General features: G+C 58.5%; 2 protein-coding genes across 6 annotated transcripts; one reads left to right on the forward strand and one right to left on the reverse strand.

Moving 5' to 3' along the window:
* The first annotated feature begins 534 nt into the window (after nt 1-534).
* On the forward strand, nt 535-9636 carry SLC48A1 (solute carrier family 48 member 1). Its single transcript, XM_026502019.4, has 3 exons — nt 535-777; nt 6601-6768; nt 7395-9636. Exons 1-3 carry the CDS (start codon nt 642-644, stop codon nt 7529-7531), a joined length of 441 nt encoding a protein of 146 aa, XP_026357804.2. The 5' UTR covers nt 535-641; the 3' UTR covers nt 7532-9636.
* Nucleotides 9606-44927, reverse strand: HDAC7 (histone deacetylase 7). 5 transcript variants are annotated; one of them, XM_026502016.4, is made up of 26 exons: nt 44761-44927; nt 29239-29289; nt 25884-26068; nt 25650-25740; nt 25284-25395; nt 24551-24666; nt 24213-24338; nt 23773-23864; nt 23470-23580; nt 23151-23331; nt 22733-22929; nt 22313-22483; nt 20946-21165; nt 19478-19611; nt 19156-19276; nt 18926-18975; nt 17595-17702; nt 16528-16583; nt 16269-16356; nt 15101-15220; nt 14794-14891; nt 13413-13531; nt 12762-12895; nt 12367-12451; nt 10967-11105; nt 9606-10794 (listed from the first exon to the last, which is right to left on the reverse strand). In XM_026502016.4, exons 1-26 carry the CDS (start codon nt 44777-44779, stop codon nt 10749-10751), a joined length of 2970 nt encoding a protein of 989 aa, XP_026357801.1. In that variant the 5' UTR covers nt 44780-44927; the 3' UTR covers nt 9606-10748. The 5 variants fall into 5 exon arrangements, with proteins under 5 accessions (XP_026357801.1, XP_044241440.1, XP_044241439.1 ...); XM_044385505.3 differs by lacking the exon at nt 44761-44927 and adding an exon at nt 35011-35318 and having other exon boundaries at nt 20946-21081; XM_044385504.3 differs by lacking the exon at nt 44761-44927 and adding an exon at nt 35011-35316.
* Between the last annotated feature and the right edge of the window lie 19043 nt (nt 44928-63970).

Raw genomic sequence — 63970 nt, forward strand, 5'->3', positions numbered from 1 at the left:
AAGGAAGGGGAAGCTGTCAGCTTGGGTGAAGTGTTTGAGGTTATGAGGTGATGGTCACAGCGCAGGGGTTCGCAAACTTCAGTGTGAAGAATCTTCTGAGATGCGCATAATGTCTGGGGAAGGGCATCTGGTTGGTAGGGACACGGTGGAAGGAATCCTATTCGCTGCGTACGTGCATGTTTCTCAATTTTTATATCTTAATTTTTAACGAGCAATTTAAATTTTAAACGAGAATTTTATTCAGAGAGACGAATTTTAAAGTAATCGCCGCAGCTGGCTTGTGTAAATGTAGATTTCGGGCCCCGCCCAGCCCCGAATACCCGGACAGGGTAAGTCTGAGGATGAGCCCCGGAACATGCCTTTTTTTTTTTTTTTTTTTTTTTTTACCAGGCACCCCCAAACGACCCGGCGGCCCAAGGACCTCACTTCGCGAAGCTCCCGCCAGCTCCGCGAAGGTTCCGGGCGCGGGCGGCCTCCGGCCGGGGAGGGCGCTGTGCCGGCGGCGCTGGGGGCGGGCCGGGGGCGGAGCGCGGAGCGGCCGGCGACTCCCGGCTCCCGGCTCCCGGCTCGCCGCCCCGGCCCCGGCCCTGCACCTGTGACTGTCGCGGCGCTCGCCCTCCCCGCCCGGCGCCCTCAGCCCCATGGCCCCGTCCCGCCTGCAGCTCGGCCTCCGCGCCGCCTACTCCGGCCTCAGCTCCGCGGCCGGCTTCTCCATCTTCCTCGTCTGGACCGTGGTGTACAGACAGCCGGGGACGGCGGCCATGGGGGGGCTCGCAGGTACCCCCGCGCGCGCGGCGGGAGGGGCGGGGGGCGCGGGGTCCCGGCTGCGGGCGCGCGGCGGCGGGAGGCGCTGTCAGCTGCTCCGGGAGGCTCCTCGCGGGCGGTGCTTCCCCGGGGACCGGGGCGGGGGAGGCTGTTTACCCCAAACCGTCCGTGGGCAGCGCAGGCCCCGCGCGGGCCCGTGCGCCTGCGGGAGCCGATGCCCGGCTGCCCCGCCGCCGCTGCTGTTGGCACCCTCCTGCCGCGCCGCCGGCCCGGCCGCCCGGTGACAGCGTCCTCCCTGCGCGCCCGCTTGCCTGCCGCCCTTCGCTCGGCCCCCCAGCCGCACGCGCGCTCGTGCCCGGGGACCTCCGCTCCTCAAGCGCCCCTTCCCTGGGGGCTGGGTGAGGCAGAGGAGGAGTAAGTGGAAAGGAGGGCCGGGGGTTCCTGGGGGAAGCCCGTCCCCTCCCGCCGGGGCGGACGCCACCCCCAGCAGAGCCCTCAGCCGAGCCCAGGGACGGCGCTAGGGATCTGACGGAAACTGGACATTTTCTTCCCACCACCTCGGTGTCCCTTTGCCACCCCTCCGCTGTGGCTCTTCTGCCAGGGTCTGCTGAAGCCTGTGCTGAGTGCCTTTTCTGTGCTTTAAAAAGCAAAGGGGAGCCAAGTGCTAGAGCGAGAGCGTCAGGGTGCTTGCTGCTGGAGGCGGGATCCTCACCGAGGCTGTGTCTTCACTGTGCACCTGCCGACACCGGATGAACCTCTCTGTGTTGTAGAATTGGTGTGAAGACGAGACGTATTAGTCCTACTCGCTAACAATTTTTTCTAATACTTTCTGTGTCCGTCACCATGTTAAGCAGTGTTTCCATCATCTGATTTCATCTTTGCATTAGTTCTATGCAGTGGCCATTATTATTTTGCCCATTTCACAGATAAGGCTTGAACTGAGGCTTAGAGTAAATAAATAGCTTGCTCAGGGCTACACAGCTACATGAAACAGTATGTGTGGGAAAAGAACAGTATGTTTGGGAAAAAACACATGTAAGGGTGTTACTTTTACATAGGGTGATCACATTCCATTCCTAAAATCCTCTGCCCGAGAGAGCCCTGAATGTACTCACTGAAAGAAATTAGATTTACTCATTGCCACCACGCCTGCTGAGTGCCATCCCTGGGTAGAGAAGGAACGGGAGGTGGGGTTTCTGCCTTAATAGAGGGGCGTACAGAGCCACAGCCTGAGCAGAGCCAAACAGAGCCCTTGGGGGGCACCTTGGCTGGGAAGCTCTCTGCCTGCCTAGGAGCCCTGCCCCCCCCCCCACCTGTGGGTTCCTGTCCTCCCTGGAGGCAGCCAGCCCAGCATTGCTCAGTTCTCTACAGAACCCTGGCTCCCCCTCTGCACCCCCACCAGCTACTGTGTTCCTCAAGGGTCTATCCTTGCAGTTTTGTGTATTTGTTCCCGGGAAGGAGGTGTCGTCGGGCGAGGGCCTGTGGCTGCAGTGACACCTGAGATGAAGGGGCTGGTTGGGGTGGAGGAGCGAGGGCCGTCCCTGGGATTGGAGCTGGTGTTGTCAGAGTCCTGTGCAGGGGAGCTGAGCTGGGCCAGTGCCTCCTGGGCCTCAGTTTCCTCATCTGTAAGGAGGGGGAGGAGATACCACTAAAAGAGGTGATCTTGGAGACCCCCTCCAGGCTGCAGTAGGACAGTTCAGAATGCTCTGCAGTGCTCGTCCCACAGCGGCCTCTTAGGAGGCTGTGGAAAAGGCCCCGTAACTTGGGCTCCAGGGAGTGTGGGCTTTCCCACTGACCCAAACTCTGCCCTCTCTCCCTCCCTGAAGAATTCCCTCAGCCTCTGAGGCAGGCCAGCTGCGGAGTCGCCTGCCTGCGGGGAGAGGGGCAAGGGCAGCAAGCAGCTGGAGCAGGGCCTGGCGCCTCCCCGGCAGTCTGGCCCTCCGGACAGCCAGGAGGTGGCAGAGCCGGGTCAGAGCCGCCAGCCCTCTCCACCCCGAGTGGGTCTGAGAAAGTCTGTAGCCAGTCAGCCTCCTTCCTCTTTTGGGGGCGAAGCATCAGCAGATTTACTGACTTGTGAGCACCCCACTTCTGACTTGGCATTTTCCAGCCCAGAAACTGCTGAGTCACCAGAGGGCAGCCCCAGCATGCTCCTTCTCCCCCCGACATGCAAGGCACGGGCTCATGGGGGTGCTGGTTTCTGAGGCAGGGTCAGGCCTGGGGCCAGCAGGAAGAGTGTTCACGGGCGGAGACCCGCTGTCTCCCTTCCTGGGGGGTGTCTGGGCAGAAGCAGCTTGGAGGAAAGGCAGTTGCAGAGAAAATGATTTTGCCGTGGGAATCCTGGAGAAACAGAGACTCTCGTTCTGAGTCTAGTAGACCAAGGAAAGGTGAAAAGAATAGAAAAGTTGCCCCAGGAGTCTAAATGACTCTGCTCTTCCCACATGAGCTAGGAGGGGGAGGGGCCCTGGGGCTCAGGGCCTGGCTTTTCCCCAGGGCTGGTGCAGAGGGCAGGGGTGCAAGAACAGAGTGGGGCCCAGGGCCCTACTTGTCTGAGTTTCTCTGTGGGCTCCTCTGGCCTCCTCCCAGCTCCTCACCTCCAACCCAGCCACTGGTGATGTTCTCACTGACCAACTCTGATCCTTTCTTGCCCTTGATCTGTCAGCTGCGAGCCCCCAGGGGAGCAGGGGCTCTGGTCATTGAAGCGGTGGGGTGGGGTTGGGGGGTGAGTGTGAGCGTGCAGCTGGGTGGGCCTGGGGACCTGTCTATTCTGCCCTGAATTGTACAGACCAGGCTTCCTAGAGTCCGGGGTGTCCTCAGGAGGGGAGCAAAGCTGAGGGACAATTGCTTCCTGCCTGAGGGGTGGGAGGGGGCCAGCCAGGGCTCCTGCTCCTTCACTGACCCCCCTTGGGAGAGGCCCCTGTTCCAAGGACAGCGGTGGGAACCCCAGGAGGGTGGGCATGGGCCTGCTTCCAGAAGCGGCTTGTGTTTATCTGGAACCAAGGTCTGTGCGCAGGGGAGTGAAAGGTGGTTGAGGTTGCGCCTGCTTATTAACAAAGAATCAGTATGGGGGACACGCAAAATGGCCCTCTTCCTTTTCCTAGCCCTTTTTGGTATGTGGGTGTATGGTGGGGGGAGGGGTGTCTGGGGCACTCCTGCAGCACAGCCAGGGGACTAACATGGCATTTCCACAGGCCCCTATTTCAGCATTTCCTAACCCAGAAATTGCTGAGTCACAGAGGAATTACTCTGACCTCCTTATTTTTCTCCTGAGCTGGCTCCAGAATCTTTGAGTGGTGAAGGATCTTAGAGCTCATCTGCTCTAGCCCCTCCACGGTGTGCGGAGGACACAGAGGGCAGGCAGAGCTGTCCCAGACAGACGCCCAGCTGACCGCTCCTTGGATGCGCTCAGTGACAATACGCCCGCTTCCCAGGGCCCTTTTTTTTTTTCTTAATAAAGATTTTTTATTTATTTATTTGACAGATATAGAGCAGCCAGTGAGAGAGGGAGCACAAGCAGGGGGAGTGGGAGAGGAAGAAGCAGGCTTCTAGTGGAGAAGCCTGATGTGGGGCTCGATCCCAGAACCCTGGGATCACGCCCTGAGCCGAAGGCAGACGCTTAACGACTGCGCCACCCAGGCGCCCCATTCCCAGGGCCCTTTAAGAACCCAAACAGCATCCCCAGATGAACACTTAGGATGCATGTGAGAGGTATGGGAAATGCTTCTGGAACATGCTCCAGATCATGTAAGATGTAAGCGGAGAAGCCATGAGATTGTAATTCCGTCCCCCTCTGGCCTGCTCCAGCTGCCTGTCTGGGTGGGGATGGAGAGATGCTTGTTCCAGCCCGCCCTGATCGCAGGGGTGGAGGGACCCATGTTCCAGGCCCCAGACCCCCACCAGAGCTTGGGGGGGTGGGCAGGAGCAGAGGTGGGAGAGCATGGGTCAAACAGGGTGGAGAGGGCGGCTGGGTAGGGGACCCGGGGGGGCGGGCGGTTGGCGGCTGGCAGGGCTGAGCCCTCTCTAGGGTGGAACCCTGGCCAAGTTTCCAGGCTGGCAGGACCTTTGGGCCCACCCATTTCTAGATGTGGAAACAGCAAGGCTCAGAGAGATCACGAGCAGCACAGCAGCGCCGGGCCCCAAACTTCCTGGCTCACAGTCCCGTGGCTTTGTGTCCCTCGCCAGGCTGCCCAAGTTGTGACAGCCGCTGAGCTGATAAGAGCACAGTTCTGTGCCGATGCCCCACCCCGCCCCCCACCAGCCTCTTTTCCCCTCCTACCTCAAAAAGAGAAAGAGAGAGAGAAATATCTTGGGCATATAAAAAAGGATAGATGATTTCATGAACTCCCTTGTACTTAGCACCCAGCCTAAGAAAATATCACAGATTCAGTCAAAGCACGCTCCCGCCCCCAGTCTCCCGTCCACCTCCCTTCCTCCTCTCCCCTGCTCAGGATAACCGCTCTCCCCAGCCGGACGCCCGCCCTTCCCATGCACGGATGCTCCCCTGCCCGCAGTGGGTGCGGCTGCCTGCTGGAAACGTCTCGAGGCTGCTAGAACCCAGCAGCCTGTGTCGCCCCCACACGCGTGCAGAGCTCGCAGCTGGCTCTGCCTCTTCCCTCATGCCTTCCTCGCGGGGACCCTGTGGCCCTGCTCCAGACCCTTGCCAGCAGGACGGATATTTGTTCCGCTCCTGGGGCGGCGCCGGCAGGCACGGCCTGGCACGGAGGGCACTAACTGTACCGGCTCAGCGGCAGCTGGCCTCGCAGGGGAAGCGCCCGGCCAGGCCCAGAGGGCAGGCCCTGGAAGGGCTGGGGGTGTCTGGCCCGCCCGCTCAGCAAACCAGAGGGAGTGACATGGAGTCTAGTCAAGAGTAAGAGGGCCGCTTGCGTGCTGGGTGGCCTTGGGGGGTCTCACTGCTGGGCCTCTTCACTCTGCAAGGACAATCCATGGAGTTCTGAAAGGACTCAGTCAGCCACAGGCCTTGGAGGGCCCAGTGGAGCGGGAGCATCCGGGTGGGGGGCCCGCTTCCCACCTCTCGGCCCTCGGTAGGTGGTCGCAGGTTCTGGAAAGCAGGCCAGACGGCAGTGATTCCCAAACCTTCTGATGTCAGGACCTCTTCACACGCTTGAAAAGTATTGAAGCCCCAAGGAAATGTTGTTTATGTGGGTTATATCTCTCGCCACATACCATACTAGAAATTAAGACTGAGAACATTTTCAAGCATTTTATTTTTTTAATCTAAAAATATCAGTTGTTGTTTGTTGTCATGAAATATCCAGTGTTCTAATTTTTCTGCTTGTTTCATAATATTTTTAATTTTCTTAAATTTATTTTTTAAAATTTAAATTCAATTAATTAACATATCATGTATTTTTTGTTTCAGGGGTACAGGTCTGTAATTCATCGGTCTTATATAATACCCAGTGCTCATTACAAGCATTTTAAAGTAATATTAAAAATAACATTGTGTTAGTGTAAATAACATTTTTGTGTAAGAAATAGTCATTTTTTTTAAAACAAAAAAATGAGGGAAAAGAATGGCAAGGTTTCCTATCTTTGCAAATCACTTTAACATCTGGCTTAACAGAAGACAGTAGATTCTCTTATCTGCTTTTGCATTCAAGTCCTGGTGATGCCAGAGGCGTGAGAGCCTCCAGAACATTCCACTCCAGGTCAGAAAGCAATGAAAGTGGAAGGCCAACATTATTTTAGTATTGCTACGCAAACAGCACTGGCCTCTGGGATGGAAGAGTCCCTGGGGTTCCTGGGACCTGGGGCGGAGGCCGGCGGAGGAGGAGAGGGGAGGGGCGGCTCGGTGGGCTGACGAGTGTGTCCCGGCAGGTGTGCTGGCGCTGTGGGTGCTGGTGACACACGTGATGTACATGCAGGATTACTGGAGGACCTGGCTCAAGGGACTGCGCGGCTTCTTCTTCGTGGGCGTCCTCTTCTCGGCAGTGTCCATCGCCACCTTCTGCACCTTCCTTGTGTTGGCTGTCACCCGACACCAGAGTGAGGGCCGGTCAGGGAGGGAAGGGCGTGGGAGGGCCTTTGGGGGACTTAGGAGAAGACGCGGGATTCTGGTCCTGGTTCCAAAGCTTGTGTCCAGGGAGCTTGGGCAGATCACTCAACCTGCCCGTGCCCGGGTTTTCTCGCTGAGGGGAAAGGAGTCCCCAGCCCCGCTTGGGTTGGAAGGGGTCAATGAAATGCGTGGGAGGTGTTGAGCGCGGTGTGCCCTGCAGGGCAGCAGCCCGCAGTGTTCTTAGCCCTAGGGGTTAGTCCTTCTGCCCAGCTCTGGGATGGGAGCGCCCCCTGGTGGCTGCGGCCAGCAAGTAGGCAAAGACCCTTCCTGCCCCTAAGGGAGTCTAACGCTTAGAACAGGTTGCAAGTGGCCCAGGGTAAACGTAGGAAGGCAGAGCAGATGATACAGGCCGAGCAGATGATACAGGCCCGTGATCGGCCAGCCCTGACCTTCCCTCATCCCCACGGCCACTTGCCTGCAGACCCCGAATGCTCTAAACGCGCTTATCACATTCCACCTCTCCTGGTGAGGAGGGGTGGCCCTGGGCTTGTGGCATGGTGGCTGGGGTCCAGGACAAAGCCCTCTCAAGTCACGGTGGGGTTCCTCTCCTCTGCAGGCCTCACAGACCCCAACAGCTACTACCTCTCCTGCGTCTGGAGCTTCATTTCCTTCAAGTGGGCCTTCCTGCTCAGCCTTTACGCCCACCGCTACCGGGCTGACTTCGCCGACATCAGCATCCTCAGCGATTTCTGACCCAAGGGGTGCGGCTTCTGTACCTTGGGGGTCCTCAGGACCTGGACTCGGCCTCTGAGACACTGGGCAGGCCTGCCACGCCCCCTGGAAGCCCTAGATCTGTGGCAGAAGAAACACAGCAAGAGGACTGCGGTCTCCTAGGAAGCTGTCCTGTCCCCTTTGCGGGACACCCGGGTGCGGTGGAAAGGGGTCCTTCCTGCCATGTTGCTTCTCATCGGCCTGGCTGGAGGGCGGCTTTAGACCTTTTCAGATGGATCTATTTTCTTAGCACTAAGTGAGGAATCTTTGTAAGCAGGGCCAGGGCAATGAGTCAAGGGGTAGGGCAGTGAGCCTTGACCTCTGCCTGGGGGCACTCTCCCGCAGGCCAGGCTGAGAACCTGGGAGGTCTGGTCACGTAGGGATCTCTACAGACCTCCCAACCCCAACCCCAACACCTCATCCTGTTGTCCTTTGAGGGTCAGGTAGCTTCACTCCTCAATCCCAGGGATGACTCTCCTTTCCCAAGGCCTGGGGATCTGAGTGGAATGTCAAGTGTCCCTCTTCCTCCCAGAGCTGGTCTCCCATGAGTGTGCTAGAGCCAGTCGTCTCCTTCACCATGCCACACACCCCAAAGCAGGACTCACCGAACAAGGCCGGACTAGCTGTCTGGGGAGGGTGCCCTGCCCCCAGAAGGGCAACGGGGAAGGGGGCAGCATGGTGCAGGCTGGAGGGAACCCCGCAGGTCTGTGCCCGTGCACCTGCAGCCCTGTATTTCTATCACTTCTCACATGCATCACCCCTGGCCACGAGACGTCCCCCCACTCCCTCTGCTCACTGCCCTTTGCCTAGAGCTTTCATCTTTTTAAATCTCCCCTCTGAAGGACAAAATCTGCTTTTCTGCCTATACACTGGCACAAGGGCTCACTAACTCGGGAGGGAAAGAGCTATTGTTACATGTATCTTTTTATGTCAGGTTGCCATTTTGCACGGTCTACCCTTTTCCCACCTGATGTGTCCTGCCCTTCAGCTCTTTGCCTTATCTGTGTCACTGTCACTTTAGCAGAAAATACAGCGGCCATTTGTATCCGCCAGCCTCTGGTTGTTTCTCATGGGGTGGGAATCTTGCGGGGAGTGGGGGGGTTGCTGTGGGATTGGTAAGCGGGAAGGATGGTGGTGGTAGGCCTTGAGGTGTCAGGAAACCCATCTCCTTAGTTCACCTAACGGATCACTATCTCAGGGGCTGGAGGCCCTCTCCCTCTGGCCCCTCTTGGCCTAGGGGAGCCCAGCAGCCTGGCTCTCGGGCCACCCCAGCCAGGGGGGATGCTCAGAGACATGGCCTCAGCACCACCAGTGGCATTTACCGTCTGTCACCCAAGAGGTCAGGACAGACAGGAAGGGCGTGAACCTGCCTGCCTTCGTATTCTCCCAGGCTGAGGGCTCGGGGCCAGGTCTGAGGTGGTAAGCCTGCTACTCCTACCGGCTGGAGAAGCCTGGCTGGCTCGGATCTGTAAAGACAGACGCCGGCAGCCTGGCACCGCCCGCTCTGGTGATTGGATGAGCTTGTCCCAGCCTGCCGCCTCATGCAGTGTCTCTTCCGCGCTCGGTGTATGTTCAGAAGTCATGGTGCATTCGAGCGGGAAGGGACCATAAACACTGTCTATTTCTGGAGCCTTTGATACACAGAGGCCCCAGGAGGTGACGTGACTTACCTGAGCTCCCAGCTGGGACTTGAACCCAGGTAGGTCTGATTCACCACTCTCTGGGGATGCCTCCTGGGTCTGGATATCTCTATCCCCACCCCCCCTCAGCAGGCCTTCTGTCTCTGGACTCAGCCCAAAGCTGCTGCCTCTTTATTACCCCAAGCTGGGGCAAGTGGGGACCAGCTAGGGTGTGTTCAGAATGGATTCCTCCTGCAATGGGGCTACCCCCAGAAGGGCAAGGAGCTGGAGGGGGGCTGGCCCGCAGCCCAGCTGGTCCCTTTCCCACATCAAACGAGAGGCACGCTGCGCTGTGTGGCCCAACGCCCGCCGTTCGCCCCGCGCCGCTCTACGCCCACGGGACCCCCCTCAGCCCCGGAGGCCCTTTCACAGGCACCTTTAAAGCAAATAAAACATTTATTGTTCAGATTTTTTTTCCATTTTTTTCTTTTTTTTTCTTTTATACAAAAACATGCATACGTACACAGGGTATGGTGGTCCTGGGGAAGACACACACACACATACACACACTCACACAAACACATTCTCTCTCACGCACACACACAAACACTTTCCTTCTTGGCTCCAGGCCTGGACCCCAGAAGCCTTGAAGACTTAGCCAGGGCAGCCTCCCCTCCCCCATGTCTTGCGTCCACTCTCCCACCCCCTTTCCCCTCAGTCAGGCTAGTCCTATGTAGGGCAGGAGTCAGAGCTGGGTGAGGGAGACCCCAGAAAGAGAGAAGGCTCACGGAGGGAGGCAGTGAGCGAGGGGCCCCTGGCGGTCATGCTGTGCCACTGAGGGGAGATGAAGAGTTTGGCACCATTGGCTCAGGAAGCACCCGTCTGCTCCACCAGGGCACTGAGATGGTTGACGTAGGCTGGCCTCTGGCGGGGGGAGGGACAGGTGGGAGGCCTGCCGATGACTGCTCTCTCGGAAGGAGCTTTGCCTCCCTGCCCGGTGGCGGGGTGAGGTGGGGGGGGGGAGGAAGCTTCCAGAGTCATCAGAGGAAGCAGGCAAGAGGGACACCCCCTGCACTCAGGGATAGCGGACCCCCTGGCTCCTCCTACCCAACCCCCTTCCCCTCACTCCAACCCAGCCCTCAGAGCCTAGAAGGACCACCCTGGCTGAGGCCAAGTTCACATTTCTGTGTGGAGCCTGGGGCTGTGTGCACAGCCCAGGGTCTACAGAGCCAAGAATAGTGGTTATCGGTGGGCCCGACTGAGCTAGTCCTCCTCTGTGCAGTCCTGAGGAATGGGGCCCAGTCGGGCCTGGACCCCAAAGGGGTAGACTCTGTTCTTGAGAGCCCTACTGAGGCCTGGCTGGCTGCCCAGCCTGCCTCCTCTCTGGGTCCTCTTTGGTCCCTATCCTAGACCCAGGGCCCTTCTCGGGCTCCTTGGGGTGACTGTCAAGGGGCTGTTCTCTGGCCCCAACTACCTGCCCGAAGGCTCTCTGAAGACCCTGGGAATGGGTACTGTTGCCAGAGGTTAGAAGAGAACCAGGTCCGAAGGGCAGGGTGGGCAGCCAGATCCATTCTGAAGCCTTAGAGAGTCATGGGTTCTTCCTCCTCCACCAGCTGTTCTGAGGGCCTTGGGGGAGAGACAAGGGTGGTGATGCTGGAGGGCCAGGGGCTGCAGGAAGGGCCTCAGCCCAGCTTCCCAAGAAGCCTAGGAAGGCTGGACTGGCTGTGCTGGGCCCCGGGGTCCTCGAGTTGGGAGGGTCCGAGGGGCGGAGAGGCTGTGGGCCAGGGGCGGGCATTACCGCTCTTCAGCCAGGATGCCCACGGAGAGGGATGCCAACGCAGTCACTGCCTCCACTTCTTCCGTGTCGGTGCCTGGCACCCTGAGCGCCCAGGAGTCTGGACGGGAAGCCAGGCGCTGCATGCAGCCCCAGTATTTACCTGGGGCAAGAGGCCGAGTCAGAAAGGGCTGGGGAAACAAGCCCCTCCACCCTGCCACGCCATGCATCCTAGACTGACAGAAGGCTGGACCTCTCGGGCCAAGGGCCTGACAGCAGTGGGCGTATCAGTCTGGGGTCAGTGCTCTCACCTGCCTCTACCCTCAACGTAACACCTTCTCTCACCCGGCCCCCCCGCAGCCCTGCCAGGGTGAGCAGAGCAGATTCGCTGTGGCTATGAGGGGGTCCTAGCAGGCGCCCAAGCCATTCCTGCACCCCTGACCCATTCCCACAGTGTGGGGTTCCTAAGAGCACTGCTAGGGCTCACTCTTCCCTAGACAGGGTCTGCATCTCTGGCCAGCACGCAGGACAGGACAGTGTGGGGAGGTGGGAAGGACACAGCACAGAGAGCTGACACCCCCCCCCCCCCGCCGGCTGCTCTGTGTAGCATCAGTGGGTCACTCACCACCCGGGGCTTCCACTGCCCCCGCTAAGCCGCGGACATGACCATCCTGCCTGCCGTTGTAAGAAATAATGTCCACGGCACACGCCCCGCCCAGAGCCTGGCCCTGGATGTGGGGAATCTACTTTATTCAGTTTGCAGCCCTAGCATTGAACACTGGTCTTTACATAAAGTGCTCCATAGATGCTAAGTTGCAGGTGGAAATTTAAAGTGCTTTCCAAATGTAGGGTCATTCTTTTTTTTTTTTTTTTTTAAAGGAGGCTCCACGTTGGGCGTGGAGTCCAGTGCAGCGCTTGAACTCGTGACCCTAAGGATCAACACCTGAGCCGAAATCAAGAGGTGGCTGCTTAACCCTCTGAGCCATCCAGGCGCCCCCAAATGTGGGGTTATTCTACGATCAGCCCCCAAAGCAGGCAGAGCTCCCAAGATCCCTGTGGACAGGACTGAGGGTCAAGGTAGAACCAGCACTTTTGGCAAAAGGCCTATTGCTACTGGCCTGGCCCTGGCCTCGGGCTGTGGCTGGAGATGGGAGGCCAGTCCCGCCTTGAGGAGGAAGGTGGTCCCCACTGACTGGTGGTCCCCACTGGATCCATCTGGAGGGCCCCAAGAGTACCCATTCCCGGGGAGGGAGGCAGTCCTGCCAGCACTTTTGGGGTAATTCATAGGAAGCCCACTCCAGCACAGCAGCGGAGCCCCCCGCCTGGCGGGCACTGGAAGCCATGGGCCCCGGGTTACCGGGGGCAGTAGACCCCTGAGATTCTCCCAAGTCTGGGGTCAGCAGGTGCCCTCTCTCCGTACTCACTGTGCACCCGGATCACGGCTTCCAAAGAGCGGATGGCGTTGAGGTTGGGTTTCTGTTTCCAGCCCTCTTCTGAGAGAGGATCCACCTACGGGAGAAAACAGCATGTCGGCTCTCAGGGACCCGCAGGCCCAGCAATCTCCCACCCTAAGGGCCCTGGCTTTCCAGGCACAAATACGCGTGCCCTCCCGGCTCTGCCTAAGGCTGATAACACTGGTCTGACACCTGACCTGGGGAGGGGGCACCCGCTCTATTCCCCTCGTTCTAGGCCTGCCACCCCTGCCCTCTCTGCGAGCCTTCTGGGGGGCACCCCATCTGCCTGCTCGCTGGGGCCATCCTTGGGGAGCTGGGCTTCCTGCCCTACGGATGGATACACAGATCGGGGGCGGGCGGCTCACCTTGTTCCCCAGAAGAGCAGCCACGCAGGCCTCAGAAGCATCACAGATGGCTGTGAGGTCATGGCCACCTTCCAAGGCCAGCACCACGGCGCCCCCCGCCAAGCTCATCAGCTGCTGCGTCATGTACCCGAAACCTAGATGGTGGGGCAGGGAGGAAGAGGGGGGGCAGGGCTGGAGGGGAGGCGGACCCTCTCTGGGACTTCCCTGCTGGCGTCCTCCTTTATAAGCAATGATCAGATGCGTACATCTCTCCTTCTTTCAGGCCCTTCACACGGACTCCCATGTCAAACCTATGCGTATCCCCCAGGCAAGGCTTGTGGAGCTTGAAGGAATTGCGTGGGGCCCACAGCTAGTAAGTGGCAGGGCCGGGACTGGAACCCGGGGCTTGGACTCCAGCCCATCTTTTCCACTAAGCCACACCATCTTCTCTCTCAGTCCCCCAAGCCCTGGGGCCCCCCAGGCTGAGTGTGTTCCCTCTGTTCTGAGAATACGGCTCCTCCCCATCCTCCTCTGGGAGAAGCTGCCAACCCAGCCGGGGACGGCACAACGGGGTGTGCACCGTGTGCCACCTTCCCCTGGACTTGGGCAGCGCCTCCCCTCCCAGCCTAGCCCTCATTCCCGACACCTCCCTCTGGACTGGGCCCTCCTTACATTTAGCGGAAACATGGTAGCCACCCAGTGGGGCTGGGTGACCCTCGGCGGCATCAAACCCAGCTGACACCAGGACCAGGTCCGGAGAGAACTCTCGGGCGATGGGCATCACGACCATCCTGTGCAGGTGCCAGAGGCAGGGGCTCAGCACTCTGTGCAGGGCTGACCGGGGCAGAGGCCCCTCCCACCAGCTTCCCTGTGCAGACCCTGCTCTTAGGACTCTAAGACCCCCCCCCCCCCATCTCCCAGCAGGATAAATGGATCCCTCTGACCTCCTTGACCTGGCTGGCTACCCATATCCCTAGCACAGCCTAAGGACTCAGCCACCCAGAGCTCTTACCTGGCAAGAGGCAGGAAGGAGTCAAGGATGGGACCCCAAAGGGAAAGAAAGAAGAGTGTGCGTGGGTGTATAAATGCGTGCGTGCTCGTGTATGCTCGTGTGTGCACGTGTGTATGTGTCTATGCGTGTCTGTGATGTCTGTGGGGTGCAGTGAGCAGGGCCACAGTGGGGGCAGGTCACTAAGCCTCGGGGGCTGAAACTATTGGAACTCAGCCGCCACCCACTTTGGACTGAGTTGACCACACCTCACCACTCGCCACCTGAGAGCGGACTCTCTTGAGGTCCTGGGCCACCCAGATCCATTCTCTCATCCTCTGCCCCTGCCGGCCCCCCACAGCTGTCCCCCTCCATTCTTCACCCAACTCGGGGTTCATTTTGATGTTTCAAAGCCCTGGGCTCAGGGCACACAGACACTAGGAAGCCCAGTCCAGGGCTCCTACAGAATTAGCTCTCATGGAGAATATTTCCAGAAAAGTATTTGAAACCTACTTCCAGGGTTCTCTTTTCCCAAATGGAGCATAGCCATCCCGGAGTGAAACATATAAGGGCTCCTAAACAGAGCCCAAAGCCCCTCTTCTAGAACGCTGTTTCTTAAGCAACTCCCCGATATGAACATCACCTACTTTCTTTCTCCACAATTTAAATCTCTCATCTCCTGTGCAAAGTCTACCTCCTCCAGGCAGCCTTCTTTGACTGAATGTGGCAGCTATGCTCACTCCACCCTGCCTATCTTCCAGCACTCAGTTCAACATTGGCTCTTGGTAACACGTGACTTTATAAAGCACCCCTGACTTTTTCATTCTGTGTTTCCTGTCTTCTCATGGGGACTGGGGGCTCCTGGGGGCCAGTGTAATAGTGCCTTTCCTTTAGTTTGTCTCAGTCTGGAAGACCCACCCCAGGACTGGCTTATAATGTTCTAGTAATTGCATGAGGACGGGCTGTCAAGCCAACCCATAACCTCTGGCCTGGTGCTGTTGGGAAAAGGGGCAGGAAAGGGTGGCCTTGTAGGGCGGACCTCCCCCGGGCCCCCACAGCGCTTACCTGAAGGCAGCCAGGTACTCAGGATCCCCCATCGGGGGATCCAGACCTCCCGCCCAGGCCACGTTGACATTGAAGCCCTCACCACTACCAGCTCCCACCTGGAAAACAGGAAGCAAGAGAGACAAGAAGAGAGCTCAGTCGCAGGACAGGAATCCCAGGACGCCAGGGTGGCGAGACCAGCTCGTCCGGCCTCTTCCCTTCCAGACAGAGACACGGAGCATCAGAGAGGCTAACCCCCCTGCCCAGGATCCCACAGCTAGTGGGGACAGAGGCAGAGTCCACGGGGCTGGGAGGAGCACGTGGTTACCTCATCCGCGGCCCCGCTGCCGGGGAAGAAGTTGCCGTCGTCGTGGCGATGCAGGGAGATGTACAGCACACCGGGGTCCTGGTAGAAGGTCTGCTGGGTGCCGTTGCCGTGGTGAACATCCTGGGCAGGGAGATGGACGTGGGTTAGGGAAGGCCTGAAGGCACGCCGATGGGGCTGGCGCAGCTCAGAAGAGTTTCGAGCGTCCCTCTTCTGAGGGTCAGGGCCCTAGACCGGGAGTCAGGAGACTGGGGCTCCTACAGCTACACTCTTGAGTGGTCCCAGGTAGTCCACCGGCACTGTCCGTGCCTCGGCCTCTCCGTGCGTGCACAGACGTGTGCACAGCCCGAGACCAGGGTGGATATACCACGTGACCCTGAAGGGGAGGAGGCACGCCAAAGGCCAGCCGGCCAGCGTGTCCGGCAGAAGAGGGAGGAGTGCGCGCTTACACGTGTCAGGAACCTGCACTCCTGTGTCTTGTCCAAGGTCAAGGAGCGATAAGGTGATGGGAAGCCAAGCTCGGTTACAGAGGGGCAGGTCCACGAGGCCCCGGGCCACCACTGCTAGGGAGAGCTGCGGCCTGACACCTGGTAAGTCACGGGACCGTGCGTGGGCGCGAGGGTGGAAAATTCCTCCATTTGGTACAGCTCAGTAGACGCAGGCACTCCAGAGCTGACTGGCCTGGGTTCGAATCCCGCTCTCAGGGCTTACTAGATGTGCAGCGACGTGCAAGTTACTTAATGTCTAAGGGCTCATATTCCTCATCTGCAACCAGGTACCAGTCAGGCTCAAACACATCACAGGTCAAACTGCAGGGTCTGGATGTGATTAGGGGCACGTTGAGGTGACCTGCTATCCCTGTGACTGTAGGGGCAATGCAGTCATCATGACATCTGCAGAAAGAAGCCACTGGAAGCCAGAGACTACTCAAGTGGCTCCTCCCACCGTGGGGATTTGTGATGGCTGAGGGCCTTCTCACACGCCATCGCCTCCGGGCCTCCCGGCAGCCCCCCGATGTGGCTCTTATCTTCGTCCACATTTTATACAGAGGGGAGCGGAGGCCCAGGAGACCTATGCGGAACTCGGACAGGAAGCCAGATCCTCCGAGGCCAGGCTCCGGGCTCCCTCCACGGGGCTCTTGGATCTGAAGGGGCTAGGAACCGGGACCTACCCAGTCCATGATGAGGATCTTGCTGGCCTTGCCCTGTTGTTGAAGCTGCCGGCAGGCGATGGCCACAGAGTTGAAGAAGCAGAAGCCCCTGCGAGGAGGAGGGAGAGGCTCTGCCAGCTCATTCCCCTCTGTGTCTCCACCTCTCCAGCCTCCGTCCTCCGCCCACCCCTGGTCCGGCCTAGCCCCAGGAGGCTCAGGGGATGGAGGGGGAATGCCTCCCCCCCATGTCACCCCCTCCCAAGCCTCCCTCCAGCCTTACATGGCTGTGGAATGGTCTGCATGGTGTCCTGGGGGCCGAACCACAGCAAAACCATTCTGGAAACAGAAAGAATGCTTGTCAGCCAAGGGGCCAGCACTCGGACCCCCATCCCCATGAAGCTGCCCCCAACCCCAGGCTCATCCCTTGAGTAGGGGCCATAGGACAATAGCCGTCAGCACATCTGACCACGGCCAGGCTGGATCTGAGGTGCCCCGGGGCTTGGCCGCCAGGCCAGGCATCCTCTGCTTTTAGGCTGGCGGTAAACACAACCCCGCACCCCCACCCCGGTGTGTCCTGACTCTTAGCACTTTATAACAACAGCTACTGTTTGTCGGGCAGAAGCTACATTGGCACTGTGCCCCAGCACTCTATAAACACGGGACTGCAGCCTGACATCTCTCCGAGGGAAATGTCACCTAATCCTCACGACATCTCCTGAGATAAACAGGATTCTCTCTAGTTCACAGCTGAGGAGAAATCTGAAGCTTCGGCAAGTTAAATAGCTTGTGGGAAGTTGCCCTCTTGTCAAAGGGTGAAGCCAGAACGCAAAGAGCTCAGCCCGGCGCTCAGCATTCCACCGCACGGCCCCTCCGAGGAGGAGCCAGGACGCTGTCCGTGTGAGCACCTTGGACTACGAGCTCTTCAACAGCGGCGGGTGCGGACCTCAGCACCCATCCCTGGGAAGTGCCCGGCCCAGAGTGCACAAGCACGGGCACCAACCCGGTCTGTAAAACCTCGGTATTGCAAAGAACCAATCTACCAGTGGACAAAGGACCAGAGATGCTCTGCAACTTGCCGGCGGTCACACAGCGGGTCTGTGTGTGAAATGATCCTGAATAATTGTGACCCTGGGTCTCTTAGAGACCAGCGGCTTGACTCCCCACCAAATAGCAAGAGCGTAAGGTTCGAATCTCAGCTTCATCCCCAGAGCTCTCGATTTCCCTTTCAAAACCCTGCGGCGATATCCAGGAGGAGTGAGAGGGCCGGGGTCCTGGGTCTGGCCTTCCCTGCTGCCCCATCCCGCTACCTCCTCTGTGGCTTACCCACCTTCCACTCAGAGCTCCTACCTTTAGCTCACGGGAAGCTACTTTGAAGGCGAGGTCGGTGACGCTGCCGGCGGCCCAGCGGGCTGCATTGGAGGAGTGCAGCTCGTTCCAGATGGTGTCAGTATCCACCTGTGGGGGCCAGAGTCAGGGCCTGCATCATCCAAGGCCCCCACAGGAGCCAGGGCCCACTTGGGCGGTGCCCACCCCACGGCCAGGACCCCAGGGGCAGGGAGCTGGGCAGACAGTGCTGCCTCCCCAGTGCCCCACCACCCAAAGGCAAGGCCTCCTGTGTCCCCCAATCCCAGCATGACTTCTCCTTCCCAGCTTCAGTCCATATCACCAGCCCGTATCTGGCCAGCACTCTGCCAGCAGCATCGCGCCTGCCTCCCCGGTCAGAGGAGGGGGCATGGCGTTACCTGGGCGGGACTTGGGGTTTGGACCGGGAGGGGGTTTTAAGCCCCAGCTGACTCTGCTCAGGCCCTGCGGGACGGTCGGAGCTCGAGGGGCCGTCTGCACCACTGTCTTCCACTCAGGGCCCCTAGCCCAGGCTGGGAGGCCCCCCAAACCCAGTCCCTGGGCCTCAAGGCTAGGGAGGGGCCGGGGGGCATGATGGGGAGATGGGGAGGGCGAGGCGGACCAAGAGAGGCGAGGAAGGCAGAGAGAGTCGCAAGAGGCTGGAGAAAGAGAGAGAGAGAGACAGACAGAGAGGGAGAGGAGGGAGGAGAAAACAGAAGCAACAACAGTTGGAAAAATCAGAAAGTGGCAAGAAATGGGAAGTTGTGAACAGGGCGCTGACTGGCTCCCAAACAGCCCCCCAGCTACAGCTCCCACTTCCCTCCGGAACTAGGCCTCCAGCCCTTGCCTCCACACTCCTGGCTGGGACACCACCAGAGGCGGCAGGGAGCCTCCTAAGTCGGGTGAACCGGGAGGAGGGGAAGCTGGCCATGGGACAGAATTGCCTGGGTCACCAAGGACGCCGGAGGCACCCCCACGGCCCCAGGCCGAGCAGCCCGACTCCGCCTGGAGGCCGGCGTGGAAGGGCGAATCCCGACCACCACCAGGGTCTTAGGAAGGGAGCCGATCCCCTGCTCTTTGAGCCTCACTCGGCATTTACCGAACACCTTCTAAGTGCAAGGCACAGGGCTCCCGGCTCAGGAGACACTGACAGGTGGAGGACACACCTGCCCACAAGGAGCTTCTAGCCGGCACAGGAGCATTAGGGGAGAGCCCCTGGCCCCACAGGTCTGGCAGAACCACAAGAACAAGCAGGTAGGGGCTGGGCCTGGGAGAACGGAAGGGAGGAGCTCCGAGAGCCCGTGGCAATGGCCGCTCAAGCCCCTGGGCACACTTACCCCTACCCCACCACAGGGCAGCATCACAAACATCCGCTGTGCCAGGAGCCCTGTGGGGAGAGGCCCAGTGTGTGTGAGCGAAGCCCCTCCGACTCCAGCCTGAGGAGGGCAGGGGCCAGGGGCCCAGGGCGAGGTTGCGGTGGGGACGCCCAGGATGCTGCAGGGACAGGCTGGGCGAGCTGGATGAGTCCGGGGAGGGACGGGGGTCCCAGGCGCCACTGCGCCCCTACCTGCCAGCTTCCCGTTGTCCAGTTTGAGGCGGCTGAGTGGGTTGGTGCCATACAGGAGCACATGCCGCTCCGAGTGCACAGACTGCAGCTCCTCCAGGGAGGCCTTCCTGCCCCGGAGACACTGAGGAAGGGCCACAGAGCTCCTAAGCCCCCGCTCACCGGCCCCCTGCCCCTGCTCACTTCCTCCCTGCCACGACCACCAGCCGGCTCGGCGGCCCCTCATCCCATCTCACACCCGCTCCCACCCCCTCCCTCTCCCCTCCCCTCCCCTCCGATACTCTGGCCTCCTGCCGTTGCCCAAGCCCCCACCCCACATCCTCACCTCGCACTGGCTCCGGAGCCCCCGCTCCTGCAGCCGGGACCAGATGCTCTGGATGCGGCCCGCGTGCTCGGGGTGCCGGCTGTTGTCCCCGCAGGAGCACTGGTGCTTCAGCATGACCGAGTCATAGACCAGCCCTGCGAGAGCGGGGCTCAGGCCCGGACCGGGGGAGTCCCGCCCCCCGATGGCTGCACGCGCCCACACCCACATGGAGCCAGAGCAGACCCCCCTCAATCACATAGTCCCACATCCCCTGTCCAGCTGCTCGGCCCTTCACGGACACACACACACACACACACGCACACACACACACGCCCCAGCCTCTGACGCAGGCAGCACCAACACGGCCCCAGCCAACACGCAGCTGCAGAGCCCCTGCCCTCCCGCCACACTGCCCCTCCTCCCACGGCTCCATAGGGCTACCAAGACCGCAAGAGCTCAGAGCCTAACAAAAAGAGGCCTAAGGTCGGGGTCTCACGCCGGAGGCCACGACGCAGACAGGCTGCCACGGGGCGTGAGAGGACAAAGAATTCCTCAGAAACCCCCAGACCAAGAGCTGGGAAGCCCACAGTGACGCGGGGCCATGTGACAAGACAGATGCCGTTTTGGGGAAGTGACTGTTTCGGCCTGACCGGCGGGCCACCTAGAGGGCCCTGCCCGCTGTCGGTGGGTGGGCCACTTTCAGCACGCCTCAGGACATCGGGATCTTCCAAGCGCTCACCCCACTTGACCCAGGGATGCCGCTCCTTAAGAGCAGCCCTTGGGAAACAACGCCAGGGGTGAGCAGACGTTCATGGACAAGGACATTCACATGAGGAAAAAGGAGTCACCACCTGGCCGCCCAACCAAGGAGAAATCTTCCAAAAAATTACCGTGATGAAATACTATAAAAATCTCATTTTTAAAGGTTAATCGTATCATGATGTGTTCCTGATAGGTTAACAGACTGAATGGGGCACAACACGCAATCAGCGTGTATACGGCTCTGTACAGGGCCGCGACGAAGCTGGCCTGAACCACGCGGCGTTCAGGAGAGGTGGCCTCGGGGTGGCGGGATACTGGTTGGCCATTTTTATTGTATTCCTCGGTTTCTCTGTATCTCTCAAAATTTCTAAAATGCTCTAGAGCTCTTTTATTACCAACAGAGCAACCACAATAAATATCATTTTTGAAAGGTCTGAACGAGTTGTCAGGAGACCCGGATTCATAACCGGGCTTGACCGTCCGCTTGCTCTTTGACCACAAGCTTGGCACCTTAGTTTCCCGAGCCCAGGTCTCCTCGTCTGCAAAACGAGAACCACCACCCACTCCACCAGCTTCGTGGGACGCTGTGTGGATGTGACAAGGCCAAGAAAGGGCTCTGTGGCCTTGAAAAGTGCCCCGAGTGACAGCATGACACGACATGCACTTGTGCATGAGCCCCTGTGGGCCCCCTGCCCCTTCTCCCGCCCCCGTCTAATCTAGGCCTTACCTGTGGTGAATGGCAGGGTCCTGGCAGGGGTCTCCGAGCTGGGCAGGACACGGGCCTGACTGGCGGGCTCTGGAGTTGGCAGTGAGGCAGGCGCGGCTGGGGACGACTGAGCCCTGGACAGGGGCCGGTGACTGCCCTGGGCCAAGGGAAGCAGCACAGAGTCCCCAGTTCCTCCCCGGGGGAGCCGCCCAGCCAGTCGCTGCTGCTCCCAGAGGAACACCTGAGGGACACAGGGGGCCTCAGTCTCCAGGTCTCGGGATTCTGCTCCATCTGCTGCTGCCCAAGGCCTTGGAAACCTCCAGGCAGGCCCCTTTCGGGAGAGATTCCATGATGCCTCTAGCCCTGGCGGGGCTCTGGCCTTTGATCTCTGAACCCTCGTGCCCCTGCACTACCCCCAAAGGTCTGCAGCCCAGAATGACCACCCTGTGCCACCAGAGCTCCTTGGACCCTTGGCACTCCAAAGCCAGAAGCCAGGTAAAGGGTCTCAGGTCCACTGCCCAAGGACACAGGGACGTGCGTGGGCCACTACACGTGCGTGGACTGTTGCCACGGGCCGTGGGCTGAGTCGTGTCCCCGCCACTTCCTATTCATTAAGTCCTAAGCCCCGCCCCAGCACCTCAGAATGTGCCCTTATTCGGAGGTAGGTAATTACAGAGATAATCAGGTTAAAATGAGGTCATGAGGGTGAGCCTTAATCCAATATGACTTTTGTCCTTAAAAAAAAGGGAAAAGTTGGACACAGGCAGGCATAAGGGGAGGACAATGTGAGGACACAGGGAGAAGATGGCCATCTACAAGGACAGAGGCCGGGAGCAGCCCCTCCCTCACAGACCTCGGAAAGAACGAACCCTGGTGTCGGCCTTCCGGCCTCCAGAAGCGCAAGACGATGTATTTCTGTCATTTTAGGGGCCTGGTCTGTAGTATTTGCTCCTGCAGCCCCGGCACGCTCATCCCCCATGGCTTGACTCACACTGTGACAGCGCCCTGGCCGAGGCGCTCGCGCCTGGCTCTGCCCCGTGTCCGGTCCTAGCCCCCATCCTGGACGTGGGACAGCCGGTCACAGGGGAGAGGGGCTGGGGCAAGGACGTGCACGACTCTGTGAGAAGCCGGCCTCAGCACTGGACAAGGGACATGGCGTCCCCGAGACTGGCAGGCTACCGGAGTGTGCACGTATGTGCGTGTGTGTGCCCGTGCGTGCGGTGTGCATGGGTGTGGGGGGCGTGTCTGTACCTTGGTGCGGATCTGGTGGGGCAACCCCGCTCCCAGAGCTGTCTCCTGCTCTGATGACCTAGCTCCCTCCCCTCCATCTGTGCCAGGCCCCAGAGTCTCCCCACTGCACCTTCCCAGGAACGTGGGCGCCGCCGTACCTGCTGGTGCTGGAGAGGAACAGGGCCTCTGGCCTCATGCTGCCCGTGGCTTGACTCCCTGTGTTCCAGGCCGTCATCCCCCACTGGCCCCACTCCCCCGCCATCCGTCTCTAGGTCCTCAGCGGAGGGTATCTGCCGCAGTCGGGGCTTCTCACTTGGCTTGGCTGGCCTCTGGGGAGGGGAGACACCCACTGAGAGGCCATGCTGGGAGGCAGGCTGTGCGGGGGGGGCCACGGTGGGCTGGGCTGCGTGGCCACGCATCTTGCTGGGACTCCAGCGGCCACACAGCTCTTGGCCCTCAGGGGCCATATCCTCTCTCCGGCCCTCCAGGTCCCAGCCCTTCCTGAGCCTCCCTTCTTTCAGCCCCCAGAAGCCCAGTGAAGCAACCCCTCATCGCCTCCCCTACCGAGTTCCCCTCACCTTGATCAGCTGGACGTGAGGTTTGAGCCGTTCCAGGCGGGGCTGCAGGGGGCCCAGCGGTGGGGGGGCGGTGGCGCTTGGGGGCAGGGGCTCTGAGCGGGTCCGGCTTAGTGGCCGGTGGAGGCCTGACCCAGAGAGCCGCTCGGTGGTCAGTAAGGACTGGGCAAAGTGGAGGGGCAGGGGCCCAAGCCCGGGCACTGGAAAGAATGGGGTGGGGGGTGGGGCATAAGGAGGGAACCAAAGGGTTGGAAAGGAAGGAAGCAAGGGCACAGGGTGGCAGGAGGGGCATGGGCTCAGCAGGGAGACACGCAGGACGGGGAGCTGCAGAGGGGGCAGGAAGGAAGGGCCCCTTCCCGAGCTTGGCCCTTAGCAGGGTGCAGGGACCAAGCCCCTCCCCTGGAGAAACCGTGGAACTCACCAGTCAGCAGAGGGGTGTGAGAAACTGAGGGATCCAAGAGGAGGATGGGCTGTAGTCGAGAGGGCAAGGGGCCTCCAGCCTCAGGCTCCAGGCCATGGGGCAGGAAGAGGGGAGCATGGGGGCTCCCCAGGACCGGCCCCCGAGGGCCCAGAGTCGGATGGGTCCTGCGGTCAGCATCAGCCTGGGGAGAGGTAGGGAGAAGTCACAGCGGGAAGATCCCTCGCAGAGAGCAGTGAAGGTGCTGGGGTGAGGTGGTAGGAGAAGGGAGCGACAGAAGCTGGGGACTTGCGGTGGGGGGGAGGGCGCCTCAGCCACTCACCCTGGCAGGGGCAGGTAGCCCCAGCGTGATTGCGGGCAGCAAGGACACAGTCGGCAAGGCGAACGGGGCCAGAGAGGTCTCCTGCAGCCGCAGCCGCTGGCCCAAGAGCGCCTGCCATGGGGAGCAGGGCAGGGGTCACCGGTCCCAGACCTCTACCCCTGGGCCTGCCTTCCCCAGAACCCCCAGGAGGCTCGGGTCCGGGCTGCCCAGACCCTGCAGCCCCAGCTCGGTCAGGGCTGCTTGCTGAAAAGAAGGCTGAGCCTCAGAACTGCCCCGGGAGAGCCCAGCCCGTCAAGGCCTTACCTCGGAGCCCAGGACTGGGTTGGGGCCGTGCTCGCTGTCATTAGGGGAACTGCAGCCCGAGGCTGGCGTGCTGCTGCTACTTGGGGAGGAGTCTGGGGGCGGGGGAGAGGGAAGCGCAGTCAGAGGCCCAGTGTGGCCAGGAGAACCGGGCCAGTCCCCTTTCCCCAGGGGGTGGCCTCTGCTTCCTGCTTTCTTCCCAGAAGGGCAGGAAGAAGGCAGCCACCACTCATGTCCAGTGCCTTCGCACACTTTTTTAAGGTGCCCCTTTTCTGGGCAGATGTCAGCTTAGCCAACAGAGCAGGGGCTGGCTTGCAGCCTCAACTCAGCCCCCTGGCGAGTGTGGACACATCCTGTATAACCATGTGCAGTTGTCCTGTCTGGGCAGGACCCGACCCAGAGGGACAACACCGGCCACCCCCGCCCACCCCGCTGGCCCTCACCACCAAGGGTCTCCGCGGGCCGCCGCCGGAGACTGGGCGGGGCGCTCTCCTTTCTGAGCAGCGGATTCTTCCTCCGCTCCAGGGACTTCTTGGGCTTGTAGCGCAGCTTCAGGTTGGGCTCAGAGACTGTGGGAGCACCGGTGTTACTTGGCCCCACACTACCCTCCTCCCTCCCAGTCACCTCTGGGTTAAGGCAAGAGAAGGCAGCGTCAGGGAGAAAAGTGCCATGGGCTGCCGCTGCCCAGCCAGGCCCTCCCGCTCCTCCACACTCCTGACCCACATCCGAGGCCCTGCCCCCTGAACTCCCCTGCGGGGGCCCACCTGCCTGTCCCACTCACCTGTCTTTCGGAGAGGGAAGTGTTCTGGGGGGTCATTGGGCAGGCTGGGAACAGGAGGCAGAAAGCTGCTGAGCATAGAGCGAGCAGCTCCTTCCGTCTCCAAGGGCTCAAGGGTTCTGTGGAGGGAAGGCCAAGGCGGCTTCAGAGGGGCAGGCATGGGCTCTGCAAGGGCTCTTCCTGAGCACGGGCCCCCAGGACCTGCCTGGGGAGGCAGTCACTGACAGGGCCAGGAATCGTATGGCCGCCAAGAACAGGGGCCATCTCCAGGTGGCAGCACCGGGTCACCCTTCCTCCCAGCAGCCTACAAGGCAGGCCTCTGATCTAGGCCCAGGAGCCAGGGTCCCAGGGCTTGGGTGAGGGCCAGTCACACTGGGGACTCTGTCTCCTGTGGGAGGAAACTACTCTAGGAATCAGGATATTTTTGTGCTTAGGGGAAGTCCTAAAGAGAAAAGGGACTCGTGTAGGAGGAAGAAAGCCAGCGTGGTATGTCTGTGCTGGGGGCGCAGCGAGGAAGGGCTTCGGGTGCGGTAGGGAGTGATAATTCAAGGAGAAAAGGGGGCAGGTGTCAGGTGGGTGGAGAGAGGTTGGGGCGGCATTATAATTAGAGGTGAGGGGTAAGGGTCTGCTGATGAGCAGCTGGGATGCAGGTGGAGTGCGCACGAGGGCTCACGGGTTGACACTTGGGGAAGAGGGGGCATGACAGGGCCCCAGGGAGCGGGCGGGAGAGCGTTACCTGTAGGGAATGCTGGGGCTATTGGGGTGCACTGTTCTCTCTAGGGCTGCCTGCTGTTTCTTTAGAATCACCTCTGCCAGTTTCTGCTTGACCACGCTGCTGGCTACGGCACCTATGGGGGGTGGGGGGTCAGGGGCGGTGGCCTCCCCACCCCACTGTCTAGCCACCGCCCTGTCCATACTCGCAGTCCGAGGCAGGAACCGAGCCGGGCACCCCCGCCTTCCGCGAAGCCTCCAGACCCCCACCCACATTCACAGGCTGGGCCCAGCAAGCAGAGGGAGGCCCGGGCCGGCGTGGCCCCCACCTCAGCCCTCGCGCGCCCGCGGGCAGGCCACGGACCCGGGCCGGGGAGGCCTCCGTCCTTACTTCGCTTGCTCTTGTCCTTGTTGAGAAGCTGCCGCAGCTCCTGCTCCTGCTGCCCCACCTGCAGCTGGGGCATCGGCGTGTCCATCGGGAGCTGTGGGCGGGGAAGGGGCACGGAGTCCAAGGCTGAGCTGAGGGGCTGGGGAGGCTGAAGGGGGGAGGGGGCTGGGGGCGGAGCTCGAGGCTGCCGCGGGCATGGGTGGGGGCGTGGGTGCAGGTGCGGGAGCTCGGACTCACCCTCATGGACTCCGCGGAGCGTGGCTGCAGGCCCGTGAAGAACAGGTGATGGTGCAGGCGCTGGGGGGGCTGCAGGGCCAGCAGCGCGGGCTCTGGCGGGGGCTCCACCGGGGGCCGCTGGCCCACCCGCAGGTCCATGGGCTGGGGCTGAGGGCCTGGCGTGTCTGCACGGGGCCTGGGGCGGCCTGGGGGCGCACAGAGAGGGGGTGCGGTCAGGGCCGGCTCGGCCTCCTGCAGGCTCCCTTGACCACGGCGAAACCCTGTGCGCAGGCCTTTCCCCACTTCTCTCGTCACCGTGGTCCCACGAGGTAGGTATGTCCAGCTCCATTTCCCGGGGGAAGGAGGTCATGGAACTATGCAGGGTTATCTATGGAGGCAGTGCCGGGAGGAGCCTCCTGGCTCCGAGCACTGTGCTTCTCCACTAAAGGGTGTTGCCTCTCCGGGGTGGGGGCTGGGAGCTGGGAGGATTTAGTGACAAGCTCTGTGGGGGAACATTCTGGGTCCTGCTGTCTCCTTCCCTCCTGGCATGAAGATTTGGCCAGGACACCCCCTAAGACAGCTATCCAACAGGCAAACAGTCCCCTTCCTGCGGCCTTCAGCCCCAGAGGGCCTCATGGGCTCTACCAGCTGCCACCCTCCCATGCTCTACCTTAGGCCAGAGGATAAAGAGGCAGGGCCTGGAGCCTACAGCCAGCCCTGGCCCACCACCCTGAGCTTGCACACCCCTATTCGCAGGGCGCCTTCCTCAGCTCCCTGCGCCCCTATGCCCAAGGGGCCTTCTCCGGGCGCCCTCAGGCCAGCTCCGGGCTGGCACTGTGGGGATGGCAGGCTCAGCTGCCTCTTCTCAAGTGTCCTCTGCACCCACACGACGAGTACCTTCCCAGGGCCGTGGGGGCAGGAGCTATTCACAACTAGCCACCAGGCCAGGTTCTAGGCCCACACAGCCAGCTGGGCCAGGCTGGACTGGGCAGCTAGAGATGCCCGAGGCAGAGGGTCTGCAGGGCCGTTATCCTGGAGAAGGGGAAGCCGGGGGGTGGGGGTGTGAGAGCAGCTGCCCTAGGACAGAGCACACAACTGGGGAAACCTGTCTGCAGAGGCCTCCTTCGGCTCACCCGGCAATGTGAGGCATCGCCCGTCAGGGCAGCCCCGGGCTGCCTCTGCGCCCAAGGCTGAGGGGCACTGGAAGGCACTGTGACAGCACCAGCCGGGGAGTCAGGGAACACAGTCTCCAGCCCACCTCAACCATTACCAATCATTATCTTCAAGCTACGGCACACATGCAGGCATGTCTGCAAAACCCTTTCACCCCGAAACCCACAGAGGCCCTGGGAGGTGGTTATTGCTATTCTATTATCCCAGCTGTGGACACTGAGGCTCAGGGGAAGGGACTCTGCAAAGCCAGCCGGCGAGAGGCACGGTGAGCATGGGTTCTGGTCCTGCCGAGGCCAGTGCTCTGGCTCCATTTTCCCAGGGACTTTTGGGGGGTTCTCACTGATCAGAGAAAGATGGGCTTGCGGCTAAGGGGCATCCACTCTAACGTTCTCTGCCCATGAGACAGAGACAAGAGAAGAGCCGAGGAGGGAGTGCCCACCGCGACTGTCCAGAGAGTAAGAGACTGCACCCAGAAGGGCCCTGCAGCAGGCAACGTGCAGCCTCCATCCCCCACCCCTGTTCATGCATCCACTCGGGGAACCCAGATTCTCATTCGGCTTGAGTCTGGGCTTCTGCTGCTAACACACTCCTACCAGGAAGGGTCTCAGTCCTCCACATCTGGTGTCCTGGCTTCCTGTCCATCAGAGGACTCCCTTGATGATATGAGCGGGACCTCCGAGAACCCCGGGCAGGCCACAGGACACGGGGCTAGCTGCCTCAGCCTCCCACGGACCGAGAGGCCCCGTCCCTCCCCGTCCCTCCCTCGGAGCACAGGGCTGCCGAGAATGTGGGAGGGGCTCCGCCCCAGCAACTCTGAGAACGCAGCAGCTCGGGATCAGTTAGCATTTGGGGGTCTCCACAATCCGGTGCTAAGCCAGCTTCTCTTTGTCTCCTACCTCTGAATGCAACCTTTCGTCTCAGCCGTCAGCTCCTGTCCTATCACAAGCCCACGTACCTTTTACCCTCTGAGCTTTTGCTCACAATGACTTCCTGTCAGTTCCGTCCTCATCCCTCAAATTCTACTTTTCCAGATCCTACCCTTTCTTCCACGTCCAGCTGGAAGCTTCCCCCTTCCCTGCACTCAGCCCGCCGCCCGGCGTCCCTCCCTCCTCTGGATTCCAGTCACACTGGCAGTTTGGTGCCCTCTAAGCCCAGGGTGGGCGGGTACCATCAGAGTCCAGCTGCAAGGGCAGGGACTTGGTTTGGTTTACTTCTCCCTATTCCAGCACCTAGAACAGTACCTAGCACGTGATAAGAACCCAATAAATACTGGCTGAATCACTGACTAAATCTCTGTATCTGTCCCCCTTAAATGCCTAAGAAGGTGCCCTGGCACAGAGATGGGGTTCATCAATGTTCCTTTTTCCAATTTCTGTATTGTTTTGAAATCACATGTCCAGGAGGACTATGGGACAACAGGTGGGACTCAGTGTCCCTGAGTGAAGGGATGAACTCCATCCTCTGCGCCCTTGTTTGGCCCTGGTCACGTACCGCGTTCTACTGGTGTGTCCTGTACCCCCAACCTGCCTGTAAGCCTTTGGACATCCAGGAGGGAGGCAAAGAGGACACCCGGACTTCACTCCTCCCCGCCACACGTAACTGCTAGGCGTCAGGCACCCGGGAGGCCCTCCGTGGACACCGGCTGAGGCTGAGAAGGGGCAGCCGTCAGCCACTCCAGCCCCGGCCCCGCAGCACATCCTAAACCAGAAGAGCCGAACGGCAGAGGAGGCCGGGATGTGAGAGGACCCAGAAGAGGGGTCCTTCCCCTCCCACCCGAGCAGCAAGAGGCCTCTTCCCACCTGCGAGGGCTGCTGTGCCCACTGTGCGGGGCCGCTGTGAGAACTAAAGCCAACGAGCAAGAACCAGGCGCCTCGCCCAGAGCCTGATGTGAGGCAGGGGTCTGAGTACAAACATTAGCTTCCTACTTGCCTTCCTGTTTCACTGCAGCCAACAAGGACAAGAAGAGCATCCTGCCTTTCCTTTTCCTGTTGTGCTTCCCAGCAGTGGGACCAGCCTAGATCCAGAGTTGCCTCTCTTACCCCACTCCTCACCCCACCCCCATCTTAACTTCATCCCCACCCCCAGAACCCCAACCTCCCCACCCTCCGGTCCATCAGCCAGCCACCCTGCTTCTCTCGCCCCTCTTATCTCCCCATCCTCATCTTCCACTCCCACCATGGGCTCCCTTGGGCCTGACTCTTACCTGTGCCAGGGGGACTGGGGCAGCGGGCACCCGGGCTCACCTGGGTCCCATCTGTAGAGAGAAGAGAGAGAGCATGAAGGGGCTTCAGGGAAAGGGTAGGGAAAGGGTGAGAAGGCCAGGCCAGGCGGGGAGGCCCCACTCCAGCTTGAGCACCCCCAAACCCGGCACCTGCATCAGAAGCTAACCAAAGAGCAAGGAGTCTGCCCCATTCCTTCCTTCAAATTCCCAGGCTGAATGAGAGCACTCGCCAGCCCTCTCTTCCTCATCCTAGTCACCCAGTGACTCAGACATCTCGTCCCACCAGAGCCCAGTCCACAGCAGGCCCAACGAGGCCCCAGTTTACCCAACAGTGCCTTCAACCCTCCTGGATGTGCTCCGGCACCACTCCCCTAGGGCCCAGGCTCCCATAACCCAAAGGGAAAGAGAACTGGGAGGGGAGGTGGCCAGAGGTGGGAGAGGCTGCCAGGAGGGAGATGGGGAGAAGCGGGCCCAGAGAAGGGTAACTGCGGGCTGCTCAGAGGCTTCCCAGATGGGAGCAGATAGGAGCAGGTGCCAAGGGGGAGGCTTCCACAGTTGGGGAGGGAGTGGGTCATGGCCTGAAGTTCAAGTCAGAAATGGGGGGAGCTGTGAAGTAGTAGGGCTGCAGCACACAGCCAAGGACCCCACAGTAGGAATCCCTTTCCTCCTGCTGCCCCGTCCCGTGTCCTGCAGCCTCTGCTCCCCCAGAGAAAAGAAACTCTTGGCCCTTTTTTTGGAATAACCTGAAATAGAAGTCTTTCCTTTTGGAAATGGTCACCTCTCTCAGGCCCATAAGCCGAGCCCAGAACCCCCCCCCCATCCCATTCAGAACCCGTGAAACCCCATGGTAGGGCCCAAGCGGGACAGCAGCAGAGACACGCAGTTGCCCGGAGGCCCACTGGGGTAGGGAAAGACAGAGAGGAACCTGAGGTCACCTGTCCCAGATGAAGCCTTTTCCCTTCTGCTGTCCCAGCTCAGGGCCAAGGGGCAAGAGTCCAGGAGACTGGAAGGCCACCTGGAGGGGGCACTTGAGGGACACACAGAAGACCCCCTCAGGCCAGCCTGGGGGCAGAAGGGATATTTTCTGAAGAGCAACTGGTGGGTGCTGCTCTTTTGGGTCTGCGTTTAAGGGGCAGCCAGAGTTCCTCTTCCAGAGGCTGAAGAAAGGAGAACTCCCTGCAGGCAGGCACCGCTGGGGGAGGGGACAACTCTAGGCCCAGAGAGCTCCCCCCCCCCGGCCCCCGCTGCCCTCGAACACTACTGCCCCATGCTCCAGATGCTAACGTTGGTAGGGCAGGGCGGCTCCAGCCACCGAACTCGGCGCTGCACAAGCCCACGGGCTTCCTCATGAAGCTCACCCCGACCTCCCCCCTGCTCCCTTCCCGTAGCCACCTCAGCACTGCCCTCATCATGGTCTCCAGGGTGTCATTTGGAAGCCGAGCCCATCTGCACCCACCGCCCAGTGGCCCACACGCCAGGCTCTACCGGGAACGAGGGACTCGAATGCCGTGGTGCTCCCCCCACCCCAGCCCCCGCCTAGGACGTGGCATGAAGATTTCTCAAGCTTTGTGAGCCCCAAGGAACACCGGTGTGGGAGGCAGCATCCCCTCCCCAGGACGCGGTAACCCCCACTCTAGGCTCTCTTAGGACCTCCTCTTTCTTCGGCTGGTCCCCCAAGGGAGGTCTCTGAACTGGGCTCCCGGGTATACTCCCAGAGGCTGCGTCAGGCCTGTGTGTCAGTCCCGTGCCTCTAGACCCTGCCTAGTGGGGATTCTCCCCTACCTCCCCTCAGCCCCTGCCCGAGGGCTGGTCAGCGGCAACCACGCTTGGGAGCAGAGCCAAGCCTTGCTCCCTGGTAACCATGGAGTCAGGACACCATACACTCTCGGGGTAGGAGACAAGCTAATGGCCCTGAACTCTGTAGTGTTTGTCACTGAGCCCAAAGGGATGTTCTGTGATGACGATCTACGACAGAAACTCTGTTCAGAAAAGCTGGGAGCACGCATGCATGCGTGTGCGTGTGTTGCCAACAGGGGCTGCTTCCAGAAGCAATTCCTGGAAAAAGTTCTGCTTCTCCCCCAAGTCCCTGGATCTGTGCTGATGGCCTTCGAGTTCAGAAGAGCCCAAAGCAACAAAGATAATAAGACCTGTGGAACAGCTCTCCTGGGTCCCAGAGAGAGGAGAGGTATCTAAGGGGACCCAGCTGCTGGCTAAACTAAAACCAGAAAGTGAACATTCTGCAACCCAGGCTTGGCCATGAACTGGGGGACACTTCTTCTCAGTGTCCCCTCTCGGGGCGCTGTTACCACTACTCTGGGACCAGACAAAATCAGGAGTGAATGGACCTGAGGGACTGAACCGTGCCTAGGCCTGGACCCTTCTCCACACAGCTCCCCACCAGGGTGGAGAGCTCTCCACTTTGGAATCCTGGCTCTCCCCCATTTCGACCTTCGGAAGCCTCTGCAGGCAGACTGAAGAGGCGGTTTACTTGGCACCGAGGCCCCTGGGCCTACTAAGTTACCTTCCCAAACCAGCGTGCCTGACCTCACACAGAACCAAAGAGCCCCAGAAATACTGCCCCAGTGGGTCCACCCCTCGCTCTCAGAAACCCCCAGAGCAGACACAAAGGCCCCCCGAGCACCTATGCAAGCTGGTCGCCCACTCCTACTTTGTTGGCCCAGGCCTCACCTTCCCCACAGAAGGGACTTCGCCCCAAGGCAGGCACAAGGTGGGGGGAAACCTGAGCCTGGCCTGCTCACCGGCTCTCCCAGGTGCTTCAGGCCCTTTGTCAGGAAGAGGGCTTCCCTAGGAGCAGAAGCCCCCTGCCAACGCCTCTGATGTCTTTTTTGAGGCTGTCCCCACCTCCCTGATCTCCTGACTAGCTGAAGAGGAGTAGCAGGAAGGCCTGGGCCCCAGCGGGCAAGAGGAAAGCAGGCGACGGCAGGCGGCCAGGTCCCGGGTTCACGGCTGGCTCCCTCCACACCCCGCATTGCTTGCATTGCGGCTCTGGTTCTGTTTCCCTGACACAAGCAGAACAAAGCTTGACTCTGCATGGGGGCTGGCAGAGAAGATGAAAGCTGGGGCTGAAACGGCTTCAGGAAGATCCAAGAATAAATAAACATGAGAAAGAACATCACGGTTGCCAGGCCCTCCTGACACAGAGTGAGCACCGAGCACCAAGGAGAGGCTCTTCTCGAAGGCATTCGGGTCACAGAATCTGAGAACCTTAGGAGCTGATGGGGTTTTAGAGCCTATTCAGGCCAACCCTCCCACCTCAGAGAGGAGGCCGGAGCGAGGGGAAGGGGCTAGGTCACCATCCCCCAGCAGGGGAGCGGTGTGGCCAGGCCAGTGCAGGGGGAAGTCAAGAAGGCAATTCCAGACGCGGGCAACCAGTACATCCACGTGAGGTCCCTGCTCCAGGCCTTGAAAAGACGGACGGCCGAAGGAAATAGCGTCTCACTCTCAAGGAGTCTCACATACAGCCCACAGTTTTTTCAAAAAATTAAAAAGTAGATGACTTGCAGATACTTAAAAAAAGTTCAGAGTCTCAAAAAGTGTAAGACAAAAACTTTCTCAGTCATCCAACTCCCAAGAACTTCCCTAGAATGAACCCTTTTCTAACGGTTTCTTATCTCTCCCCTACCTTCCAGAAATTCTCTTGCTCATTATTAATTTTATTGCTCATTATCTTGGCATGAAGCTGCTTATTGCTCAGATTTATTCAGAACCCAGGGGGCTGCAAGCTGGCGAGACGCTCGTGCCACACAGAGTAATGGAAGCGAGGGTCCACGGCATGGAGGACGTTGGCTTTGAGGTCAGATGGACATGGGTTCAAACTCCGGCTCTCCCGGACCGACAGGGAGAGCAGGGACACGGTGTAACCTGGTCAAGCCTTGGCTGCCCCACTGCAAGACTATGCACTTGGAAGAGGTCATCTGAGCTCAGCAACGCTGCGCGTGGAGCTCCTAGCACATGGTAGGCGCTCCCTCAACAGTGTCAAGTACTACGTGTGTCCCTGAACCGGGCTGCGGCCTCCCTCGCAGCAAACGCATTCAGTGTCTGGTCTCAGACGCGCCCTCTCCTCTTCTGCCACAGTGCATCTTCTCCCCGCTGCATTCCCCGCCCCACCTCTTTAGGACTGCACTCCCCTCCCTTTCTCGTCCATCCGAACTTTTGTAAACTAACACTTGACTACGGGCCAGTTGTTCTGAGTGCCTTACGTGTGCTAATTCATCTAACCCTCACCAGGTGAGGTTACTCTTTTTACCCCCATTATACAGATCAGTAGACTGAGGCCCAGCAGGATTAAATAACTTGTCTGAAGCCACATAACCTGGAAGTGGCTCAGCTGGGGCTTGAACCAAGCAACCGGGCTCCAGAATCCGTGTTCTCAACCGGTACCCGCCCCCGCCCCTCCCCAGCACTTCCACTCCCACAGGCCGGCAGGTAGGGGACAAATGCCGGACCTGGCTGGGCACAGGGAAAGATGGAAAAAGCACCCAGCCCCGCGGAGACCAGTACCAGCGGCGGACCCCAGGCCTGCTGGAGGTTAGAGAGCAAAAGCTGCCCATTTCATCTCCGGGGCCCCGTGAAGACGGTCCTGAAGAACCACTTATGGAGAGCAACTGCTGACTTCGAAGATTCCAGGCAATGATTTCGGACTGCATGTGGGAATGAGGGGCTGGTGACAGGCTGGGGTCTTGGAAGAGCATCGGCTTCATTCTCCCTGCTCTCCACTGCCTGCTACCTCCTCTCTCTAGAAGCTCCCGACTGCCTCTGAGACTCTCATTAGCGTCCCAAAGCAAGCTGGGCTGCTCGCAGGCAGAGGCATGCCTCACAGGTGAGTGGCCTGGGCCATGGCCGCCCAGACAAAAGCCCCCTGTCAGTCCAAGTCCACAGCGGGCGGGGAGGGGGGCAGCGAGGGGACAGAAGCCCTGCAGCTCGCAGCAGCAGTGGGCCTCGCAGGAGGCTGGATGGGAGGCCACAGGCTGGCCTTCCCGCCCCCGCAGTGAGCATGCCCCTTTCCCCCTGCCTGGGGCCCTAGGGCAGCTATTTTTAGCTCTTGACACCTGGGTATTTTGCAGCCGCAGGATGTCCGGTTTGGAGTCTCTTTCTGGGAATCCCACATGCGGCTGTTGTAAACAGCCCCACGCAGCGGTGGCCCGAGCTGGGAGCCGGCACCCCCCCTTCTGCTGTTTGAGATGAATCAAACAGGAAGCAGACGTAACCATGGCAGCGGCAGCTCGAGCTCCCTGGGGGTGGGAAAGCGTCCTTCCTGGCTCCTTGCCCCCGGCCCAGGTCCTCTCTTCCACCCCCTGGCCTCTCCTCCTAGCCGGAGACCCGCCGGCCGCTGGACGCTGAGGCAGGGGGAGCCGAGCCGGCCCGACGGGTGTGCCGCTGCCGGTACCTGGGACAGGCGCTCTCCGGAGAGCCTCCCCGTCCTCTGGCAAAGAGAAACAGGGGCTCCTCGGAGCCCTGCCCACCTCCGGGGGCCTCCCAGACCACCACTCTGTCTTCCCTGCCTGTCCTTGGTAGAGGTGCAAAGGGGCGGGCAGAGCTGCTCGCTCAGGGTGGCTGGCCCCAGAGAGCCTGCATCCGCTTCCTGTCACCCACTGCCTTCTCCGGACAGCCAGGCCGGCCGAGCACCTAGGGAATTCCTGAGCTGGCGGCTGCCCCCAGCCCCAGCCCCCTGGTCAGCCCTGGCCTAGGGTTTCTCAGGGCCTGAAAGCCCTCAAAGGCTAAGCTCCCACTTACCCTCACTCCCCTGCTCCAGTAGCTCCAATCCCTGAGATAGGAAGTTCACCATGGTATCTAACCACCATCTTTCCTATCATAAGCAAAACATCCTGAGCAGTCAAGATGGGGGCCCCATCTGTAATGTGGGGAGAGGAGCGGAGGTTCCGTCAGCTTCTGCCTTTGTCTCTCCCCTCCCCCAGCCCCTGCTGCCCCACTTAGACCAGCTGCTCCCTCTTAGCAGCCAGCCCCAGACAGTCTTTCTCAAGGGCCAGCGCTTGCCCCAACAGGAAGCACGGTCACCGCCCCGGGGCTGCCGCTCCTTCTCCCCTCCAAGGTCTCATATTCCTTCCCTCGCACTCCTCCTGTTCCCTCAGCTTCTGGGCCTTCCTTGGCCAGATCGTGCCTCCCACGCCCCCCACTCCCACTCGCCCCCCCCCTTACACCGCCTGCCAGCTCTGCCTCAGCCAAGCACACGTGAGCCAGGGGATGTGCCTTCCTTGGCTCCTCCCACCTGTGCCACCAGGAGGCCGCTCAGTCCACTCCAGGGACTGCCAGGGAAAGTGCCAGTTATCGGATTAATAACAGTCAGGTAATAATGAGTACCTTATCATAATTATTAATGCGTAAGATTAGTGACGATCCGCATCCCTGTACCAAATGCCTACTGTGTGCCGGTCACTGTGCTAAGCGTCTTACTCGGACGATCTCACTTGGTCCTCACAAAACCCCTGTCTGGTACATACAGTAAGCAGCCTCCTTTTACAAAGGGAGAAACTGAGGTGTGGAGTTTTCAAGAAACTGGCGGAGGCCGCACAGCTCGTAAATGGGCTCCTGGGGCTCCAGGGTCATACTTCTGGCCCTGGCACACAGGTCCACCCACCTCCCCAGGTGGTGAGGTGAGGTCACCGAGGGGCCAGAGGACAGAGTGGATCCCAGCATCTGAAGGCCTGGGCGTGCCCCCCAGGGGCGGTGTGTTCCCACGGCTTGCTCGGATTCCACCCAGAAAACATCAGTGGCAACAAAAATAACAACAGAGATCATGCCTGTTTGTCTCCAGGAGGCACTCCCAAACCCATCTTCACTTCCTTTTTCATCTTCTGTTTTCCCTGTTTTTTTAAACGGACATGTTACCATTTCATTGTTTCCTGTAAGCAGCCTCCAGCAGGATACAAACAAGCAAAACTCCCAGGGCTGCCACGGAGGAGCAAATGCGGTCTGAAGCACTCTGGAAACTGTCAAGCACTGGAGAAAATGCAGGTTGCATAACCAGAGCAAGTCGCCCGTGGAGCAGAGTGGCTACTTGGGAGTGAATTCCCTGGGGAGGAGAAGCTCTTGTTCTCTCCCCACCCCCCTGCCCTCAGATACACAGGCAGGCCTTGGACAGGTGGAAGAAATGGAGGCACACACTCCCCCCCCCCCCCCCAGTGCAGAACAGAGTACCCTCCATTAGGGCAGACTCCTGGGGATCAGAGCCAGAGACCATCAGTGCACTTGGACCTGGGGCAGGGGAAGGTGGAGGCCACTGTGGAGGCCTGGGCCTGCTCCCTGGCCTGGGGGCGGCACAGATAGAGGAGGCCATGAATAGCAATAAGCCATGAATGCTGGCACTCAACAAGACGCCACATTAATATTAATGACAGTAAGTACCCAGAGATCCCCATCTCAGTTGGGCCTGAGTATCCCCTTCGTTTCGCCTATTATTTTTGGAAGATGGCAGAGGTCTGCCAGGCAGATTCTCCCGGTGACATGATTCCCTTCTGCGGCCAGGGTTCTGCAGCTGCCCTTGGGACTTGGTGGGCCAGGGTTTTTCCGGACCACGAATCCGGCCAGGGTGCTCGCACAGCCTTCAGGGAACTCAATAAACAGACGCATGGTCCTGGGTACTGATTGGGACAAACCAGCTGTGAAGGACAATTTCTGGCCAACTGGGAGTTTGATGAAATGAAAATTCACTGTCGTGGAAGGTGGCGATCCCTGAAAAACCAGCACATGCAGTGTAATCTCATTTTCGTAAACACTATGACCTAGGAGTGCATGTCAGGGAACAGGGAGATGCGAAGCGGTATTGTGGCAGTGGTCTCTGACCGCTGGGACTGGAATGCTTCTCAATTTTTAAATTTCTTCTTGTCTGTGTTGTCTGATCATCTACAGTGGACAAGAACTGCTCTGTAAGAATAAAACGGAATACACATGTATATGAACACGCGCGCGCACACGGATAAAGATGTCACGATGGGTCGTGAAGTCAAGGTTCAGCTTCTGGTTCCCAAGAGAACTAGGACAGCGGGCTTTCGTGGCCTCCATGCATCATACTGTTGGACCCTTACAGCCTCTGAGGTTTCGCATTATTTACAACCTCGCGTCCCCCGCCTCTCCTGAATCACACAGAGGGCCTAGCGCAGGGCTGGGCACCAGGTCAGGACTGATTTCATGAATGCCTGTAGGCTGAATAATGATCATTTCCTGAAAGAAATGCCTCCTGCCTCTTGCAGGGCCACAGTGCTGGGGATACTCACTGCTGACATCACTGCCCTTCCCATCCCTCCTCTGCCTCATGTTCCTCTTAAGAGCTGCCAGGGAGGGGCTATAATAAAGGTCACTCCAGCAAAGGCTGGCAAGGTATCCCATGTCAGGCCCATCAGGGCGGCCCCATCGCAGACCCTTCCCAGTGCCAGCTGGCTGGGAGGCCCCAAGGTCCTCCGGCATCCTGCCTCGCTGGGGGAGCCTGCGGGCAGTGGACTGAAAGAGAGAAGAAGGGGTCCACCCTGTGACTTCTGGCTGCAGACTCCTGCTATTCCAGGCCCTTATGGGTGGAGGAATCTGGAACAGTGAATTTGGCCTGGTTTAGTCTGTGAACTGGGGCTGGGCCCAGTTTCTGTTCTTCATGTCTTTAACATTCCCTATCCCTGACCTTCAAAAATATGAACAATAACATCAATAACGGTGATGAATATTCTGTGTGCACTGGCTTTGTACCAGGCATGGCACTGACGTTATTTAATCTTTATAGCAACTCCACGAGCTTGAAACTGTTATTATCTTCGTGTTACAGACATGGAGAAACTGAGGCACAGGAAGCCATGTGCCCAAGGTTACACTTAGCTGTCTGCAGGAGAAATAGGGACTCTGCCAAGGTCATCCCATCCCTCCCCGTGTTCTTACTGGAAGGTTCTGCTGCCAGGCTTTGCAATGGGCACAGGAGGGCCCAGAGGTGATAATTAACATCCGTAGGGTGCTTTAGAGTCCACCACGTGTTTGCACACGCATCTGAGAAAATTCCCACTTGAAAGACTAGGAAACCAACACTCGGGCCCTTTGCAGCTTTGCACCAGGTTCCACAACCATTCGGAATCAAAGCCACGTCTCTGGCCTCAGAAGGGTCCATTTCTTCCCCTAGATCCCCTGATCCCGCTGGCCCAACTCTCAAGACGGCTCTGAAGGCCTGGAAGGGAGATGCACGTCCTCTAGAACCATGGAGATGAAGCCTGCGCTCAGCCCCTCGCCCCGGTGGGGCTGGGGGTGGGGGTGCTCTGCCAGCACCTCCTCAGCGTCTCCACCGTGACTCACTCCTGAGACCCAGGGGAAACACAGCCCTGCGCTGCGGGCAAACATTGCCTGCCTCCTGCCCCGCCTCCAGCTCCCCGCCTCCACATTTGCTAACCGAAACCCGGCTGCTGCTATTTTTAACCCTCCAGCTCCCCCTCGCCTGGGGCTCCCCCCTGCACCCCACCCCCACCCCCTGCCCCAACCGGGTGCCACCAGCCTGTCATTCTGAGAGCAGTTCTCGAACCTGAACGCCCCGGCGGGTGCAGCGGATGCCCGGGCAGGTTTGTGGGGCAAGCAAAACAAGATGGTTACAGCCCAGTTGCCGAATTCCCCCACCCCGGACTCTTTCCGAACCTGTGGCTCCCAGCCGGCCCCGCCTTTCCCAGCCTTCCTGGGAGCCGGCGGAGGCAGGAATGAGACTTCCTGGGCTGGGAGTGACAGCAGGAGCCAGACCTGGGCTCCTCGGAAAGGGCTCTGCAGGGAGCTGAGCCGTACTCCTGAGCAGGAATGGGCTCCCCTCCCTCTTCCCAGGGCAGAGGCTCTCCCTGAAGGCCCAGGGTCTCTGACCACCAGGGTTTCCAATCCCTGCAGGCAACATGGGGAAAAAAGGAAGTGGGAAGGAGGCAGGGTGGGGATGGTGAGTTTAGCTCTGGGCCCTCCTTACTAAAAGTCCCCTCCCCATCCTGCTGTGGGGGTTATGGAGGGGCTGGGGTTAAGCTTGGGAGCGAAGGCCTGGGAGGCTCCGGAGTCCGGGGGGCTTGTGCACTGAGCAGCCTAAAGGAGCCCCCCCCTTAGAATGCCAGCTGAGGCAGGAGGGGGAGGGGGCGGAAGAGGGCTCTTCTCTTACTTGGGGGCTCCTCTAACACTTCCGTCTCTAAGGGAAGAGTTGCAGCTCGCTGCAGCCTCAGCTCTATGGCCCCCAAGGAACACCCCATCCCATCTACCCTGCAGAAGAGGTTGGAGGTGAGAGGGTCTGAGGGCTCCTCGCCCCAAGTGAAAGTTAGCCTCCTGAGAGGGAGAAGGGGCAGGACTGCAGGGGGCTAGCTGACATCTGTCCCCTGGGCTGAGATTCTCACCCAGTTTGGGAAGCAGATTCCAAGGGCCCAGGAGAGGCTCTGGGGCACCCAGCTAAAGGGCTCCTTCATGCCTTCTCTCCTGTCCGGACCCCAGATTGGCCAGCCTCGGCCCTCTCCTTCGCCCTGTCTTCTCCGGTCCCTGCCCCAGAGCCTCTCTGGTCTGCCCTCTCTAACAGGGCCAGGTCCTCTCTAAGTCTTGACCCTCTCCACAGTGATTCCAGAGCCAGGCAAATACATCCAGTGGCCACGGAGGCAGCCAGGCTAGACCCAAGAGAGGAGGGACTTGGCACAGGAGTTCCCAGGTGGGGAGATGGGGAGGAAGGGGATGAGGCAGGAGGAAGGTGAGGCTGGAGTGTCAGGAATGGGGTGGTGCTTGAGAGCTGCTGGGGAGAGGCTGCTGCCTTCCCCACACCCAACATGTGCCTGGTGCCTGCGCAGGGCCCTGGACTCAGCCCTGCGGAGGGAAAAGGCGGCTGCTCCTCGGAGCAACAGAGCAGCCTCAATTTCAGCCCTGTCCAGCTCCCCCTCCTCGTCTCCCCCTTGGCCAACCTGGGGGGGGGGTGCTGCTTGGGGAGCAGAGACCCTGCCGCCTGCCATGCCAGGAAAGACACTTCAGTCCTCAGCCAGCGCTCAGCCCAGGGCCCCCACCCGGATCCGGGCAGCTCCCAAGCATGCTCAGAAGCTCTGAGGACCCAATTCTGGGCTGGGGGGGTGAGAGAAGGCATCACTGTCACCTTCTCAAGCACCCTATCTATGGAAGTCCCACCTTGCTGTTCTCTATTGTGGCACCCAGTTCATTTCCTCCTTAGGGTTCATCACAACGTGTAACGTGATATATACACTCATTTCTTTACTTGCCTACTTGTTACTGTCTGTCTCCTCCGCTAAAGTGGAAGTTCCCTGAGGTCAGCCGCTCTGCCTATGTATTCACTGCGCATCTGTGCCCGGTGCGTGGCACACGGCAGGGCCAGTAAGCCTCCAGTGAATGGATGACGAGCTGAATGACCGGCTCGGCAAATGGGGCCTCCCGGCTGCCAACGTCTCCTTTACAGGAGATGCTCAACAGTTCCTCCAGGATTTCCTCAGGGAGGAGAAAGCAGGATGGAACAGGAAGAGCAAGGTCAGGAAGCCTGGCACCCCGGGGGAAAGGTCAAGGCCCAGGGTGGACACGTGCACACAGGCACACAGGGAGGATGCATGGGTAGGTCCTGGACTGGTCTGGAAAGGGTTGATTTTTGTCCTAGATCTTCCTCTTCGTAACCCTGTGTCCTTGGACAAACCACATACCTTTCTGGGTCTCAGTCTTCTCAAAAGAAAAAACAGAAAGGTCGGCCCCGATCCGTGGTCCTCAAACACGGCTTTGCACCGGTATTCCGTGAAGCACGTGCTATAATCCAGGTTCCTAGGCCCCAACCCTGCAGATTCTGAGTTGGTCTGGACTGGGGCCCAGGGATCTTTACTTTTAACACCCTCCCAGGCGACCGAAGCAAATGGCTCAGGAGCTGGCATTGGAGGACAGTGCTTTTCAGCGAACATCCGGACTTCCGGTAAAAAGCCACTCTTACGCAGGTATACGTTCCCCCAAAACATGTGCATATATCCCACCCAGAGCAAGAAATCGCAAAGGTACACAAGCACACGGGTGTCGTACAGCTGTAGTACACGTGTGCACACTCTCCCAACCCAGAGCCCCCACATGGATCACAAACTGCCGTGCCACATGCCACGTGCATACACAGCCCAGGGGCGCACAGACGGACCCCCAGCACAGACCCAGTGGGCACACACACCCACCACACGGGGACCCACACTGAACAGACGCTATCCTGAATGTATTTTGCCTCTGGGAACCGGTCCAGGACCAAAGCAGCTACGTTCTGCTGATGAAAACATCCCTCCCACCTCTGCCGCCCCGCCCCTACCCCGTGCCCCAGGCAGCATGTGTCCACCTTCCCCTGGCAGAGGGAGGGCTGCTGGAGGAGGACAGTGGAGAGATGGAATGAGGGGAGGTACAGAGCCCTCCCCAAAGTCCCCTCCTCTTCCCCCCACCCCCCAGGAGATGTGAAAGGGCCTACACCCAGGTACCACCCCCATCAGTGCTCCCTCCAACCACTAGCCTGGATTCCCAGTCCAGGCCCTGGGCCTCGAGAGCAGAAAGGGCTAGGGAGGTGGCCCGATCTAGGGACTCCTCCTAACACTCACACTTCTAAGGAAAGGGCTGTCTGGGGGCACCTTCCTGCAGCCTGAAGGCCTGTGTCCCCCGGGAAGGTTACCACAGAAACAGGGGGGAAATATCACAGGGAAACACAATAGCCGGCAGGGTCACCTGCTGACCAGGCTTCCTGCTGTGTTGCCCACCACAACCCCCCCCCAACACACACACCATCTCACTGCCCTCATGGCCTCCTTCTCTTGGGCCTCCTCAGCTTGGGCCTCCTCACCAGTGCTCTCCTTCCTGCCTCCCCTGGCTTGGGGGAAGCAGCCTTAGACAGAAAGTGCCCCTCTGTGGTTCTAAACAACATCAGGGATGGCCCGGAGCTGAGCCCCCCACTCCTAATCCCACCAACGCCCCCACCACAGGAAATCAAAGCTTCCTGCCCCAGAGGAAGTGCCCCATCTAGTGAACAAATCCAAGACACACAAATGCACAGTCCTGGACAGATGCCCTCCCCCCAGCTCCCAGGCCTTACTCTGGCCCTGGTTCTAGCAATACCTCCCGTCCAGGCCTAAGTCTGACTAAAGACAGGCCAGGGCCAAGGTGTGAAAGGAGGGCATGGGCAGGACCCGAGCCAGGCCAGAGGAGGGGAAGGCCAGCAGAACAGGCACCAGCAGAGTTAGAGGGTCTGGCTGGGTGACCCCAGGCCTTGCCTTAGCTCATCTTCTCTCAGGCCCCCGCCAACTTCAAAACTACCAGCTCTTAATAAAAGGCCAGGAGAAAGACAACGGGAGGCTGGGGTTACACCAGCTTCTGCCTTCCAGGTCCTCGGGCCAGCATGCCTACAACTATAGGAGGGTCCCCACCCCAACACGTATGCGTTCATCACTCCCAAGGGTTTTAAAGGAGGATTGGGGAGAGGATGGAGAAAGAAAGGGTTCCAACTCTCATTCCCAGAAGCCACCAAGAACAAAAGCTGGGGTCTGTCCCGGATGCCTGTAGGAAGTTGGGGGTAGCAGAAGAACCCCCACCCTGGACGCCAGTCCATTTCTTTCGAGTCAACCTCTCTTCCTCCGTGCTCTGGGAAGTGCACCTGAAATGTTGTCCCCATTTTAGTGATGGGGAAACTGGGCTTCAGTGTCAAAGCAGTGTGACCAGTTTAGATTCTTAGGAGGGTCAATGCAAGACCCGAATGTGACCCAGCCAGCCTCAGGATCCCAGCTTAAGACCAAGTGGTCACACTTAGCTGAAGCTAAGAACACAGAGGCCTCAAGAGAACACTGCCCCAGGGCCATTCTAGATGTAACACCAAGATGCAGCTCTGAGCCTGTCCCCACCGGGTGTGAGGAACATAAGGGGCTAAAGGCAGGGAAAGAGTCCCAGGTCCAGACCTGGTTCCAGTCTAGGTTCACTGGGTACAATACAGTAACTGCTTTGTGCCTTAGTTTCCCTCTAAAGTGACTACAGAGAAGAAGAAAATTACTTACAAACTGAGGTGGGCAGAGGGAACACAGAGCAGAGAGTGAGGATGATGAGCTGAGAAGCAATGAGGAGCTAAGAGCCGCTTGCAGAAGCCAGAGAAGGAGCCTGGGAACTGCAAGAGGGTTGGGGCGAGGAGTGAGGAGAGAAGTATGTGTGGCAGCAAAGCACTTTAGGGACTTGGCCTATGGGGTCCTTGTTGGGGAGATAGGGGCTGCCAAAGTACCCCATTAGGGGGTAGGGAACTGAATCACAGCCTCCTTTCTTTCAGCCCAGTGGCTGGGCAGTGGTGTTGAGGAAGGTCCCCATGGGTCCTGTTGCAAGTCCCGGGAACAGGCTGATGAGTCCAGATGTTGAGTCCCCAGCAGGGCCACTGAGGACCAGTGCCTCATCTCAACTTAAAAACTGGCAGGCAGAGCTGGGCCTCAAGCAGATGTTGAATCTGGGTGTGGGGAGGGATGGGCAGCAACAAGACAGCCAGTAGTCCAGATGCAGCAGGAGGCCTCTATGCAGGACAGCCAGCAGAGACGAGAGAATGGCCAGGACTTGGGGGGGGGGGGGGGAGCAGCAGTGGCTGGCGAGGTCAGATCCGAATGCGCAGCCAGAGAGAGGGAAATGGGGCTGGGGGAACTGGGTGGTCTGCAAGCTCCAGAGGGCTCTCTCCTAACCACAGGCCTAGGAACTCAGGGTGTCAGAGTCCAGCCCAGCTGCCAGATTTGCACCCTCCCCTCCCGCTAACACTCCCTAACACCAACAGCACCAACAACCCCCAGGCCTGGGGGGCGCACATCCCGTCCCCCATCACCCCTCAGTACAGTCTGGCGGTCCCCACCCTCCCGCGCCGCTGCCCGCACCTCAGCGGCTCACTTGGGCACAGGTGTCTCGTCGCCCTGATGGGTGAGCAAGGGTGGCGGGCTGTCCTCAGAAACACCTCACGGCCCGGGACCCTCCCTCCAGGGGGTCATTCTCCCCCACGCCGAGGGCTCGGAGTTCGGCCCTCCCAGGACCCGCGGGATGGGGGCGCTGATGTCCAGCGCCAAGAGCCCGGCCCCGACTCAGTGGGTCCTGCCCTTTGCCCTCTCGCGCTTCCAAACCTTCCGCCCCGGAGCACCGCCCCCTCCCGGGGCCGCGGCGGCCGTCCCTCCCTCCCCGGTCCGCCGGTCGGTCCTCCCCGGGCTTAGGGGTGATGGGACGCCCGGCCTGCGCGCCAGCGGCCCGGGGCCTCCAACTCCCTCCCTCGGGCCTGTCGCTGCCCCGGGGCGGGCGGATGTGGGCGCCCCGCGGGAGGCCCGAGCCCTCCGGCCCCGGAACCGGCCCCGGCCGGGGGGCCTGCCAGAGCCCCCGCGGAGCCGGGCGCGCCGGGCGCGGTCGGGGGGCGCACTCCAGGCCGGGCCCGCGGGCCGCGCGGAGCCCGAGCCGGAGCCGGAGCCGAGCCCGAGCCCGGGCGGGCGGCGCTGGGTGCCGCGCGCAGGGCGGGGCGGGCGGGGCGGGGGGCGGCAGCCCCGTACTCACCAGCGCCGGGGCTGTGCATCCAGGGGCCGGGGCCCTCAGAGCGGGGGGCTCATGGCGGGGCGGGGGGCTGGGGCGCCGGCCTCACATCCCCCCAGTCGCCGGCGGCTGCAGAGCGACTGAGAGACGGCGAGAGGAAGGGAGGGGGCCGGGAGGGGGAGGGCCCTGGCAGCCCGGCCGGCCGGGTAGGATGACAATGGAAGGAAATGCTTTATCTGAGTCTGAGAGCGGGCCAAGGGGGAGGGGAGGGAGGGGGCAGGCGCTCGCGGCCCGGGGACACACCAGCGCGGCAGACACTGCCCGGCGCGGCGCACGGGCGGCCGGCGGACACCCCGCGCGGCCCGGGAGGCGGCCCCGACCCCGGAACGCGGGACGCGGCCCCGACCCGCGCGCGGCCGCCGCGCTGCCGCCCAGCCCGAGGCGCACAATTCCCGGAAACCCAGATACCTGAGCGCACGCCGCCTCGCATACACGGCGTACACGAGCGCACAGCCCTGTTTACACGGGGGCAGAGCCGTGCACACACACTTCTGGGAGGGACCCCCGCGCTCGCCAGGGCGTGCACGCACGGCCCACCGGCAGACAGCTGCACGCAGGGCCGTGGGACCCTCGTGGAGTCCCAAGTCTCGGGCAAGGAATCCCAGACGGACACCCCCGTGCCCCCCCCATACCCCTCACCAACACGACTTGCCTGAGGAAAGTTCCAGGATCTGATCTGAATCACTGCCCAGCCCTCCCCCCTGCCCCCCCCCCCCCCGCCTGCTGAGGGGAACCGAAGGGTCCAGCCTGTTCCTATTAAAAGAAAAAGGGGGTGGGGGTGGTGCTGATTTTGAAAGTTTTCTTTTTTTAAAGAAATTTCTCAAGGGATTTCCTTCCCTCCTCTCCTCTTCCTCTCTTCCTCCCATTCCTCTCCCCCCACAACCCTCCCCCCTTCTTTCCCCCTCCCGGTCCCTATGAGTCAAACTTCAGCAATGTGCCCAGTGTCTCCCAGTGCATTACAGCGGATCACAGAAATGTTCCAGTCTGTGAGTCGGAATGCAGCCGCCTCCAGCCCTCCCTCAGCTAATAAACTCAGCTCTGGGCCAGCTTTGCGCAGCAGTCCTCTCTGCACCCCCCCCCCCCCGCGCCCCAAACAGGACCAGAAGGTCAGACTCAGGGGTCAGGGGCTGAGGACCTCCCCATTGTGCTTCTCAGCGGAGCCTATCAGCCCCGTGGCCTCTGGCAATCTGCTGGGTGGGAGACACAGCCGCTGGCTCTGGGAAGGGGAGAGGTCCACAACGCAAAACACTAGACTCTCCTGTGGGGTGACTGTCGCCTCTGGAAGGCAGCATGCAGCTTCCCTCTGACTTCCCACCCATCCTACCTCCCTCTCTCCTAGGAAGCCCAAGAGTCTCACGATTCTACAGAAGGAGAAACTGAGGCAGAGGCGTGCCACATGGGAAGCACGAGTCCACAATGGCCTACGGGGGCTTGGCCATGGCAAGGTCCAGCTTCTGACCACAGACGCTTGTTCCCGCGAGCGCGGCTGGGGCCTCACCACTTGTTGCTACCTGGGATTTTTAGCAGCTGCCTTCCTACTATAGTTCCTTTCCTTGTCCCGGGGCTCAGTCCGCAGGCAGACCCAACCCCTCTGGTCTTGTTAACTTACCCTCACAGGCTCCTTGCCTGGCATCCAAGCCCTTCCACAATGTGGCAGCACACTGTGCAAACACCTCTCTCTCTTTCTCTCTGTCTCCCTCCATTTTTTTCTCGCTATTCTGCCCAGCGGCTCCTGGTACTTAGTGCTCAATAATATTAGTTGCTGTTATTTCCCGGATTATTTCAGCTAAACTAGGCTGCTGTCTGCTCCCCATCGTGCTTTCCTACTCCCTGACTTTGGCTCATCATGTCTCCTCCACAAATGATGCCCTCCCAGTCCCTCGCTGCTCCTGTTGAAATCTTTCCAGTCCTCGGGGTCTATAACCACCTTCTCCAGGAGCCTTTCCAGGATTCCCACGACCAGAGGGATTCTCTCCCTCCCTTAAAGGACCCCACCCCAGCATGTCGTCAGTCTTGCTCTGTACATGGACCTTCATCCAGCTCGTCTGCGTGTCTCAACTCTCCTTCTTCCCAAGAATGTTCAAGAGCGGACATCCCCTGAGCCCTTTAGTCATGGGTGCATTTCTTGTAGTGTCTTGCTAAGTGGCTTGCACAGAACTCAACTCTCTATGAGTTCTTTGTTGAAGCGAGACAGATGTTCACAGCCTTCAAGAACCATCCCCCCCCCCAGCCGGACACCCTTTTTTCCCGTGACTCCCCATGCTGACTCCGCAAGATGCATGCTCTTGTACCGCAAGTGCATTCTTCCCAGCTCTCACCTCCAAAGCACGTGACTCTCCTTCCAGATCCCTCCTCCGTGCCCATGGCTTCCAGAAAAATTGCTTGGCTACTTTAGACTCCTAGCCTCTCCCCTCCCCTGCACCGTCTCTCTCCTTTAATCTTGCGATGCCCCCACCTTAATGCGCGCTAGGACGCCCGTAGTTATTTCTGGGCTGACATCAGGCCCTTGCTAGCTCGCTTCGCCCGTGTGCATCATTCGTGTATTTGTTGGGGAGCCCTCTTTTTCTTTTTGACCTAATCACTGAGATGTTAAGAGATTGAGACTAAAAGTGTATCTCCCCCTGCCTCTGTCTGTCCCCCACGTATCCAGCACTTTCTACACACACCAGGACTCACTGTCCCCAAAGTACAGACAGAAAGACAACATGTGAGGCCTGCATCCAGGAAGCTGGACTGTGTCTCTCCTTCCCTGGACAGCTGAACTTCTCATTCCAGCGCCACTACTGTCCCATCCCAGGCAGGGTCTTAAGCCAGTTTCTAAGTCCCATGCCCCTTGCTGGGATATGTCAGAGAGCCTCCAAGAACCCTAAGAGACGTGAGGCAGGAAAGTGCAGGCTGCCCGTGTCTCCTCTATCCTGGTTACCATGGGAAGTTTCTCTGCAAGGTGCTGGAGTCAGGCCTCTCTCCCAGGCTGCTCAGCGAAGCACCTTGCAGAAGACATTAGCCCCATAGGACCTGCCTGGGGTCCCTCGAGTCTTCCCAGAGTCTCTGGCCAGTCCCAAGCCCCAGCACACACCCCTTCTGCTTCTCTTTGGGCTTCTGGGCCTACTTGACCTTCTCTTTCTCCTCTCCTTCCCTTACTTGGCTACTTTTTACTGGCCATATACCATGTAGCAGCCCTATGCTATCTCTTTGGTAAACATTAGTTCATTTATTCTTAATAATCTTTGTTATGCTCAGGATTAAAGTATGGCCCACGAAAGTTAAGAAATCTGACCAAAGTTACGCAACTAGTAATTGACGGGGCCATTCACTCATTCAACAAATATTATCGGGTGCCCACCCTGTGCCAGGATTCGAAGCTCCAGAAAGTCACCGGGTCTACACTCAGGGCTCTGAGGCCACTCTTGCCCCTGCCTTCTAGATGCAGTAGCCAAAGCCACGATCCCTCCCTAACCCACACTTCCCACACACTCCCCACGAAGCCAATCAGAAAGTGCCCCTTCCCCACGGCCTCCGTGAGATCTCAGAGGACAGCCGTTTTCCTTGGGTTGGGTTGGACCTTGCATTGCGGTTTCCGAACTTGGGATCGAATGCCAATTCACAGGGTTGGGGATTTGCAGGTTGATAGGGGAGGTAGGTCTCCAGCTCCAAATAGTGTTTCGTGGGAGCAGATATAACAAGGGGAAGGCAGGAAGGAAGGAGGGAAGATCCTTTGGATTTATTGAGCGTCTCCTCCGTCTCGTGTGCTGCTCAAGGCCCTTTCACTTCTATCGCATTATTATCCCCCATTGTTGTAGCGAGCAAACCGAAGCCCAGAAAGACAAAATGGTTCGCCTAAGTCCACAAAGCCAGTGACTTAATCCTCACTGTCTGATTCAGAGCTAACTTGTGGCAGGTCAGAACAATGGAGAAGCTGCTGCCCTCGTGTAAACCTGGCGCGGGAGGTCTCAGCTGATCTACGTGTGACATTCTGGATGCCAGATGTACCTCCTAGCTGTCCCCAGCCGTGTTCTCTCATCCCTGGCTTCCCCCTTTCTCTGTTGGCTTCACACAGGCAGGACTGGAGGAGCTATGCAAGTGTCCCAGTTAGGACTGGGGGTGCAGCCAGCCAGACCCCCACCTCGGATTTCAAGATGTGAGGGAAGAGGGGATATATCCTCCCGGGCCAGATTTGGATAGCTAAGTCAAGAAGAGGCCAGGCCATGGCTACACGTCCAGATGGCTCAGGTTGGTAGGCCAGATGATGGTGGAGACTAAGGCAGGTGGAGGGAACGAAGCAAGTCCCTCACCCTGTCCCCCTGCCTCCCTCCCATGTCAACAAAGGTGATGTGGTTTCCCCTGTGGTCTGTTGCCCTAGACACCTGCAGTTCTTAGTATATGGGTATGTGTCTATGCACCAACAATGACATGGGGGGGACACAAGGAGAGCGGTGGGACAGGATGGGGAGGGGCAGGAAGCCAAAGGCAGGGTCTCCTTAACCCCAAGATGAAGAAAGCGAATGAATGCAAAGATGGCAGAGGTCACCCCCTCGACTTCTCAAGGGCCCCAACCGGGACCATCAGGAGAGAGCTAGAAGAAAAGCACTGTGGGGATCAGGGCTCTGGGCTGGGAGCCAGCGGACTGGAGTTCTAGACCTCGTTCTGCCAGTAACTCCCCGGGTCCACACCTTTCTAAGTCTCAGTTTTCTGCTCTGTGAAATAGCAGTATCTTGGCTCCCTCTTCACAGGGCTGATCTGAGGTCACGTGAAGTACGTATTCGAACACCTGTACCGCTGTGAGTTTTAGAGTCACTGTCCTGATAGCCCCTGGACACACACACCTGCCTACGCACATACCACAGTGAAGGTAAAGAACATTAAAGGCAAAAACAAAAACGCAGCCTCAGCCCTCCTCTTGACCACAACGTGTTGAGGAAACAAAACAAATATATAAAATACTTGAAAGCCTGTTGCGAAGAAACCAACTCTTTTTAACATCTCGCTACTGTGTGACCGTGGCCAAGTCACAACCTCTCTGGGCTTCGGTTTTCTCATCTATCAAATGAGGAAGCTGGTTTAGGCCATGTCGACTTATTTTTCTGAGTCTAAAAACCGTTTTTCGGATCCCGTTGTTCCACGCGTCAGTGAGTCCGCAGCAAAGAGGAAAGACCTGCGTGGATCGGGGCCCGAATGAAGCAGGGAGTTTTGGGCTGGGTTTTGGAGGAGCCCAGAAATGTGAATCAGTGTGGGGCGAGGGGGGGGACATTCCAGGTGGGGAGAATGGCATGTGCGAGGCGAGGCAAGGAAGCAGAGGGGTGGCAAACAGATTAGCAAGGCTCAGGAATGAGGTTGGTAAGGACTCAGGGCATCTAGAGAGGAAGTCAAGACAGGAGGAGAGCGGCCAGCCACCAGGCTGAGGCCGCTGAGATAGAAAGTGGGGGAGGCGTGTGGGTGGGAAGACACTCTCTCAGCCCCAGAGGTCGGTGCCAGAGCCCATCCAGCCAAACTCCACCCAGGAGAGAAGGAAAGAAATGTTCCCTTGCCAAGAGGCCCCATCCACCCTTCCCTTCTCTCCCAGCCCCACTCCCAACCTTGAGGTAAGCCAGGGCCCCCTGGAGCCAAAGCCTCCATTAGCGATGGGAACAAACAGATGGGGGCCCTGCCACGTCCCTCCAGAACAATAACACCAGAGGCAAAATCGTCATAATAGTAATGGTGATGAGGATGAGCTAACCTCCCCCCCACCTGCCCTCTGATAAACCCCAGGCCACTGAAACCCCTTGATAGGATTGTTCTGTTTACTAGAATCTTGGCTCTTTAAGAGCTGCAAGTAGATTTATAAGATTATCTCATCTGTAGGATCCCCCAAACCTGCCATTATATCAAAATCGCTTAGAAGGATCTGTGAAAAACAGATTTCTGGCCCCCTCACAGACTCAGTCAGACTCTCTGGGGTGGGGGGTACCCAGTAATCTCTTGCTTAGGACGCCCTGATCCAATCCAAACCACTCTTTTTACAGATAAGGAAACCGGGGGCCCAAGGGGGAAAGAACCTGCCGGAGATGACATGGTTAATCAGTAGCAGGGAGCAGGCCGGGAACTCAGGTGTCCCGGCTTCTAGATCAGCCCTCCTTCTAACAGCCCACACTGCCCAGCCCTGGAGATGCCTGTGCCAGCAGAGATTATGGTCAGGGAGGCAGCCACTGGGCCATACTCTAATCATGAGCAAGAAGAAATCCGTCTGAGTTGCAAAATGCCTTTCTGCAGCCATGTCACAATTACTGGTTCCAGTGGGCCGCTGCAGGGATGCTGTGGCCCACCCCCTGGTGGGCTGGGGGCTTCCGCCCTGCTACACGCCCCCAGCAGGACCGTTAGAGCCCCAGTGACTATATTGGCTGGAGGGCAGGTTCTGACTTAGTTATAGGTCTTAATGATTCCTTTTGGGAAGCATGTCTCTCTGGCCGCAGAATCTCTAGGAAGACCTCGAGGAGGCCCTGGCCTAGGGACTGGTGCCAATCTTCCCTGGAAGTGTCTTTCGGGGTAGGTTGAGATGATGTCTCTGTAGGTCAGGGGAGTGGAGACAAGAAAGGAGCGACGAGCAGAGGGGAGGGTGAATGGGGTGAGGCTGGCTACTCAGGATGTGACCCCGGGGTCCTTGCTAGGACCTTGAAGTACCCCACTCACACAGGACCACCACTAACTACCCTCTTTTTCATCCAGCATAATTTCGTATCTACTGAGCGTCTACTCTGTGCCAGTTTCTTGGGCACAGAGGCCAAAGAAGCCACAATCCCTATCACTGAGGAACTCATCCTCTCCTGGAGAGCAGGGGATGGCCAGAGAAAAAGAGCCCGGAGTGGAGAAAACTGTCCTGCACGCAAGGGGCTCCGACACCCATACCGTCGAGGACATGCTGGATTCAGAGTCAAGGAAGTTCCGTGTTTAAAGGAACCTGATGGACCACGGGGTCTTGGTGGGCTAGGGCACTGGTCTTGCTCTGACCTGCAGCCCTCCGTGCCTGAAACAGTGATTCTAGAAATCTCTGCCCTTGTCACATCCCTTACTCCAGCTCTGCCGGAGTGGCTAGGGATAGGAGGGCACAGGAGGCAGAGAAGATGCCCCTCTCCCCCTGGGCAGACCCCGAGGCTTGGCTTCACACTTCTCTACACTAAACTTTCAAGGAGACATTTAAAAACCCATCAAGGAAAAGCTAAAAAGAGACTGTGTCGTATTGTGGTTCAAGGCAAGAGTTTGGAGTCAGTCTGCTTGGGCTGGAGTTTGTTGCTTATCCACTGGGTGACCTTAAGCACGCTATTTGACCTCTGGGAAGCTCATTTCCTCATCCTCAGATAGGGGTACGACGACGTGCCTGCCTCATTCAGGTTGCTGTGAGGACGGTCTGCACGGGGCGTGAAGCACTTCGCGCAGAGCCTGCCCACGCTGGGCTGTGTTAGGGGCAGAGCCCGATGTGGACATTCGTAATAGAAGAGAGTATCCTGTCCCCTCTGTCCTCTAAGCCGCAGTTTTCCCCTGCAAACTCAGTCTCAAAATAAATACTGTCCTAACTGATGCGAAGAAATCCAGAGAGTCTCGCGCCAGCTGGGGCGCACAGAGGAGCTCGGCAGGGCTGTGGGAATGGGAAACCACGTGGACCTTTTCCTGACCCTCCCGAGGTACAGGTGTGGGTTCTGAGTTGACTCAGTTGAGGGAAGTCTGGATGGCCGGGGCTGCAGGGAATGGCCAAACAGACTGCAGAAAGGGCCCTGCCGCCTCTCTCAAATCCTGGCACCAAGCATCTGGAGTGATGTGCACATCTGGCCGCATCCCTGGGGCAATGTTCACAGCTGCTGACATTTGAGGGAGGAGAGAGCCAGCTCCTCAGCCAGAGCCTAGGGGGCTATAAATAACTAGCTAAGAAGACCAGGGGGATGAGGTTGACCTTTGGGGGGCGGGAGCGGCTGGCGACTTCCCCCACCCCTTTGGGTCCAGAGCCAGAGTTTTAGCAAAACAGGAAGAGGCAGCAGCAGCTGCTGGGAAAGTAGGAGTGGCTCCCCTTCCCCCACTTGCCTGGGGCCTTAGGATCCCAGCCAGGACCTGGGAGAGGTGGAGCCATCTAGGAGGGGGGAGGGAAGGGCAGACCCACGCAGGCTGTGGCCCCAGCTCCCGGTGCCCTCCTATGGCTCAGCTGCGGCACAGGCGAGGGAGATGGAGACAGACAAGGGCAGCCCAGTGGGCTGGGGCTTCCACCCCAGCCCCCTCCTGTTCCCTTTCTGTTCCCCTATCAGTGGGACGACAGGAAGGACAGGCATTAGAAATGGAGCTTAAAATATGTATGCGAGGCAGACAGTGGGTCTAGAGGCCAAGCCCACCTTCCTCTCCCATCCCTTCCCAGACCGCAGGTGGGCTGAGCCTAAGCCCACGTGGGTGGGAAAGAGGGCTCTAGACTAGAGGAAGGATCCCTCTGGGCTGCTGGAGGGGCCCAGGGCCTGGCCCCTGTGGAATGATGGAGAACTTCCCCATGAACCGTTGGTTTGAAGAGATCCAAAGCGCTGGGGTGGCTCTGGGTGACTGTTTTCCCGGAGTAACAGGGCATCCACAGGGACACACTCTGGAGAGCCAAGCCCTAGATCAGAGGGCCTCATGTAGTCCAGGATTAAAGAAGTTATCCCAGAAATGTTGCTTTGCTTTGCCTGGGAGAGACTGGCCACTGAGAGTCTGTCCCTCAGTGTCGGATTGGTTGATGACATCTGTTTGGAGCTTCGGCTGGCCCAAGTCTTCAGTGGCGTCTGTGGCAGTATCTGTCATGACCCATCATTGCCTCTCAACCTGGAGCCCCAGGCTTTGCCCGCTGGAGAAGTCTGGACCAGCATCATCCTGTAGAAACTGAATGTGAGCCACAAGTGTATTTTCGAATTTTCCACGACCACCAGCAACAAAGTAAAAGTAAATAGATGAAGTTAATTTTAATAGTGTATTTAACCTAATATATGTAAAATAGTATTTCGGCATGTAACTGAAACAGAGAAATTGTTAATGTGAGGTTTTACATCCTTTCTTCAGACTAAGTCTTTGAGATCCGGTGTGCATTCCATACTTGAAGCACACTGCAGTCCTGACCGGCCGCATTTCCAGCGCCCCGCAGCACGAGCGGCGAGCAGCCGCCGCAGTGACCGGCACGGGTCGAGATGGCTCGTAGCTGAGATGCTGCTTCAGCCCTTCTAGTCCCTGGCTGGGGAAGACGCTGCAGAAGTGGAGGAGGGGGCGGGTGAGGTCCATATGAAGGGTTCATTTGCTCGAGGAGGGAGGCACCCGCTTTGATTTTCAAGCATCCAGACCTAGAACCAGTCCTAACCTATAGGCAAGCAGGGAAACTGAGTCACAGAGCAGCATCTTCCTAGATAACGGGACTTCTCCTCCTCTTCCTCCACCTCTTGCTCTAAGTTGAAGGTTGGAGGAAACCTATCTCCTCAGGTGTGCCAGCCTCAACCCTTCTCTTTCCCCTTCTAAACACAACCCCAAACCCAAAGGGATTCGGGCAGCAAAATTAGGCAATGTGGGAGGAGAAGTGAATTTGGAGGGAAATACAGAATTAAGCTGCAGACAGGTGTGGAGTTGAGATGCGGGTGGGACATTCGGGGGTGGGGGTGTTGAGTGGACAGTTGCCATCTAAAGAGGGAAGGCAAAATAAAGATCTGAGGTCACCAGTGAGAACTGGAGTTGTAGGTGGGAGTGGATGAGATCATAAGAGTGGGGAAAAGAGGGGAAGGGAACCGGAAAGATGGCTAACTATAGCAACGTGACAGAACAAAGATTCTGGGTGGGCAGAGGGGTGGCAGCCAGTGAAGGAGGCTGAGAGGGAGCAGTCAGAGATTTAAACGAAGCAAGAGGAAGCGCGATGTCAGAGTCCAAAGTGGGAGAGAAGGTGGAAAAGGGGAGATTCGCCCTCGATTGCGATTGATGATGCTTTAAAACCATTCTGACGGGAAGAGTTCACACAAGCTGATAATGAGCACGATAACAGTGGTAGACTGAAGTTCAAAGCGCGAAAGACTCTTCAGGGAAAGAGGAGATACTGCTGGTAGGTGAGGTGGGGGAATGTTTAGCTCGATCGCCATCAAGGTAATGCCAATTAAAATAAGATGACAGTAGATGCTGTTTTCTTCTCTTCTTTTCTTTAAGATTTTGTTTATTTATTTGACAGAGAGAGACAGCCAGCGAGAGAGGGAACACAAGCAGGGGGAGCAGGAGAGGAAGAAGCAGGCTCCCAGCAGAGGAGCCTGATGTGGGGCTCGATCCCAGAACACCAGGATCACGCCCTGAGCCGAGGGCAGACGCTTAACGACTGAGCTGAGCCACCCAGGCGCCCCTAGATGCTGTTTTCCAACATTAGTGAGAGTGTGGCGAAATTTACATGTTTGAAATCCACTTGGCAATAGATAGTAAGATCTATAAAATGTTCTCGCCCTTTTTACACCACCCAATGTACCCTAAACTAGATTTCTACAGCCGAAATTCAGGAGGGGGAGTGGAATGCGTGCATAACGATGTTCACCCCTGAACTCTGTAGAATACGGAAAGTTAAAAACAATTTGAACACCTACAACTGGAAAATTGTGAAGCAAATTATATTTCCACTTAATAGAAAATTACGAGGCTGTTCTAAAGATGTTTACGAATGCAACACAGCATCACAGGACAGTATCGATTTGTGTATGCACTGTGATGGCAACGGTATTAAAAAAAAAAACGACCCGACACGGGCATAGAGGAAAAGATCGAGAGGAAACGTGCAGTAGGTACTATCATGTAGGGTGGTATGAATGTACCTGTTTTTTTAGCCATTTAAGGGTTGTCCACATTGTGAAGGGCTGTGAAGAGTGGGGAGGAAGGTCCATCGGAAGCCTAGGCTGGGCTACAAGGAGGGCCCTGGGCACCTTCTGGAGGTCACGAGTTCATTCGTCCACCTGGTTTCTTTACGGGGCTCTGGGCACGAGCCAGGTGCTGTCACTGCGGCATTAACTCAGCCCTCTCCCGATGGGAAAAGCCCAGATTCCCTGTCTGGGTTCCAAGCTCCTGGAGCGTCACGGGCTCCTGTGCCACGGATGGGGCCAAGACCTTGTCCTGGGCACGGAGGGACAGACCGCAGAGGACAGGACCCAGGCCAGTCCAGAGCAGGTCCTGGGGAAAGGGAAGAGTGTGTGCGGGTAGCTGTGGCCCAGGGAGGGGAGGGGAGGGGAGGGTTGGGGGATCACCAAGGAGCTTGGGGGATATGAAGACAGCTCTGCCCCGGGGGGAGGAGCTGGTGGGCTGTGGTTGGCACCTACTGGTTCATGTTTCCCCGAAGGTGACAGGAGATGGGAGTGGGCCATCACCTCCACAGCCCCCCACAGGAACTGTACCTGGGCCCCACCTACGGGCACCATCCGGCCCGGCTGGCCTGCTGTTCCTCCCCCTCCGCTCTCTTCCTACACTGACACACTGGGGCCTTGAAATAACACATCTTTATTTATGCCATCATTTCCACATAATTTGCCTATGATTCACTTGTTGTCAAGAGGCATGAAAACCTCCATCCCCAGCTCCCAGTGCACTGGCCCAGTGCCCCCGTGTGCCACTGCTCCCCTTTCCACGGGGTCTTACCAGCTCTGGCCGCACCCCCCAGTCTCAGCGCCTCTTCCTCCATGGCAAACCCACCCCAGCTCCTCCCTCCTCGGCCTTTACCTGGGAGCGGGAGGCAGGGACTGCGAATGGCCCAGATGGAATGCACCAATGCACCCGCTTCGCCAGCCCAGAACCTGGCCCGAGGGAGGCCCTGCTGGGAAGGCCTGCGGTGTTAGGACTGGAGGTGACTGCTCACAAACAGGAAGCCCTGGAAAAGGGAAGAAGTTTCTCTTGGCCTAGAAGCTGTGGAGCCCCCAGCCCCAGAGGCAGCCTCCCCCAACCACCACCCCCTCACTTCCTCAGGCTGGATTTTCCTCATGCCTCAAGGCTGGTCCCTGGGTCCCTCCCCCTACTCTGTTTCCTACAGGGCACAGGGGTATAGAGTTTCCACAGTGTGTGTGTGTGTGTGTGTGTGTGTGTGTGTGTGTGTGAGAGAGAGAGAGAAAGAGAGAGAGCCAGAGACAGAGAGACAGAGAGACGGAGAGACAGAGAGACGGAGAGACAGAGAGACAGAGAGAATGTGTTGGAGGGGTAGAAAGAGTTGTCAATACCTTCATTACCAGTAGGGCCTTAAAGCTTTGTTGCCCTCCCACCCCCACTCCCACCCCCACCCCGGAATCTAGGTGAGTCAGGGAACTATGAGGTGGGGGAGGCAGGGGAGGAAGGGGGGAGGAAGAGGGCAAGGGGCGAGGAGGGGGCTACTGGAAGCTGAGTGGGGGTGAGGGGAGCTGCTGTGGTTGGGTTATCTGATGTGAGGAGCCAGGTGTGCTCTGGGGGTGGGGGAAGAGCAGCCTGAGAGAGGCAGAAACTGCCAGAGCAGCCGAGAGCCCCAGAACGGCAGAGACAGGAAAGACAGAACAGCCCTGGGCCAAGAGGAAGACCGAGGGAGACTTTAGATCTCTCCCCACTGGGCACACCTGACTCCCAGCTCCCCGGGAGCCAGACAACAGGCAGCCTGCCCCCACCCTGGGACAGAGGTGGGGGTGGCCAGGGGGTGTGTGGAGCCGCGAGGACAAGGGTCCAGCCTTATCCCTGAATCAGAGCAGTTGGAGACAGTTGGGGGTCTATAATCTCGGTTGGGGGTTGATGGGTGGAGGAGGTTTGCGGGAGGAGATAATGGGGTGGAGCCGAGCCCTGGTCTGGAACAGACGACCCTCAGGCCAGGCATGGTCAACCGGCGCTCCACCCCCAGCTCCTCCTGCCTTGGGGGGCTCGGCTCCAGACAGCCGCAGGTGCGAAGCTGGGGTGGGAGCAGGGCTGTGAGCACCGTGGCTGGGGTGGGAGCAGGGCTGTGAGCACCGTGGGGTGCCAGCTTCGTCCCCCGCAAGAGCTGACCCTGCGAGCTCCAGCTTCCACTCCTCCAGCCTGGCCTTGGCCATGTGTGCTGTTGAGGGGGTGGTGCTCCCTATATGGAAAGGATATCCGCTTAGAGGAGAGGGTCCCCAGATGGCGATGAGAATTCTAATAATAAAGGGCAATGGTTACCAAGCACTTGCTACGCCCAGCAGGTCTCTGAGCGCCAAGTACTCATTCACTCCGCCTTCACAACTCCCTCCGTAGGCGTCACCATGCACAGGTGAGGAAACCGAGGCCCAGAGACCTCAAGTCATTCCCCCCAAGGCAGAAGAAGCTACTTTTGAAGTCCATGCTCTTCCTCACTAGCCTGGCTGCTTCCGTCCGGCCAGGAATGGTGGGAGAGGGGGCGGGAGAGCACCTGGGCTCCCGCTGTCTACGCGGCCCTCTTAGCCTAGCACTGTGCTGGTCCAGGGTAGGAGGCACTGGGTAAGCGTTTGCTCGAGGAATGAACTAACCACCAAGCATGGGTCCTCTCCAAAGGCCCCCGGTATTCTGCCTACTGACAGCGTTCCCTTCCCCTCTCCACTCCTCCACCGCCTCAAGGCCTCCCCGTAAACACAGCGGAAGGCAGGGAGCCTCCGGGGTGGGGTCCTATCAGAGAGGAAGTGGGGCTGGCTCCTCTCCCATCCCCTTTATCATTTCTCCCCATCCCCACTCTAATACCAGCGGCTCCACCGGCCCCTCCAGGCTGCTCCCCTGGGGCTCCAGGCTGGGAGAGGGAAAGAAATTTAAACCCCAGAAGCTGCGGGTGGGGCTGGGGGTGGCTGGAGGAAATGGAGGGGACACTAGGAAGGGATTTTCCAGGCACTCTGAACCGGGAGCTCACAGTCCTCCCGACCCGCGCTGAGCTGACCTGGGTTGCCAGTCCCTTTCCAATGGGCGGCTTGATCTACCCGGCCGTCCCGGTAGCGGAATGGAAAAAGAGGAGCCAGGCACAGACACAGTCAGACGCCAGCCCTCTCCCGGCCCTCGCTCCACGCCTGCTGCCACAGGTGCTCACAGGCAGGCTTTTTAATTAGATGGGGTTGGGTCAGAGTGGCCCCGGCCTTTCTAGAAGCCCTGTAGGATTCTGAGCATCAGTGCAAAGGGCAGTGGGGAGGCCTCGTGAAGCTAAATGTGAGCTGCTGGACTGGCTTCTCCACTCTCCATCAGGAAGGACGCCTAAGGAGCGTTCCGCCCACTGCCTCCAGCCTTCCTCTCCTCGGAGCCAGCTCCTAGGAGACTATGCCTTTCTTCCTTGAGTCCAGCTCAGAAAGAATTTGCAGAACAATCCAGCTGGGAATGTGATACTTGCTCCATCTCTCCCTGCATTCTCTGTATCAGATATCGCTGGATCCCTGATCCAGGGCACCGATCTGGTCTAATTCTGGAAGAGTCTGTTCAGGCTTAGGTGAGACTGCTGAGTCCCGGGGAGGGCTGGGCTGTGGAAGCATTGACAAGTGCCCCCAGTTCCTGTGGATGCCTGGGTCTTTCCAACTATTCTCTTTTCCCGAGACATGTCTCATTGCCCACCCCCTCCCCTTGCTCCCAGGGAACAACTGAACCAAAGTGTTTCTGGTCAGTGCGCTAATGTCAAGCCGCAGGAGGGCATAGCCTTTGGCTCGGTCTCAGTCAACTCTGTACGTGGTTTGCAGACCTAAGTTTGGGAAGATATATAACCAGGGAGATGGTCAGAATATTGAATGACAAAATGAGGATTCCAAGGATCTGAGCAGGCTACGGTGTGGGATAAATCAAGTCAGATAAATCGGAATCGAGATAAATGCTAAGTTCTGCATTTCGGTCCAAAAACAAAGCGTCCACATGCGGAATGAGGGCGATGTGGCAGATGCTTTAGGGAGAGGTACTTAGTGAGCATGTGGGTTCTGAAGCCACAGGGACTTAACTTCTCAGTTTCCAAAGTTCAAGGGAAGGTGTTTAAATTTGCATAAGGCCGTTTGCATTTCATTTTCTAGCAGGGACCCAAGCAGATTATTTTTTTTCACTTGACATCTATGGTGAAGACCAGATCCTTTGGAGGCTCACAGAAGTGGGTAGTACATTGCTCCGCGTTCATTCATTCGTCCATTTAGTCCAACATTTGTGGAATCCCTCCTTTATTCCAGTCTGGAGGGAGCCCCAAAGGCAAAACAGAAACTTACAATGCACACAACGGACACTTCGTTCTACAATAGGGGGACCCCGCGCTTCTACCCAAGAGAGGGCACACTGGGACAGCACAGTGACGTTCCGGAAGACTTTGGGAAAGGCATGAACCTGAGCTGGCAATGGCAGGAGTAGTCGGAGTTGGCCCAGTCGAGAAAACTGGGGGATCGAGGATGTCAGGCCCAGGAAACCACCACAGAGACACACGGACAGTGTGGGTCTCAGAGTGTAGTCCGAGATCGCTGTGGGACTCCGAGCCCCATGCAGGGGCCTCACAAGGTCAAAACTACTTCATCATAAAACTAAGGCATGGTTTGCCTTTTCAGTCTCATTCCTTCACTGTGTACAGAGGCGTTTTCCAGAAGTTCCGTGATGTGTGCTATCCTAACAGGCGAATGCAGAGCCAGATATGAGACTCCAGCCGCCTTCCATTGAGCCAGACCGTAAAGAGATTCGCCAAACTGTGAAACAATGCTGTCTTGTCACTAAATTGTTTTGCTTTGGAAAAAGGGTACTTATTTATTTACTTCTAAAGGTTTATTTATTTTAGAGACAGAGCACACAGTAGGGGGAGGGGCTGAGCTCAGAGTCACAGGAGGGGCTCGGATCACAACCTGAGCCAAAACCAAGAGGTGGACCCTTAACCAACTGAGCCACCCAGGTGCACCCAGAAAAAGTTTATTTTTAATAAAAAACGTGTTATTTATGTTAACTTACATTCACTATTTTTCTTTTTTAAAAATTTAATAAATAGTTTTAAAATGTCTCAATTTAAATTTCCAAAATGGCCAATATTGATAGACATGATCTCACACTCATAAAAGCTCTTTGGGGTCCTTATGTTTAATAGTGTAAGGGGGTCCGAAGACCAAAGCATTGAGAACCACCGGTGTGGAGACAGGCCACCAAGGTGCACGCACACCGTCAGAGAGCTGCTGGCGGCTGGACTCAGCGGGGTCTTGAGTTTCAATGTCTGGACAGTGACACGTGAGAGGCGGACAGACTGGATCGTGGCGGCTGATGCACCTCGCTACAGGAGTAGACACTGATAAAGAGCATAACTGGAAGAAGTTGGGGACAGTATTATCTAGAGTTCCATGTGTTTCCGATTTATGTGCCTAGCCTCCCACCTCTCCCTCACCTCTCTGCCCAGACGGCTGTGTAAGTGGGGGCTGGTCTGGGCTTATTCAGTTGCACACCTGCCCCCTGGTGGCCAGATGGCACAACGACGCCCTGCCCCAGCTCTAACAGCTATTTGCGGAGCAGGAGCCCTGGGGCCTGAGGCTGAGGTCTGGACGGGGGACCAAGGAGACCCAATGGCGTGAGCCCCCAGAGGGCTCATCGAGGATGAGTGGTCAGAGGACAGGAGCAATGTCAACTCCTAATGAAAACTTACTTGACCCTCTACTCTCAAGCCCCATTACGATGCTGCCCGCCGTTTCTGAGTCACGGCTACGTCCAGAGACTCTGATACGTCTTTTACACGGATTGTATCGCTACAGCAAACCCAGAGTAGGCACTGTGTTGCTGCCATTCTATAGATGAAGATTCTGAGGCTCAAAAACGTTAAGTAAATTGCCCAAGTTCCCGCAGAGCCAGGATGGTGACCCATCCGTTTATGGCACTGAGTGACCTACTTGCCGTCTACTTGGTGGCTTCTGCTTGTGCAGCTGGGGGTGCTCTGTTTGTAGGTCTGTCTTCTCCTCTTGGACTGCGTTCTTGGGGGCAGTGATTGTCTTACTCACCTCTGCAGCCCCCGCACGGAGCTCGGGGCTTGTGCTCCGACGCACTGAAGGACTGCGCAAGCAGGCTGGACCTCGGAGGGAACCTGGAGCCAGCATGCGGGGTGTCCAGAGGCATAAGAGCTCCGTCTTGGGGGGCGCTTGGCTAAGGTGTGTCAGATTCTCCCCCCGGGGCTGTGTTTCCAGAGACAGCCTGGGAAGCCAGAGAGCAGGTCCCTTGGCCCTCCTGCTTGGTCCCTGGTGTGAGAAGAAACAGCACGAGGTGCCTCCAGCAGCAGGGAGTCAGGACCTGGTTGGATCTCAGCAGCCTTCGCGGAGATAGAGGCGGGAGCAGGAGACAGAGCAAGTCGCTCAAGCCTGTCCCCGGTAGGGCAGTAGCACCACCTAGTGGTGAAGTTCAAGATGATTTAGGAAAAAAGCACTAGAGCGTCCCTAGCTGGGAAGAGGCCGGGAACACCCTCCTCTGGAAGGGGCTCCAGGAACTTTTGGGGTCCCCCTCCAGGAGCCAAAGGGCAGGGCCTGGAAGCCGTCTGGCCCCTCCCCCAGGCAGAGCAGCCCACGCTGAAAGGCCCAGTCTGGTTATACAAACTGTGAAGAAAACCCTGCCCCTCCCGCCACCCCCCCAGCCCCACCAGCCCTTGGCTGAAAAGAGCCACCCAGCTCAAGGTCCTGTCAAGGTCACACTCTCTTCCTTCGGACCGCCTGCATCCAATGACTTGCTGATGCAAGGGGAAAAAAAACGTTTCCTCATCTCAACTTGGGGCCACGTGAAGGGTCATCAGTTTCAGAACTCCCCATCCAAGTTAGCTGAGACTGTGGTTGAGATCACGCCGCAGCCCGACCTCTCCCTCTCCCTGACCCACTTGCTTCCCTGTCTCTGAAGCTGGTGATCCTGAGACCTCCCTTCAATAAGCTCTAGGTACTTCTCTCTGCATTTCAGAGTCAGCTACCTGGGCACCCAACCAGGCACGCTCTCGCTCACATATCCTATCTGGCCCATCCGAATATGGAGATTACAAGCAGGGACCCCACCAGCAGCCACCGCTTCTCATCCCCCTGTGCACAGACTGGCCCAGGAGCCTCACGGGCTTCTTGCCTACCCTGAGTACTGATCCCCCACAGGACACAGGTGGGATGAGACCTCCCCTGGGCCGTGCTGGGAGACTGACCCCGCCCTGCAGACAGCCTCTGAGGAGCCCCCGCTGAAGCAGGAGACACCGACCGGCCACCGCGGGCCCTCGCCACTCCAGACGGCCCTGTCTGCCTGCCCCCAGCCCTGGAGGAACCCCTATTTCCTGGCACACTGCTGACCTATTTACACCGCATAAAGCTCTGAGCTATCAACCCCTCGGCCTGTATTTTTCCTTTTTGACTCCTTTAAGGAGCAGACCTGTTCACAGCAGCCCAGTTACAGCCTTGCCTGGTGTAAAGGGAGGATGTGTCCTTTGTAGCTTCTATGAAAAGCTAGAGTTTAGTATAGGGGCTGCCTGCCCAACAGATCAACAGAGCCTATCAGCCACGACTGGTACCAGATAAGAACACCTTGTGGGGACCAGCACCGTCCAATAGTGTTTCGTGCAGCGAGGGAAATGTTCTTAGTCTGGACTGTCCATTCCCGTAGCCCTGGGGCTAGCGAGCCCTGGAGATGTGGCCAGCGCCACTGAAGAGCTAAATGTTTACTTTTATTTACTTCTAATGAATTTCAACTTTAATAGTCACCCGTGGCTACGGTATGGAACAGCACGGGTATAGAACCAAAGCTTGCAACAGGAAAACTTCACATCGCTTTATCCTAACCCTAAGGTCTTTTGGGGGTGCCTTCCTCTCGGTTTATGGTCACACGCAGCCTTGGAGATTCTGTATTCTTCTAGATTGTCCATAAAATGCTAAATCAGATCCTCCTAAGGGTTTTCAAGACCTTCCTCTTCACACTCCTCCAGCCAGAGACATGCGCATTTATGCAGCTGTTGATTTCCTTCTCGAAGCCCATTCATCTTTCATGACAAAATAGCCCTTGGGCTCTATCCCCGATTCTTCTACTACCATCCCATCTCGTGGTGACACACTGTAGCCTTTCTCTGAAATCTTTACAGCTTCTTCTTCTTCTTCTCCTTCTTTTTTTTTTAAGATTTTATTTATTTGACAGAGAGACAGAGAGAGCACAAGCCGTGGGAGCGGAAGGCAAAGGTAGGAGAGAAGCAGACTCCCGGGCAGGGCAGGGAGCCCGACGTGGGGCTCGATCACAGGACCCTGGGATCATGACCTGAGCCGAAGGCAGACACTTAACT

This window comes from Ursus arctos, unplaced genomic scaffold, assembly GCF_023065955.2.
Source record: "Ursus arctos isolate Adak ecotype North America unplaced genomic scaffold, UrsArc2.0 scaffold_26, whole genome shotgun sequence".
In the NCBI taxonomy this organism is placed as follows: Eukaryota; Metazoa; Chordata; class Mammalia; order Carnivora; family Ursidae; genus Ursus; species Ursus arctos.

Coding starts and splice junctions, on each gene's coding strand:
- HDAC7 (XM_044385504.3), bottom strand. CDS start 35,062: ATGGTGAACTTCCTATCTCAGGGATTGGAGCTACTGGAGCAGGGGAGT. Junction 13,532..14,793: donor GAGTACCTGGCTGCCTTCAG/GTAAGCGCTGTG, acceptor GCACCTGCACAG/GATGGTCGTGATGCCCATCG. Junction 10,795..10,966: donor GGCATCCTGGCTGAAGAGCG/GTAATGCCCGCC, acceptor CTCTCCCCCAAG/GCCCTCAGAACAGCTGGTGG.
- SLC48A1 (XM_026502019.4), top strand. CDS start 642: ATGGCCCCGTCCCGCCTGCAGCTCGGCCTCCGCGCCGCCTACTCCGGC. Junction 778..6,600: donor GGCCATGGGGGGGCTCGCAG/GTACCCCCGCGC, acceptor GTGTCCCGGCAG/GTGTGCTGGCGCTGTGGGTG. Junction 6,769..7,394: donor GGCTGTCACCCGACACCAGA/GTGAGGGCCGGT, acceptor TCTCCTCTGCAG/GCCTCACAGACCCCAACAGC.